General features: G+C 35.0%; 1 protein-coding gene across 1 annotated transcript; it reads left to right on the top strand.

The window, feature by feature from the left end:
• Positions 1 to 34,965: 34,965 nt before the first annotated feature.
• On the top strand, positions 34,966 to 35,427 carry LOC149182427 (uncharacterized). The gene has a single exon (XM_089414552.1). The coding sequence runs from the start codon at positions 34,966 to 34,968 to the stop codon at positions 35,425 to 35,427; it is 462 nt and encodes a 153-aa protein (XP_089270678.1).
• Positions 35,428 to 72,089: the final 36,662 nt, after the last annotated feature.

The following is a 72,089-nucleotide window of genomic DNA, read 5'->3' as shown; positions in this document are numbered from 1 at the left end:
TCATTCTAGTTGTGTTGGCATTATGTTACTAACCATCTGCAAGAAATCTTATCTAGATTGATATACATAAATCACAACCTATAAATTTTTCCTCCTAAGATGATGAAGGTTATTGCACATTTTCTTAACACCATATTTATGCTAAAACTATCATGTAATTCTTTGTCACTAAAAGGAAACATGCATAATATTTGTAAAAGGGGATGTGCATGTCATGTAAAGAATTATCATGAAAAATGATGACATGATAGAGAAATGCATCAATAGAGTTTCAGATATATGATAAATACTAATGGTGTTCAATAGCGGCCTTGTGAGCCATGGGCTTGGTCATCATTCTAGTAGAAGAACTATTTGGAGAAGTGGGATAAGTAGTGGAAGTTAGATTCATAGATTTTCACATACAAACAAATTATTAGAATCACATGGATTCATATTGTTAAACCCCTTATGTAGAGCCAAGGTTGAGTGTACTAGCGAAATCATTGTCGAGGTGATCCATGTGAAGAATTAACATGAGAAATATGATGTAATGTGTTTTTAATACTATAGGATCCATAGAATTCATAGAGAAACTCATTCATAGGATCATTGTTGGATATAATTCCATAATATTCCAATATTGGACCACTCGTTCTCTCTCCCATGATTAATCACGATCCAAGTAAGTTCCTCTCATATTTCATTCTCTAAATATCTCAATCCCTTATATTGCAAAGAAAACGCTAACAACCACTAATTCTAAGGATAAAACTCTGTGAAATAAATTGGCACCTCCAAGATCTCCTATCCCTTCTCACAAATCATAAAACATCTCACATTCAGCTTCCCTCACTAATAGCATAGATAATTCAATCCTTTCATAACCATGGCTCTAATGGATATTGACTATCTTTGGTTATTTACTACTAACGCATTTCAATAATACATGGGTCATAGGTCAAACTCATTTTGTATGGGCCATTGCAACTAAAATTGGGCTAGGGATAGTGCACAAATTCTCAGTCCGTGATTTGGCCATGAGTGACCTTATAGATGATAAATGATAGTAGTAGTGGTGCATGGACTATAGATACAACCACCATATATGGCAATGGCTATGGTTTTGTACAATGAAAAACTAGAATGGTATTCTAAGATGTTTACTACAATAGCTTGAGTAAAAAAATTGAATCGCCTACCATCTCAACTTCCCTTTTCATATGGTCAATATGAAAATATGGCAAAACTAACACATGTGACAATAAGAAAAATAGAAGAAAATAGTTTGAGAATGGTCACAATAAAGACTATTTGTAATTGACTTTGCCAATTCAACATTTTTTATCATTCAACACTATTACATTAACCCTTTGCATTGAAATTTTTTATTTCATCATTTTTTACCTTTCAAGTTATTAGTAGTCTTCATCATCCCAAGAAACTAAGGAAACAGGGAAAATTTAAAACTAAAATTACCATATTAATCTTAGGTATATTTATAATATTTAAAATATCATAATGCACATGGATCAAACGAGCGTAGATCCATCTTTACCCTGGATCTATCAACATGCTACATGGATGAAATCTCTTGAGAGGAAAACCTTTCCTAGAGTTTTGCACTTAAAAAATTGGTTTGCAATTGGACAGATTTGATACCTCTAGGTGCTTGATAAATGTAGGATTAAGATGGATCCAGGTTGGTTATTTTGTTTTCATGCATCATGTTTCTTGACCACAATCAACTTTCATTTTTTATGGGTGATTTGTTCAATTCAATCAAATTTGATCAAAATTTGGTCAATTTGATCTCAAAAAGGTTAATTATCATTTCCATCTTCATTACATATATGTACATCTATATATTCAAAACATCAAAGTTCCATGGTGAGTTCAATTATAAATAAATAAAAATAAATGAAAATATAACTTTTTAAACTTTATTTAAATTAACAATTTAGCCTTAATTGATAGATTATTCTTAGTATATACATAACCTAAAATTCAAATAGAGACCATATCCAAGTTAGGGGCATAATTTTGATTTGAATGTAAAAAAACATTTATAGCAAAATTTCATGTTGTTAACTATATATATATATATATATATTAATTATGTTTTTTAAATTTCTCTTGGTAGCTGATATATTGGAAATTAAAATAATTCTCATTAATTAAAATTCTCAATTTTATTAGTTAAATAAGTGTTTCTAGAGTTAGTTGATATGTGGACAAATCTAATTTTTGATTTCTTTTTGAATTACATTTTTTTGGAAGGTAGCCATATTATCAACCTGAGTGAAATTTTGGTAAATCTTTTAAATATAATCTAAATGTATCATATGAAGAGACAAAATTTTCCTTGCCAGTAACATTTAAAAGTAACCATTATATGCATCCATTTTCTTGAAATAATATATATATATATATATATATATATATATATATATATATATATATATATATATATATATATATATATATATATATATATATATATATATATATATCATATTTTAAATTTAAATAATTACATTTTAAATTTAAATAAATAAATACCACTTTTTTTTAACTTTAATTTTATTTAATTGAACTACTTAAACTTTAATAAATTTTTAATTTTATTTAAATTAAATTTTAAAATAATTTTAGATAGAGTATTTTACGTACATACTAAACCTAAAATTCAAAGAAAGTCGATGTACAAATTAGTAAAGGAATATCAATATCAAATCTAAGACCAATGGGAACGGTCAGTAGGCAAATTAGTGACATAATTTTGATTTGAATGTAAACAAACAATCATATCCAAACTTCAAGTTAGTCAACCAATTCGACTTTTTCAACGCAGTTCCTATTCAAAGGACAAAACTTCTGTACTTAAGTGAAATACACATCACATCCAAATACCCTCAGATTTGAAAGAGAGGGTTTCTTACGAATCCATACCTCTTGAGGAGTCTTATCCTCCAATGCCGATGAAGGTGACTTGTTGACTAGGTAACATGCAGTATCCACCGCTTCTGCCCAAAATTCCTATCCTAACCTAGCACCACTAAGCATGCTTCTTTCCCTTTCCATCAACGCCTTGTTCATTATTTTTGCAACTCCATTTTGCTGAGGTGTATATGGAGTAGACTTTTGCAGTGCTATATCACACTTCTTACAGAATTCTTCAAATTCCTTGCTGCAAAAATCTCCACCATTATCTGTCCTTAGCACTTTTATCCTCTTCTCTGTCTGATTTTCCACGAGAGCCTTAAATTCTTTAAACTTGTGAAAGACTTCAGATTTCTTCTTAAGGAAATATATCCATGTATTCCTTGAGAAGTCATCTATAAATGATACATAGTACATAGATTTACCTAGTGATAGAACCTTCACAGGTCCAAACACATCATCGTGCAAAAGCTCTAATATATGTTTCACCCTCTTACTACCAGAGGGGAAACTCAATCGATTCTGCTTCCCGTATACACAATTTTCATAGAAATCAAAATCCAGAGAGCTATTACTCATACCTTCTACCATACCTTTACCATGAAGTATTTGAAGGCCCTTCTCTCCAATATGTCCAAGCCTTTGATGCCACAACATGGTCTTCTCTCCAAAGACCACTAGATTTTCTGCTCCACTTTCAGGAACCACAAAACTGTTACACCCATCAATAACAGTGCTAGCTTGCAGCTTGTACAGAGTTCCAATCCAAACTCCCCGCATCAATACCAGTGCTCCCTAAACCATTTTGTAGGCATCCTTTTCAAACACTGTTTTTACGCCTACATCATGCAACTTTCTTACAGAAATCAAATTTCTGGCTAATGCAAGAATATGCAGAACACCTGGAAGTGTTCTAACCCTTCCACCTTGCAACTTCAACTTTACTTTTCCACGACCAACGATTCTAGCCTTCCTGTCATCCCCCAAGAAGACATCACCACCATCATATTTCTTATACTCGCAGAACCACTCTCTATGGGGAGTGAATTGAAAGGATGCACCTGAGTCAATCAACCATGTGAGGTTTTTTTCGCCTCCACAGAAGGATCATCATCAGATCCCTTTCCTTTATTAGGAGATTTATTTTTAGAGTCCCTTTTGTAGTGCCCTTCCTTTACACATTTCCAGCACACCACCTTTACAGGTTTTCCTGGAGATTTAGATCTCCCTCTAGATTTGGATCTCCCACTCGATGACTTATTTTTGTTTCTGTTCTGGGACCATCCTCATATAGACAAGGCATCACCATTCTGACTCTCCATATTTTTCTGTATCATCTCCTTCGTCAACAAGGATGAGACTATTTCATCAAACTTCAAGGCAGTTGCATTACTACCTATTGCAATAACCAGACTATCTCACGAATCTGGTAGAGAAAACAACAAACTGATGCACTTATCTTCATCTGAAATTTAATATCAATAGATAATAACTAACTTATCATAGTATTAAATGTGTTCAGATGTTCTATCACCGAGTCTCCATCTTTCATCCTCAGGTTATATAGCCTTTTCTGCAGGAATAGTTTATTCACCAAAGACTTAGATTGCTACAAAGTCCCTAACTTGTCCCACAAATCCTTCACCGTAGCTTCTCCTGATACATTCAACAATACTAAATCTAAGACACACAATTGTATTGTGCTATTTTCCTTCCAATCCAACTTCTTCCATTCTTCATCAGACACTCCCATTGGTTTAGTACCCGGATCTATTGCGATCCACTGATCTTTATCGACCAATAGATCCCCCATCTTGAGTTTCAACAACTCAAAACTTTGACAATTAAATTTCTCGATCTCTATCTTTCCACTGCTCGCCATCTTCTTTCACCAATAGAATCAATCTTGCAGATCTCCCACTGAACAGGGTCTACCACAGGCCCGAGCGAAACCCCTCAGCAGCAGAGGCGTCCCCTTGAAGCCAAAACAGCTCCGATACCAAATGTAGATTTTAACCCCCTGCAGAAATTACCTGCATATGAATTCAAAAACACAGAAAATAAGCAATGCAATAGCATAACACATAAAACACATATACAGAAAGATTTTCTCCAGGGTCCCAAAACTGGGACTACCAACTTCATTTTTCAGTATGTTCTTTTAAATGTTATAATACATATTTATACATTCCGAATCATCCAATACCATGGACCAAAAACCATCATGTCCAATACCATGGACGAAAAACCATCGCGTCCAAAAACATGTGCGAAAATCATGCACAAAACATAGGTGGGTCTGCCCACCCTAACATAGGTTCCAAAACCAAAATTTTCTAGGGTGTTGCCCTAGACCCCATAGAGTTGGGCTACGGGTACCCCTCAAACCCCCTGTGACCTCCCCCCCCCGGGCTACGCAATTGATGCAATGGAGGGGGGCTCTGCCCCCTTCTAACCCTCGGTTAACTATGTGGGCTAGTCGTGGAAATAATATAACACAACCCAACATGTGGAAAGGATCTACTTCTAGTGTAGATTATTTTTCCATAATACAAAACTAATAAACACGATAAGGTTTGAACATAATTTCACAATTAAAAAATAGCTAACAAATTTTTATAATAAAAGTAAATGCCACGACTAAAACTTATGCCAAAGAATCACAAACCTCAACATCATAGCTTAAGATTTTAAGATTCTTTTGAAAGTTCTCCTATTGTTTTCAAGGCTCATTTTTCTTACTATGGAAAGCCAAGACCAATGCTAACCACCAATGTCAATGCACTCTAATTCCATATGAAAATTGCATGAGAAATCTACCTTAGAATTTGGGTTCAAGATTTGAGTCCTTACAATGTCAACTAGATAAATAGGCCTCTGTTTACGAATTTGCACCTCCCAAAATATGGTGTGACAACACAGAGAACCGTGATAATTTAGGAATTTAGCTCCATATGTTCAAATATGAATGGTTGTTCATGACTTCCCATGCACATGCCTTGGTATTTGATGCCAAAAGTACACAATGGTGCAATGATTATTAACTTGGGAAATAGAACACAAGCTTTTCCCACAACTATAAATCCCATAAGAATATGTATGAGATATAAATTTAATAGTTAATAAAATTTATAAGTAGGAGGTCATTAAAACAATGTCTACACTAGTCAGCAAACCATCCAAATGTATTTAGTGTCATAATATAGTTTACATAAATTACATGTATGAATATACAATAACCAACATACCAAAATGGATGAAACACTAGAAGTGTTAGGGAATTATAACAAGAAAAAAAAACAGCGAGTTAAAGCCCAATGTGGATGATTGTCACCAATGAAAATGGTCTAAAATTTCCACACAATTACACCAAAGATTTGAGGGAAAATTGACTCTCAGCAAATAAGAACTAGTCACTAGAATTCCGAGTCAAATAATGAGGTTGGATGTGCATTGAATTAACCTTGGAAATCTCGGGAGTTGATGATATTTTTTTGATTCAACAATTCATTGAATTAATTGTCATCATGCCAACATATTGGTGCAAGGAACTTCGTAAGGTTGAACAACATGGTCACATGTATTTCCAAACTAGTCACAAGGTGAATGTGGACATTGTTGGAATCACGTCTTGAGAAGAAACATGTGCATGGAATCAAGGGTCCTAAATCTAAATATACCATGATGGAGTATGGTATGATAAACTTTCTACAAGATCAACTAAATACCACTAGGAAAATGCATGTATTACTACCACAAGCATCACCTAATTGTCAACATAATTTATGAAAATTATGTCAAATGGGAAATATTCGCTAAGTCCAATGAAAATTAGGTAGCAATCCTTTTGGGGCCTTAAAAAAATAATATCTTGATCTCAATGATAGCATAGGTAAATCATTAGGTACAATTTGTTTTTCAACCAACCAACTCAGTAGAAAATCTTCACAAAATTCAGGGATGCAAATATTTCGTTTAGTTCTAAGGAATAACATAGTTAAAGCTATCATATATGACTTGGACTCTTGCATGTAGTTATATGGGATTCATTCTACCTACATGAAATTATCATGCTATGGTTGTATTTAAGATATTGTTCCTAGAGGCAACATAAATTATAAAAATTAGAATGGTTTTATGCCAACAATGGATGCCAACTTGTGTCATTATTTTTGAGTCTAGAAGCCCTGGGTTGTGTACTTGTGTTGTATTCCAATTGACACCTTAAAAAGAACTTGTTTAAGTAATTTAGGTGACATTTTATTGTCTATTACTTATATGATATGTCTCCTGGTGTGTTAATGGGTGCTTGTTAAGATACATTCCATAGGTTATGATGTCTATAATGCAGCGATAAAAACAAGATTTGTTAAACCAAACTTCAACGTTTACAATTTACTTCCAAGGGAACACCATGTGTGCATGTAAATTTTTATAAGTAATGTTATATAACTAAGGTTACTAGAATTGAATAGAATGTACAATTTGGGTGCAACCTCTCTTATAGAGCCAATATCAAATGAAGGAGACAACCCAACTTCCTATGTAAGCATAATAGTCAACATTATCATGGGAAATAAGGGATGCAAATTTGAGCATAAGCCTTTGAAAATGCTTATTCAATTTTCTTTCCTACAAAATCACTATTCAAACAATCGTAAGAAACAATATTTTAGGTAAGTTCCATAAATAAACATAAAATAAAAGTTTATAACCAACAACATTCTAGGGTAAAACTATTTGTTCCTTCAAAGTTTAAATTATACACATTTACTTATTTTAAGCTCATGAGCATGCTCCTGAAAATAAAATCAACTGATTCATGTACATTCTTTGTGACATAGTTTCAGGATTATTAGCACACAGTAAAGAAATACAAATTTAGTGGGATGATCAAAGAAGTGGAGACTGCAAAGGATTTCAAAAACGTTTCATAGTTTTAATGTTTTTGGTTCCTACTGAAGTCTAAGACAATATCATGAATGCATATGGGACTTGTTACCCCTCTTCTGGGGGTCTCTATAATGATATTTTTCACTTCCATGGGCATTCTTATGAGTAAAAAAGTTTGGGTACATGATTACATCATTAGTCCCAAATTTTTCCTTACATTTTTCTCCATTGATAATAACATACCCCTACCTGGAACCCATTTATCTCCCCCTTTTCTTCCAGATCAAAAAATCCCTTTCTAGGTCATGAAAATGGCATCAAGATTTGTTTCCAAAAAAAGGTAAGGATTCATTTGGTCACTCATAAGTTTGAAACCTAGTATGCCTACAAAAGTTGTAGCAAACATGCAAATATCCCCAAACCCTAAACTTTATGATGACCTTAAATGAAAATAATCAAGTTGAATTCCATAATATGAAAAAATAACTCAACAAGCCTAACAAAAATACCATGACATGTAGGACTTCAACGATAGGAGTTTTGGAAACAAGCACGAGAACTGCGACCTCTGAAATTCTTGGTTTTGCAGTGCCTTGGATCAACCACAAACAGATTACTATAATTCCTGATGTGGATATCCTTTATATCATTCTTTGACTACTCATCCACGTATTTATGGTAGAAAGAAACCATGACCTTCACAATGCTCTGCCTAATGGCATAAATATACAAGTGTGCCCTCCTTTGACTTTGATTCTTATATCCATGCCACCACAATGACTGCCTAATGGCATATATCTACAAGTATGCCCTCCTTTCACTTTGATTCTCACATCCACGCCAACAAAGTATTGGCGTCCCAATAGAAGAATGGGCTTGAATGCCTTGTAATGAAGAATTCGAGGTTCCTATAACATAGGAGTTTTGTGTACTTGGAAGGGCATTGGCAGTCTTCAACATTGTTTTTTAATAATATTTTTAAGTTCTGAATGGATCATCAGGGCTATGTCATACTTATAGTTTGCAGAGAGGAATCTCATGAAATCATACTTCAAGGAGGACCCTGGTTGCTACAATTGAAACATATTTAACTACCAAATTTGTGAAACGCACAGTGAAGAATAATTATAACACTTGCAACATATTTTAATATAAAATAAAACCAATCATCTTTTTTGTTATTGCATCAATATAAATACCTAATTTCTTTTATTCTTTAGATATCAATATATATAGCCTCTTTCAATAATTGAGACAAAATCTGGATGCTTTTGAGTCCTCCACTTAGTCACATTTTGGATAGCATACGCAACTCACATATTCATAAAAGGAGTGCTATAAAAAACCACAAACGTCAAACCAATTTCTATTTAAGTCAATATGAAATACCTAATTTCTTTTATTCTTTAGATATCAATATATATAGCCTCTTTCAACAATCGAGACAAAATTTGGATGCTTTTGAGTCCTCCACTTAGTCACATTTTGGATAGCATACTCAACTCACATATTCATAAAAGGAGTGATATACAAAACCACAAACATCAAACCAATTTCTGTATAATTCAATATAAGTTAAGTACACCAATTTGGAAAATATGGTCATTCCGATTGAAAAGTACAAGTGCATGCCCCACTTAGTGGAAGCAACAAGGTTATCTACTACTGTCCAAGGGTCTAGACCAAAGAAATTGTGGAGATCAATCCCTTGCCATAGAAAAAAGATAATATTTTAGTTGTGTGATGTAGCATCCAACACCTCCACTCATATGGGTTCCAGAAATGTCAATCTTGTACCCACACCCACAAAGTGGAGTTGCTTCAGTTGAAGCACATCTAACTACCAAATTTTGTGAAATGCATAATAAAAAGAACTGCAACCCTTGCAACATAATATGAAACACAATCAAGCATCTTTTTCATTCTTGTGTTAATAGAAATACCTAGTTTATTTTATTCTTTCGATATCAGCATATACACCCATTTTCAACAATCAAGAGGCAAAATTTGGCTTCTTTTGAGTCATCCAACTAGATGCATGTCGGAGAGCATAACCAACTAATATATTCATAAAAAGGAGTGATTTACATAATCTCAAATGCCACATCAATCATTATTTAAGTCACAAACTTATTTTATTAGAAGTAATCTCATGGAAAATATGGTCATTTTTTGAATGTGTATGGAAATTATACTAGGGACAAGTGAACTATGACTTCGTAGCCTCACCCTTTGGAGTCGTGAATTTTGCATTCAAAACAGATGATGTCAAGAGTAGTTGGTTTAATTTTTAACTATTACAGTGGGGCCTTACAAGCTTCATAGAATATTGAAGTAGAATTTCATAAATAACATCCCTAGAAGTCTCCATGGGATCATTGAAATTGTGATCCTTGAAATTGGTCACTCCTTTCAGCCTTTCCCCCATATTCAAAAGAAAATTACTTTATCTATAGAATTTAACTCCTACATGTATCGATTTCTTGCATACTTGGATTTAAGCTCCCATGTGATGGTAGGAATATCTCTTATTATACATTTCCAATTGATAATACCTATGAAGAAAGACATTTTACAAAATGCTTTAACTCAAATAAAACAAATTCCCACCAAAACCATAGAGGCAGATGCATGTAGTGAATGCATAGTTGAATCTATGCTTTCCTATGTAGGAAAAATTTATGTTTTCTACTATAATAGGATTTATATCCATAAAGGGTATTTCCAACCAGAACTTGAAAACCAAAGATCATTGATGCCATCTAGACCCTCTTTGGCATGCGGTTGTTATATAATTGATCTCTGTAGTTGCAGCTTATTACTATGGTGGTAGATCCCTTGTTTACCCTTTGTGCTACAAGACTTTATCAAAGATATTTTAAAATGTAGACAAGCACTTTGGCACTTGTCATATAGGAAATAGTGTGGAGATTGTAACTTCCCACACATAAATTTTATTTTTGTTTCCAGTGGAATGCTAGGTATATAATTGAGACAGTTTTCCAACAACCTCAATATTATCTCTCCTGAGTATCCCAACTATTGGCATGAAATTGTTATCTAAGTACATACTCATTTGAAGGCTCTAGTAAGACAACTTAGACTTTTATCCCACTTGTCATGCAGGTTGGTCCAAGTAATTCCCTCAATTCACAAAATTAGGAGAACCCCTTCAGATGTAATTTCGAAGAATTTAAAGTAAAGAGGTCAAATAGCAATCTTGTGCATAAACTTCATTCTACATCCAAACTAACAATGTGGCCAATATGAAAAGAGAAGTTACTGCAATCAATAAAAATAAAAACTGTACCAAAATCAACACATTTAATCCCTAGTATGGTATCATTACGTGTAGATATGTCAATAAGAGAATTGGTAATTGACATGAACAAACTAATACATTTCATGGATCAAGATGCCAAGCTTCCCCATGCCATAATGAAAAAGCTCAAACAAATACGATTAGAAATCATCAACCTAATGAAAAATGATGGTTTGAATTATTATCAATTAAAGGAAATTTGAGGTTTTCAGCAGACTCTATTTAGATACCTTTGAGTAAAGTATCCTTTTGTTGACTGTTATAGCTTTTTGGTATACAACCAATGTGAGCAAAACTAATTTTCATATTCACAATATAAGGCACAACAAAATATTTTTCAAATTACTTTAGAGAATCACTTTACAAAATTAGGTAAACCCTAACACATAGGTCAATCTATATACACACACAAAATATAAGCGACATAATATTTTTTCAAATTACTTCACAAAACTACATTACAACATCAAGTAAAAATGAATGAATTACCACACTTAAGAAAATAGAGAAAGGTATGTACCTTAAACAAAGGTAATTTCATTAACTAGAAGGCCAATGATGATTAATAATCTTCTGAATTCTCCCCAGACCTTTGTGACTCTCTCCCCCAACAACTATTCTATCAAATCATCCTTCCACTCCTCCATTCAACCATTAAGATTTTATACAAACCCATTCATTATACCTTCACAATACTGTAAACACATGGCTATTACTAGTCCTCCTGCATCCCACACTTGGTCAATTCCCTTTCTAGGGATCAATGGGGTTGCCATTGGTCTTGATCAAAATTCAACCCTGTTTGCAATATGTCACGACTATGGCCATATTCTTCTGATGGAAGCATTGAATAGAATCCATTGCCACCATTTTTGAATGATTACTACCTGATGTCCCTCTCTGTCGATATATCACTAGTTTCCCTGTTAAACAATCACACTTGAGCTCAGGTTCTTTCTTAACCTTAGGGTTCATATATGATAGGTCAAGAATGGCATAAGAACTTTGCTTCCACTACCATGCAAACACTCAATTGGTTCATCACAGAGAATGAAGGAAAGGATTGAATCAAGGGAATGATTTGGTGCTAGAGAAACTCCCTTAATAAAACATCTTCCACCAAGTTTTTTAAAGGCATTTGTATTTCACTTAGTTTACTATATTTTATCTTATGAAAATTGTATTTCACTTGGTTTGAGATATTTTTTAAAGACAATTTTAATGTTTAAGACTTAAAAAATGTCTTACTCTACCATTTTGCATAGTCGTGCACCTTTCAAGACCTTTCCAAACTGGGAAAGGCACATCCACAAATCCCATGGGAGCCTTTAGCATCAATTAATACTAATATGAGAGAATAAGATAGTGTGCACATATTAACTAAAGGATTTGAAATCCAAAGTTTACTTTTATAGGCCCATACTATGGTTGGCCAATCTTTGCCACATGGAGAATTCAAATGTCTACAATAAAGTTAAATAATGATATAGGACTAACCTGAGCCAACGCATAGGGAAATGTAGAGTACATATTTGCACCCTTTTCTTTGTAGAACACAGTTCTTGCTACTACAACCAACGTTTGCACATTTGGAAGTTTCTTACTTACTCCTAAGAATATAACTACTCCATACAGATCCTCAACAGTGATAAAGAGATCATTGCTCATGCCCCTTATATGTAGTAATCTAGTCATTAGTATCTAAGGAGAGTCTATATCATACAAAATGAGAACATCACACATTTTGATGATCTGTCTATCAAAACAAAATATTTTGGCCAGTAATCTGTCATACAAGATATTTTAAACTACATAACACTTTGTGTTGACTTTCAAAAATATAGTTTCAAATATAAATGCACAGGTAGGTGTGAAGAAGTATCTAACAACATTACAATCAATAATTTGTTAGTAAGTCCACCACTACTTCTACAGACATGATGTGAATTTCCCAAAGAATGATTATGAGTATGTTTGGAAAAATACTAAGGGGGGGGGGTGGTGGGGACTGAATAAGTATTTAAAAAACTCACAATAATAATTCTCTTTTTTGAAATATCTACATGACTTTACTAAACCCAAATCACATATGTACGCGACTGTTGTAAAATAAACTAGTGTATGCTTAGTAAACTTGTAAGACATCTAATCCTTTATCTGTTAAACTAAACCAAAATGTAAGAGATTTATCAGGCATTTGATAAGGAGTAAGTAGGTTTAGTAAGAATAGAATAAACAATCACACATAAGAAACACACATGAACACAGGATTTAAGGTGGAAACCCAATGTGGGATAAAACCATCATTGTTGTCATCTCAGTATTCAAAATTATTAATATAAAAAACTTCTTACATTTTTGTACTAGTGCAAACTCATGCCAGTATGCATGCAACCACTTGCTAAAGGCTACAACCTTCACTTATTCTCTGGCTACTAGTGGAAGGGAGCTCCAAACCCTTGATCTAAATACCAGCTACTACTGACAGGAAGCTTCGACTTCGTCACTGAAGCCTCCAACCATCAACAACATTCGTGGACGATGTTTCATAAATTTTCACACAAGATCCACCTTCTTTAATACATCACAACTTGTAGATCAACTAAAGCAAACACCAACTTAATTCAAATAGAACAGTGAGATTATTGTAACCAAAACATAGAACTAAACTTAGAATAATGCATCAACACACATAATCAACTGTAACCCTGATCATTCATATGCCCACATGTATACACTACTTCACTTAAGGCAACCCATGTGTATACGCACTTTTTTGTAGAGAAACATGCATACATATCTCAATATACTAAAAACTTCTAATTATGAATCACACACAGAGTTAACCAGAGTTATTCTGAAATATTATGTTAGCTTAAAGAACTTTGATATAGTTAAGAACATCAATAATCCTTTCAACCAATCAACATGTAACCAAATTCAAGTTCATCGTTCAATCAATTCTACTTCACGCATTATCACCCAACCCAGATCGACATCAGGACATCATTACTAGACAACAAAGATATGACAACACTGATCAGGTTGATCAGTCATTTGTGAATATAAACCCTTCATTTATATATGTGACTTTGAATAAATGAACCCATGTGTATATGTGACTTGATCGAGATTGACCTGCACAAAAATCTACAAATTTTGACCTAAAATTGTGCAGCTCTTCAGAAAGACCTATATCATAATATTAAAAGATAAAAACATGCGTTAATAATCAAATCTAGTCAATCCATGAGTAGAGCATACAATGGAAAGTCATTCCAGGTCTCATGATATTGATCTATCATTATATTCATTGGTGCATAATTATTTCATATCTATGTGTCAACTATGGCCCTTACACTGCAAATATTATTTGGATTGAGGTATTCACCAAAATCCCTTTCACATTCACACTTAGCACTTTGATCTTCATCTCCTTTTATAGTTAGAGCCTTAGCCAATTCCATGAGTCAAAACTACACTAGTGCCAATGGTAATCTTGGACGAGGTCAAGTAACTGTTACAGTGCTCAATATTGTGGGCTAATACCATGGTAATGACCCTTGGTATTCTTTAAATTAGTGTGCTAACATGTATGTGGATTTTCTTCTTTGTACCTGTGTGTATACGCGACTCGGCCTTAATGAACCCACGTATAGATCTTCAAATATTCACCCTTATCAAACATCTGATTCTAATTTGTAAACCTTTGTCGTATCATTTTGTTATTCTGTTCCATCACTTTGTCACCTCTGAACTGACCTGTGGATTCATCTAGTTACCATATACTTGTTTTGTTACAAGTGAGTTGCCATCAAGGACAACACATGCATCATAATGCCAATAGGGTATTGGGTGGTGAAGAATAGATATTGAGTTGACCTCTTTAATGAAAGTTCTATTCTGCCTTCATGTCCAAGAAAAAGAATGAAATATTGAAATGTGACTTTGAAGTGGATACCTTAGTATCCTGTAGACTTGTTATAATGCTAGTAGAAGGATTCTAGTGCCAAAACATTAACAACTTTAATGCCTAATTGTGGAGAGATAGTTTTTGTAATTCTCTACAAATTCTATCCCTAGATGATGTTCGAAAACAATAGAACTAGCTTCCAACATCCATGTAACTGGGTTGTATTTTTCTTTGATATTTTCTACTCCTTGAATAGCCTGGAGTTTTCATGGTGAAAGTAAGAAAATTGGCTCACATTTAGACATTAAATTGATAGTTTTCTCTTAAAACCATTCCTTTTCTAGCCATAGGACGTTGAAAAATGTTTACCCCAAAATATTGAACAATATTGTGAGAATTATGGCCCAGTGGCCTAACGTAAATGACTTTCCCGCATCTTTTCATCAACAATAATTGAACCCATTATAGTAAGTCAAAAATCGCCACACTAATATAAAGAATACAAGTTATCATATACTCTATATTTTGCTTTATCTCATAAAAACCTTTAAAGATTTCAATGTTAGGTTGATGAATGGTATATATAACCGTCCTTATAGTATCTATTGTGTTATGAACAATTTACATAATAGTTTCAGCTACTATGGCATCTAAATAGAAGTCGGTTCATCCATGAAAATTATAGAAGGATTTACAACAAGCTCAATAGCTGTTGTTAGCCTTTCCCTTTGTTCTGTTGAAAATTGAGTCACATTAGGCAGAACTACTAGTGCATCTGCTAAATTGTCTAATTCTACAAATTCCATGACTTCGTCAATAAAGGTCTACAAATTGGTATCTTTTGCAAAGTCACCAACATGATGATCTAGCACCATGTCATAAGATAAATTGATTAGTTTTGTAGAATTAAAACTTTGGTTTCTTTGTCAATGTCCTTCAAAAGATAGAGAATACAAAGAACATGATAAACATCCTCTTCTTAACCTTGATGGTCTTGTATTGAGCCCTTACTCTCGGCCATTATGTTGGGATTTCATTTCTTCATAAGGTTCTTTAGAAATGACAACTTGATATTTCCCAAGAGATACACAGAAAGAAATACCATATCATTTCATATTGGAAATGATTTGATAAAATACGAAAAAAAAAAGAGAGAATGGAAGGTATGTGTTTAGTTAAGTAATCTGCGATTTAGATATGCAAGAGAAAAGTTAAGCAACACAACACATCAAAGAGTAATGAAAATCAAAACAAAGCACCAATACTTGTATAATACCAACATCCTTGTGTAAAGATGTTACGGCACTTCAACATAGTAAGGCCCAGATTGGTGGTGTTTCCTACATTCTGAAGGCCAACATGGTTCCATGAAACTAGTAATTGTGATGCATGGTTGCATAAAACCTCAACATGATGAGAAATATATTAGTTCTATGGAATTTCATAGAGTCCTTAGTGGATTAAAAATGTTGAAGTATTACAATCTTCCATCTAGGAGCAAGCATCTCATTCACAGAGATCACATTCTCTACATATATCAAAGGTTAGCACCAGGACCCCCATATCCACCAGTTTGGGATGCTATGTGCATTTGAAATACATCAAGCCTGAGAACTCTTCATCATCCAAGGGAAGAACAAGCGTATAGAAGGTGTATGGTTGGATGGATGAAGGTTCTTCCAAAGATTTATTTCACTATGAGGATCCATTCGAGCATGATTTACATGTAAAAAGACAAATCATTACATGTATTACATTCTCTTTTGTCATGCCATAGATGGATATCCTTGTTCTTAGGTTAAAACTAGGGCCTAAGACCATGTTGATGAGGGATTTCAACAAAAAAGGAGATTTACCGGATGAACACCCAACTTGTTATCATGCCATGTAGCACTAAGTTACACATGGGTTTGGTCAAAGGCCCACTTCAGTCTTGAGGTTGGACACCCTGTTCAAGCAAGTGGCTAGGGGATGTTACAAGTAATAAGGGGTCAGAAAAAACCCTAAGGAAGAGCTTCCATTCCCCTCAAGTAGAATTTTTTGCGGGTAAGGACACATTTTCACATATTTGAGGCATATTTCATCTTTTGAGGTATTTGGGGTTAAGTACGTTACAAAAGTTCAACCCTAGGCGAATATTATCCAAATGATCCTGGCCAAATACATAAATTGCTAAATTTAGTATAATGTAGAAATTACTTTCAGATCATAGCATCAATCACACAATAAATGAAAATTTAATCAGTGTAAGAATAAAAGAGTTTTCTTCATATTTGGAATAAATTTCACATGAGGAGATATGATGTGGTTTTTGACATAATCAATCCCTTAGATGAATATTAAATCCATGCTTTAAAAGGATTTCATGAAATAGAAAATGGCAAGTGCCAATATGGACCCATTTTATTCATTCAAAAGGCAAAATGAATTGCTCCACTTGAGGAGGATTAGGGCCTTGAAAATAACCATGAAGAAAATGGCACAAGGCCACAAATAGAGCTACCATAGAATAAATTAGAGAATATTTGATAGGAACCAAAACGATCGTGAAGCCCCTACCATGGCCACTCACAATGCAAGCCAGAAACCTGCACTAGAATATAAGTAGAGAATAAGGACCACAGGGCCCAAGGCATCACAACATCCTTCACACTGAAGAACCTGAGCCCTGATTGTCTCCATCATATTGTGCCCCAACACCATGTAACCAACACAAAAACTCATTGAGGAGAAAGTGTCTTTGACAATGGCATCGAAAGGCGTAAATGGATTTTCCATTGCCCCCTTGTTATGCATAGCTCCCACCGAAGAAGAGGAGTCTAGCCTACTCTTCCTCAGCAAATAAAAATTGTCATTGTCCTCACAACTGCTAGAATGCACCTTGCAACATTTGGCATCTTCACCATGCCCAAATCTACAACTAAATCCACCTCCTCTGACTACGTTGTGTTGGATAACACCTTCTTATGCCACGATTCTCATAGACTATCAAAGCCTAGAATCCTTTAACCCCTACTGAAAAACATTCGCAAAGTCCTCTCCATTCACATCTAATTTGAAATGTTGTATCAAAGTATTGGTAACATATATTCTTATCCCTAGTGTGGTTATTTTGACTCATAACATCCTTTAAAGTGGTGATATAAACAACCATCAATGCGTTCACAATTTAGATTACCCTTTTGTTTTTATTACTAAATAGTCAATACTACTCCATGCCTATTTTAGTAGATATCCCCTAGTTTTACCAAATACTCATTTTAATATCTCCAAAACCTATAACCCTCTACCCAAAATCTCCACCCCCAATATCCATAATATATTGGCTCTATTGTTCACAATTTCAAAACCCGCTTTATGAATGAACATGATAATAAATAAAGCGAAGCCCCTATGGTAAGTTGTCCCTTGAAGCAATGATGCCATTTCAGCCTTTGGTAATGGTCAATCCCATACTCTCTAATGATCCATAACATTATCCCCATCCCATTGTAGACTGCACGAATGACTTCAGCCATGAGGCTCATGTCCCTCAAACTCATCCTATAGACTCGTCCTCCCTCTTTCCAATAAGTCATTCTATGTAGCACAATTGTCATTCTTAGCTTTGGATATGGTCTCGTCCCTTGATACATTTTCCCCTAAGAAGGAATTGGAGGCTATTTTGTCCTCACCTGAACATTTGTCTCCCCTTTATATTAAAAGATCCCTTTTCCAGAATCCTCTATATTTTGGAGGTCAATCATATAAAAATGTCACATGTAGGAAGAAGAAACCCCTTAAATATAAAAAAGCTTTCACCCTCTAACAAGATCAAATTGGGTTATGTCGATGAGGTTGGATCTCCCAATAACTGGTTTAATATTGATTCTGATTTTATTGTCGGGAATGTCTCTATTTCTGATTTTGATGGAGTTCAGGTCCTTAGAGCAGACGTAACTATGCATGTGGTGCCTCCATGATTATTATTTCCATTATTGTCGAGGGTTTGGCAGTGAAGCCAAAATTAAGGTCCCTTAGAGGTATTGTTCGTGTTCATAAACCTTATCTAATCCTTTTCCAAGAAATGATGGTTTGCAGATATAAGGCATGGGAGGCAATGTTGTCCGTGTGCCTTGCATTTCATGTACTTGTAACTAATGTTATTCGATTATCTAGTGGTCTAGGCATTATGTGGGATCCAAAACTTATTGAGATCCATGCATTTTTGTCATGTGCATCTATTATCATGACCAGACACATAATGGGAAACTCTGAAAGGATTTGAACTATCAATTCATATGTTGCGTAAGTGGGGCATAGACTATTTTGGGACCAGGTTGCGCAATCTGGAATCCTTCGATTAAGTTCCATGATCATCGCACGAGATATTAATTTTCCGATGGGGAGGGAAGAGATTTGGGGACAAAAGTCTAGAATTGATAGTATGCATTCTTATTTTAGATGATTGATGGAGGATATTTCCCTGTTAGATGTGACACTAGATCCTCTTGGCCACACTTGGAGGAATGGGAGAACTAGTGAGGAGGGTAGCTCAAAAATAATGGATGGGTTTCTGGTTGCTCAAACTATGTTTAATCATCCAAAAATATAATATATTATATTATTGCAACATTTCTTTTCTATCACTTGCCCATTATGCTAACATGGGACAAAGGGGAACAAAAGAGATCATAAGCCCTCAAATTCAACGCCAAATGCATTAAAATGGATGAATTTGGGGATATGGTCTGAAATGTTTGGTCTTGGTCATTTCTTCCTCCTCCATACAATCGCATGACATTCATATACTGAAATATTAGAGAGATTAAAAGGCTCTCTCATGAATGGATTAGGGGGATGAAGAAGGACAAAACTAAAGCTATTATGGAGATTGGCATTTTCCTATGTTATTTCAATGATGCTCATGACCCAACATTCTTCTCAGAGGAATATCGGCCCAAGGTTATTGAATTGGAGTGTAATATAAGGTACATTCTCCATTCATGGGAATAAGATATATGCATGAAGAGTAGGGTGACATGGATAAAAGCTAGAGATAAAAATACCAGATATTTCAACGCACATTTCAATGCGAGGAAATGAATCAATTCCATAAGGAGGATAAGAGATAATGCTAGAAACATATTCAGATGAGAAATAACTATTGAACAAGTGACTACCACACATTTGAAAGGCAAATTCTCAACATATGAGACATCTTTCTAGTTGCAAATGAATTTCATCGAAGAAGCTCCAAACATCTTCACATCGAAGGATGATGACAGATTGGGACAAAAAATCACAAGGGAGGAATTGACGAATATATTGAAGGAATCTGTAGAGGAGAAAATTTATGCCTAGATGGGTGGGGGTGCTGAAACTTTTATTCACTTCATTGATTTGATGATCCCAAATTTTTTGGTAGTAGCTAAAGAATCTAGGATTCATTAGTTCATCTCATGGGCCATAAATGCAACTTTCATAGCATTAATCCCCAAGGGGTCAAACCACAAACATTTGCATATTATCGTCCCATATCTCTCTGCAACTCGGTGTACAAAATGATATCAAAATTGATTGCGAGTAGGTTGAATCTAGTATTGTCGAAGCATATTACAAAGGAACAGTTCATTTTCTTAGAAGGTAGACAAATACAAGATGTAATTGGTATCTCCAAGGAGATGATGCACTCTATGAAATCATGGAAACAAAGAGCTTTCCTTCTAAAGGTAAAATTGAGCAAGGAATATTATTTCATTAAATAGGAGTTCCTCTTCTTTGTCCTGTTAAAATCTCATATGTCTCTATTTATCATTGAATGGATTTTGGCATGTTGCAAAACTATAAATTTTATTATCATTATTAATGGTTCACCTTCACATTTTTTAAATGCATATAGAGGAATTAGACATGGATGTGCCATCTCTCCATTGCTCTTTCTCTTAGTTATTGATTGTTTCAGTAGAAAAATGAGGGTGTCAAAGGATAATGGAATTATTAAAGGGATCAAAGTAACTATAAATATTTCAATCTATCCTTTAATGTTCGTAGATGATATATTACTCAATGGGGAATCCACGATGGGGGGTGGAGAACCATTAGAGACCTCATTAGATAATTTGGAGTTGTGTGTGGTTTGTGTATGAATGAAGGAAAATTAATCTTGTTACACGATGATAGTGAGGAGAATGTAAGAAAAGGACATATCTGGTCTGTTTGGGGTAGCATTTACTAGGAATTCCTCTTCTTGGTTCTGTTAAAATCTCATATGTCTCGATTTATCATTAAATGGATTTTGGCATGTTGCAAAACTATAAATTTTATTGTCATTGTTAATGGTTCACCTTCACATTTTTTCATTGCATATAGAGGAATTAGACATGGACGTGCCATGTCTCCATTGCTCTTTCTCTGAGTTATTAATTGTTTCAGTATAAAAATGAGGGTGTCAAAGGATAATGGAATTATTAAGGGGATCAAAGTAACTAGAAATATTTCCATCTCTCATTTAATGTTCGTAGATGATATATTACTCAATGGGGAATCCATGATGGGGGAGTGGAGAACCATTAGCGACCTCATTAAATCATTCGGAGTTGTGTCTGGTTTGTGTATAAATGAAGGAAAATTAATATTGTTACATGATGATAGTGATGAGAATGTAACAAAAGGACATATGTGATTTGTTTGGGGTAGCATTTTCAATCTTGGATGATGGTTTCACCTACCTTAGGTTTAACATGAAATCAAAAGGATACTATAACCAGGATTAGGCATGGTTAATCCAAATATTTCACAAAAAAAATGGACAATTGGAAGTACAGAAGGGTGATGATGGGAGGAAGGATGGTAAATGATGAAATCAGTGCTACAAAACATTTCAGTATCTTGGATGCACATTTAATTAATGTCAAGGGAGACCATACATAAGATAGAAGCTATCATGAGCTGCTTCTTATGGGGTGGAACACAATTACAAGACAAAATTCATATGGTATAATGGTTAGCACTTGCAACGATAGTGGACAAAGGAGGTTTAGGTTTCATAGATACATCTACTTTTTACAATGCTTTGATTATAAAAATCATGTGGAGGGCAGTGTCTAGAAAGTGTGTGTGGTCTAATATCATTAAGGAAAAATATGTGTTTGGTCAAACATTCTCCTCATGGATTAGCAACAGTGCCAAGAAGATATTTGTTATATCACACATATGGACAAGTATGATGCACACTTTGTTGAGATATCTAGGGCATAGCAATCTGGTGATTTCTCTTGTAATGATAACTTCTTGTGAATTATTTCTTCTCCTTCAAATTATGATCTTCTCTTTAGTTAGATTATTATAGTGTCCTTCATAAAAAAAATTACCAAAGAATAAATAAAAAAGAGACAAGAGAGACAAAATATAGGCAATCATCTAGGGCCAAAACCTCTACCACCTAAGAGGGAAAACAAAACAAAAAAATTCTTCTTATAGAGACATCAATTAACGAATACCAAGATCAATACCCTAGACCTATTTGAACTCCCCGAGACCAAGAAACCAAGACTATTATCTCTTAATAGAATCAATGATATTCAACTACATGTTTCTTCTTTCTGTGTCTACAACCGTTCAGATCTTAGTTTCCTTTTCTCTGCTTCAGACCCGCAACTTCTCAGCCCTAATTCTGAAACCTTGGTACATGTAGATGACCTTCTCTTCTACATTAACTTCATTCACTTTACATGGAGGCTACCTCTGAGCTTGAGAAACTCCTTAGTTTTCTCCTTGACTTGACTTTCAAAAGGGATTGAAATAATTCAACTTCTTCTGTAATAAATAGCGTCTATAGTTCACACTTATGGAGTGATTCAACCCAAAAAAGACCCAAAATCAAAGCTACGAATATAACTCTTCCTTTCCTTCTCTTCATTGTTTATGAGCCTCATTTCCTAGTGATTATTACACTCCTTATTGCAAAATTCACCTTGACGAAAATTATGTCCTTGAAATGGAGTTAAGCTACCCTATTTATAGCGGTTTTCCCATGTAAATTAGCTGACTTGAGTTGTGTGTGAGCCAACATGTACTTTGGTGAAGCTTCATAATTTCATTTAAGGAAGACTTGAAGGAGATGCATGAGGTTGATCTTGGAGGGTCTCTTTCAATCTTTCAATGACTCACATATATTTGTAACATGCCCAAGAAGGGTCATCCATACATAACATTGACTCAATAGACTATTGTGACTTGATGACAAACCTAAAGTCTTACATTGGGAACCTTAACTAAAATAAAATTCCTTGATCATGAAACTCATGATTCAAACATTAAAAAATTAATTTTATTTTCTTCTTTACATCAACTACATAAAACCATATTTACACATGTCATTATGAAGTCTGAACCTAGTTACACTTTTCAACGCACTCTACAATGGATGTTGGGGTTTGTCTGTTGGGGGGATGGAGATGGATCCAATATCAAAATTATATTAGATGTCATCATGGGGAAGGATTTAAATCATTCATTATCCTTTGAGTTGTTGCAAATCCTTCATAGAAAGAACATTATTTGTTTGTAACATATATTTTTTCCATGGACTCAAAACATTGATCAACAGAGTTGGAGAAGGGTTGAAGATCTTGGCATACCAAATACATATCATGAGGAATGGGGGTCATACTAAATTTCAATTACTAATTCAATTAAGCTTTTCATAATGATGACTTGAACAATAGTTCATCTAAGTGACCAAAAATCAAATGAAATCATTTTGCAAGTGACCAAATGATAAGAACAAAGAAAAACCAAAGCCAATTATTAGCAAAGGAAAAAAACACAAATGAAAACCAAACGGATGTTTTAGAGAGACCACAAGACATTGAAGACTCAGGGAAGTTCAACTGGAAGCAGGCTAGCGAAAGACCGACTCAATAATGAAGGAAAAATTCATGCAAAAATAAGGGTCAACACTGATGTAGAAGAGGCACTAGCGCATTGTAGCATTGGTGTAGAGTGGTCCATGGTGATATTAACCAATCTTTCAATGGAACAAGGGGTGCGTTGGGCCTAGGAAAGAGGATTCCAACACAAAAATTTCAAAAAATCTCAATGAAATCACTTCCTATCCATGAATAAGGAAAATCCACTATGCACAAGAATTTAAAGGAGCACAAGCCAAAATAAAAGGAAAGGTGCCAAGGAAAGTGCATCGTGGTGGGTCAATGCTCAGAAGCCCGAAAGTCCGTAACTCTTGGGAAAATATATTTTATAAATGTTACGGGTTTTATGGCTTCCGAGATCTAACTCATGGAGTGACATATGATTAATGGATGAGTTAGAAGCTTTAACATATACGCCATACTTGGCATTGTGGCATAGGTATGGATGAGTCACAGCTCCAATGTGCAGTCTACAAAGGATGTAGGAGTCAAAAATAGAGAGTAAATGTGCACATAGAAGTTGGCGCCATTTGATTAATGGTGACTATAAAGTAAGATCAAAGTTGAATCAAGCATCCTTTGAAGATTTCTTGCATGCGATGGGAAAATAAATGAAGATAATGACTTGAGGACACCATATTTGTAAGAATATGTGTTCTCACAGAGTGGTGTAGCCACAACAGGAAGGAGAGCCACTAATTCCAGACACTCATGCCTCTATGGGAATTTATGAGGAATGGGAAGCCTTGCTGGAGTGTGATAGATGAATAAAAACACATTCTTAGTATGATATACACCCATATAATTAGTCAAAATTTTGATGCCATTGTGATGGGTGAGTAAACTAAGCCCATCACAAGGGTTGATTAGTTGGAACTAATCAACCATCGTTCAGATGTATTCTGTCATGGTTCACTTCAAACAGGAAGTACACGCCCCTCCCATTATATATTATATGTATTATACAGCTAAGTAGGAATGTTATCATTTCTTATAAGAAAACTGCGATTGTTAGAGAAGCCATTATCAAGACAACTATTTTTTTCAATGAGATTGGGCCAATGATAAAGTCTAATAGAAACAGGAAATGCAAATTCATTGATATTTGAAAACAATATATAGTTGGGTTTTTTGACAGAGCCAACAATAGAAGGAAATGCAGATGTGGTGCAATCATAGTTACTAAGCCTAGTAATTTCTTCCACTTCTGATGGGATGGAAAAATGGGATCGAAAAACAAATCAGTGATTACATCATTATTGGGAGTTGTTATTGTAGAAAAATGGCTAAGGTTAGACAAAATTCAAGTATATGGAGATGCAAAAGGAATCATTTACTCGGTAAACAAGCATACTAATTTCAATCCCCCCATACTTGCAAATTGGATGATGAGGATTCAAATTCTGGTAAGTAATTTTAATCATATACATTTCCAACATATATACAAAGAATAGAATTGGACATCGGACCAACTATATGAAATAGGTATTTCAAAGGACACAGATAAAAAAAAAATTCTTAGTCTTCAATCAAGGTATCATGGTAAATGCAGGCAACATCAACTACTCTAAAAACACATTTTAACCTAGACCTAATTTTGATGGATGTTTTGTATCTTTAGATAATGAAGATGTTCATTTATGAAAATGTAATTCTTATAAGCTAAAGTTTCCTGTTAAGAAAGACACTTTTTCTACAAGAGGAAAATAGAAATGTATGGGAATAAGAATGATAGGAGAAGTATCAAAGGATAATATAATGAATGAAATATAAATTATGTACTATCCTTATATTTGAATATAAAGATAGTGTTTTTTTCTTTATGAAAAAAAATAAGTAGCGTTCAAAATAAATGAAACAATCAAAAGACACATTAAAACACAATTGATGGAGACCCCAAAATGTACTCCAACTATGTTACTGCTTATCCACATTTAGTGAAAGTGCCTCAGTTTCTCCTATGACAGAGCACACCTCTTTTGTCAGCCTCCATCACCCTAAATCCCATCATTTTTTGTCTGCCTCCATTGCTCTGCTTCATGAAGAACCCATCAACAAGGTAAATATGGACTCCTAACCCTTTACCTTTTCCTTTATTACTAGCGCCTCATGTTGAAACATTTAAGACAAATTAAATTTTAAGACAAAATACTCCTTTTGTCTTAATATCCCCTTTTTTGTAGTAGCGTCGAATGCAGCAAAAGACAAGTTGTGTCTAATCATATCGACGAAGATTAAAGGGACATAAAATGAATTGATGTTCATGAAATTTTGCCAGGAAAAGTTGTCACATTCTTAAGAGTCGTCTACCCACACAAAACGAAGAGCCCAATCATTGTATTTATATAATATAACATGAATGATAAGTGAAATAGCAACCCCCAGATAGGTGTGGGACAATGGTAGCATGCAAGTTTGCAGACTTAGGGCGCGCTGTCAGAGTCAATTTTGTAGTTTTTTAAATAATATTTTCTTAAATTGATATGTTTTTTTCTTAAATGGATTTCGTCTTAAGTGACCATTGCCTTAAATGTAAAGTTGTGTCTTAAAATATTTTTGTCTTAAATATAAAGTTGTCTTAAAATAATTGTCTTAAATTGTTTTTGTCTTAAAATATTTTTTTGTCAAAGTGTTTTTGTCTTAACTGTAAAGATTTTCCTTAATATATTTTTGTCTTAAATATAAAAGTTTGTCTTAAAATATTTTTGTCTCAAATTGTTTTTGTCTTAAAATATTTTTGTCTTAAATATAAAGTTTTATCTTAAAATATATTTGTCTCAAACTCTTTTTGTCTTAAATTTTATATTTAATACAATATAATTGATATAAAATTTTAATGTAGAATAACTAAAATAAAAAGTAACATTTTGAGACAAAATTTCTTTTTTGTCTTAAAAAAATGTGTTAAAAGTGCCCTTGGTGTAGTAGTACATATATATCTATGTGTGTATAAAATTAAGCAAATAGAAGTTAAATTGTTGACATTACTTTAATAATGATGTTAAAAGTTATTAATTTTGATAATGTTGTGAAAACATAATTACCTAATAAGTCTACCACATATCAATATTTTGTGAAAAATATTTTTGTACTAGATGTAGCAAGGTGTTTTAAAATTTAGTATATGGAGCGATAATATCACAGAACATAACATTATGTGAGAACATCTAAACATATTTAAACCAATAATAAATTAAGATCTATCAAGCACTTAGATAGATTGAATTTTTAAAATTTAAATTTAAAATGAGCTCATAATAGTAATTTCTAAAACTAAAATTAAACACTTCTTAGAAACAATAAAATATAGAAACATAAACAAATATAGTGATTATAAATGGAGTCCCATATGAAAAGTATAAATACTTATAGCGCCAAACGAGTGAAATTTGGAGATAATACTAAAAAATGATGACTCCCATGACTCCTTATATTGTGAAAGTTAATATCCCTTTGCCAATCTTTATAATACTGTTTTACTTACACATTATCTTTTAGGTTATATTTCAAATGTGCGTTCTTTTGAGATATCTAATAAACTATTTTTAGAATATTACATAATTATTTATAATTCTTTAAAGAGATGAACCATTGGATTTGAATGGTTGTCATAAATCAATAACCTTTATTGGAGAAGCATTTTTTAAATTAATTTGGTTAGATGTGGAAATTATCCTTGCTTTTGATTAAATATTATTGATAATTAGGATGAGTTTATTTGAAGCACAAATTTCATTATCTTTTTGTATGAAGTCATATGTATTACAAATTGCTTATATCTTAGTTATATATTTTTCAACAAGAATATCATCAAGTTGATATTGTTTTTATTTTAATTTTATAGTAAATGATTCAATGAATTGATCCTTTATCAAGATCTCTTTGAATATTATTAGCCAAATATATTGTTTCAACCATGTGATCAATGATATTTTTCTTATTTTGTAAATCACACTCAATTGTTTTAATTTAATTTTGCAATTCAAGTTGTATTCTTTCTAATTCTTGAATTCATGAGATGTGTTTTGTAAATTATTTCATCCTTTTCCCACTTTTGTCACTCACTTGTCATGCTCACCTCTACTTTTTCACTTAATTATATGCTTATGTGTCATGCTCACTTCCACTTATTTTTTTTTATATAATACACATTTAATTTTATGTTACCTCAAGGTATCAAGAACTATTGATCATGCACTTCAAATGGAATTTTACAAATGATCTAACCATGAAAACATTCTTGAAATTTCACCCCTGATTCAATTCAATATGTCAAATGATTTTTGACTTCTAAAAACTTGTATTTTTTTCAAAGGGTTAACAAATTTAACATTTTCTAATGATCAAATTCAATGTTGATTCATCATATTTTACAATATAATGAAGACTTTAATGCTTTAAAATGTTGTTTTCTTTGATTTATTACCATTTCTATAAGTAACTATCTATCTTCTTAGTGATTTTCATGCCTTCTTGTTCCAAGTGTATCATGAAGAATTCTATGTAAATTACAAAATGTGACAGGATAAAGTGTCACACATTCAAAAATTAAGTGATCCTTAGACACCTTTATTCAATTTCAAGGTGATCTAAGACAAGTAGCAATACAAAAATTTAATTCTATTGTGATTCCTTTCCATGACCAAAATGACGTGCCTAGCTACAATGAAAGGGATACAATGATATCAATATCCCAATAGTTACTTGAAATTTAACATGACTATTACATGCTTATTTCTCTCAAACATTTAAATGATTAAAAAAGTTGTCTAAAATTTCAAACTACTTCACTAGAATTATAAAAAACTAAATCCTTCATCAAATGGGTTGTAGCTTGGCAAAAATCAACATAAAATTGAACAATTTCTACATTTATTTTCATAAGCAAGAAGTTGGGATTGGTCTCCACTTATGTGTAGGTGGAATTGCATATGGATATAGATAGGTATTTGCTTTTCATTATACAACAACATATAACATCATGATCTCTCCTTGGACTTATGAGAAATATACCATAAGTTATCTTATGCTTTGGCACTGAGCTTTGAAGAAAGAAGGTTGGTAATTCACATAACAACTCTCACATGTCACATCACTAACAACATGCAATATAAAAATTGATATTTTTTTCTACCCTTATAATCATTCATAGTAAGCTAATAAAATAAATTCATATACTTTGACAGAATTGTAATTCACCCCTTTACAATGTGATGTCATTCTAGTTGTGTTGACATTATGTTACTAACCATCTGTAAGAAATCTTATCTAGATTGATATACATAAATCACAACCTATAAATTTTTCCTCCTAAGATGATGAAGGTTATTGCACATTTTCTTAACCCCATATTTATGCTAAAACTATCATGTAATTCTTTGTCACTAAAAGGAAACATGCCTAAGTAAGAGAAAAAACTGGTTCGTTAATGGAGGCGTAACCTAACCGACCTAGGGTTTCGGCTCCTCGACGGCTTTCACACTGTTCTCCAGGAGCTAGCGACGGGTGACACTCTCCTTCTTCGGGGCTGCGGTCTCAGGAAGAATGGAGCCGGAGGGGTCCAGTGGGACCCCGTCTTTCAAAGAAATAGTCAAACTCTCGAAATCGCACATTGCATCGGTGGGAGTGAGAATAGCAGGCTCAGACAGTAAGCTGTTAAGTGGCTCAAGCAATAAGGCAAAGAAGCAGCCTCAGCCTAACAAGGCAGACAAGACCACAGGCGGCATGAACACAGAAAAAAGAAAAACTGCAGACAAACAGGACAAAAATGTTGACAGAAAGCAGTCATCAGAAAATAGAATAAAGACAACAGCTAACGACAAAGAAGGGAAAGGAAAAGAAATAGTGCATCCAGAAAAAGAGGGGGAAACAAGAGCAGACCCCATAAGCAATCAGGAAAACAACAAGGCTTGCAAACCAAAAAAACTTGACAGCTTACGGATAAATATCAACGACCCTGAAATTCAAGCTTACAGGGACCAAATGGCGGAATATGCCATAATCTGCAAATTCATGGGCATCTGGCCCTCCGAAAGAACCCTATGCCATTGGATACAACAACACTGGAAACCGAAAGGGACTGTGCAGCTGCACCTAGGAGCCAAAGGTTTTTTCACAGTGGTTTTTGAAAACTTAGAAGACAAGGATAGAGTATTTGAGGCAGGCCCGTACTTTCTAGCAGCAGCTGGGCTCTATATGAGACCTTGGAAGCCAAACTTTGTACCAGAGAAGGAAACCTTCACTCAAGTGCCTGTCTGGATCAGACTCTTCTCCCTTCCCATGGATTACTGGGGTCTTAACGCCCTGAAGCAAATCAGAGACAAGCTTGGCACTTTCGTTAAAGCCTCAGAAGCAACTATGCAAAGAAGATACACAACCTATGCGCGAATATGTGTTGAACTAGATGTCTCAGGAGCTTTGCATGAGGGAGTATGGCTGGACTACAGGGATGAAGAATACTATCAGGCGCTTGATTATGAGCAAATACCCTTCAGATGCAGGAAATGCCACGAGCATGGACACTTAGTAAGAGAATGCCCCTTGAACAAAAAAGAGACGGAAAAGGAAAAAACACAGAACGACAAAGACAAGAATGACTTCATTAGACCTAAGAATAGGCAGAGAGCCCTCAGAAGGAGAAATGGTAAAGGGAGAGTAGAGACGAACTTTTTCAGAAACCCCTTTGAGGTTCTTGATCAAGACACTGACTCGGGGGAAAAACAGCATACTCCCCATAACGACAAAAGGCAAGAGGTGCAGGGCCAACTCACAGAAGAAGACAAACCGGAGGCAACAACAGGGGAGGAAGTCCTCATGGCTGACAGAACTGTTGAAACGGAGGAGGAAACCGACATGCAAACAAGTGAAGCAGGAAGCGAAGACTGGGAGCTGGAGAACACCCTAGAATCGGCTGGAATGAATCTACAGGAGATGGTAGCAAGCTGGAAAACCAAGGGAATGGAAGCAATCCTAGAAGAAGAAATAAAGAAGGTTAATGATCTGTTTATTGCAAGACAGAAGGCACTCATGGAAAAACAGAGAGGCAAACTTGGAATAATCAAAGGGGGCTCACCTCATCACCAACTGCAGTTGGGAAGAATTTCAGGCCCAAGACATAAGCGTCGACGGGGCCGGAAGACAAAATCAGAGCAGCTACAGGAACTCGGAGAGATGCTAATCAACGCCGGTATGGTTAGGCAGCTAGAGGAGTACACGTCCTTCCAACCAAATTGTTAAATATGAAGGTCATTTCTTGGAACGTCAGAGGAATAAGTAGTCAGGCCAAACAAAGGGTCCTAATGCGCATAATGAGGAAGTATCATCCAGATTTGCTGTTTCTCCAAGAAACCAAATGCAACAGTGAACTAATAGGAAAGCTTCGAGGCAGGATCAACAAGAATCTTGAAGCAACGGAGATTGAAAGTAAGGGTCGGGAGGGTGGACTAGCTACCTTCTGGGACACACGCAAGTTTCAGCTCTTAACAGCTGAAGCCAGCAAGCACTACCTAGCTTTAGAACTGCAGCCAACAGGTAATTCTTCTTCTTTCTTCTGTATTAACGTCTACAGTCCTCAAAAGATAGAAGATAAATTTTGTTTTCTAGATTCGCTTGCCAAACTCATAGAAAGACACCAGAATGCCAACTTCATACTGGGGGGAGATTTCAATATGATAACCTCCCTCCTGGAAAAGAAAGGAGGTATAAGGAGACTTCTCAAGGATGGAGAAGCCTTTATAAGTTTCATAGAAAACACGAAACTGGTGGATATTCTCCCCAAAAGCGGAAAATTTACCTGGAACAATAGAAGGGGGGGAGATAGGCTCATTGCGTCCAGATTGGATCGCTTTTTAGTCTCAGAAAATCTGCTGCTGAACGGAATAGATGTAGAATCTAACATCCTCCCCTCTGGAGGATCTGACCACTGGCCGGTCTCTCTGGTTGTCGAGATCCAGGAAACTCCCAAAAACAAACCCTTCAGGTTTGAAAAATTCTGGATAGATCATCCCTATTTCTTAGAAATGATAGAGAAATGGTGGAAAGAGCCTACAAGGGAAGAGGGATCCAAAATGTTTAATCTCCAACAGAAACTAAAAAACATCAAGCTCAAATTAAAGGAATGGAACAAAGTAGTCTTCAGAAACATCTTTCAAGAGAAAGCAATCATTGAAGGAAAACTAGAACTGATACAAAAGGAAGGCATGGAAGGCCGCAGAGAGGAGGAGACAAGCAAACAGGAAGACGAACTCATGCAGCAATGGCACACCAGATGCAAACAAGAAGAAACTCTATGGAAACAGAAATCCAGAATTCTCTGGCTGAAAGAAGGGGAGCAAAACACAAAGTTCTTCCACAGATCAGCCATGGACCATAGAAATGCCAACAAAATCCTGGAGATAAAAGATGAGGAGGGGAACCTTGCACGAAACCATAAGGAAATATCAGCTACCCTCAGACATCATTTCAGCTCAATAGCGCAGGAACCAAACATTAATAGGGAGGAAGCCATCAAAAAAGTCACAGGAGTAATTCCAAAAATTATCACTAAAGAACAGAACTGGTTCCTCCGAAAAACAATCACAATGGAAGAAGTGGAGGAGGCGGTCAAAAGCATTCCCAATGATAAAGCTCCCGGCCCGGATGGCTTCACCATCAACTTCTATAAAGCTTGCTGGAACATCGTCAAGCAAGATATATGGGAAATAGTAGAAGACTCCAGGAGATCCAAGACCATCCTCAAGTCTTTAAATTCTACCTTCATAGCTCTTGTGCCTAAAGTGGAAGCAGCTAACACTCCGGATAAGTTTCGGCCTATAGCCCTCTGCAATGTCATCTACAAAATAATCTCAAAAGTCATTGCAAACAGGTTGAAAGCCATCCTTCCGGGTATCATATCCCCCGAACAATCCGGCTATGTGGAAGGGAGGCAAATCATGGACAATATCTTGTTGGCGCAAGAAATGATTCACTCCCTTCATTCTAGAAAAGAAGCAGGTATGCTAATGCAGCTCGATCTCTCCAAGGCTTATGATAAGGTCAGCTGGTCATACCTAGAAGCGGTGCTGACAGCTTTTGGATTTAGCAATCAGTGGATCAAGTGGATTCTAGCCCTCATCCAATCTCCTAAACACTCCATCCTGGTGAACGGAGCGCCCTCTGTCCCTTTCCAACCGTCTAGAGGTATCAGGCAAGGTGATCCCCTGTCCCCATTCTTATTCATTATCCTCATGGAGGGTCTTGGTAGATTAATAACCAAGAACAAAGAAGAAGGCATCATCAAAGGCCTTCAACCCATTAGAGAGTGTCCTGCTACCACCCATCAACAATTTGTAGATGACACCATGCTTCATGGTATTCCCACTGCCAAGGAAGCCTTAGCCTTCAAAAACATTCTGACCCTTTTCAGTCAAGCCTCAGGAATGGAGATTAACTTCTCCAAGTCCACGTTGTTCTTCTTCAATACTCACCCTTCCATCCAAGCTCACCTTTCTCATCTTCTTGGGTTCAAAATTGGATCTCTCCCCTCCAGATATCTTGGGGCCCCCCTCACTCTCAAACCTTGGCAGAAAGGGCATTGGGAGAAAATCTTAGCCAGCATGGAAAGGAAAAGTAAGCACTGGACTCACCGCGCTCTAAACTTTGCAGGCAGATTAATCCTCACAAAGGCGGTTTTGCAGGCAATCCCTCACTACATGCTCTCTATCCTTCCGGCACCAAAAGGAGTCCTAAACCAAATTCGGAGCATTCAACGCTCCTTTCTATGGAGCGGAAGCAGCAAGAAGAACAAATGGGCGCTCGTGGCTTGGGAAAAATTATGCAAACCGAAAACCCAGGGAGGACTAAATCTAGTGGATCCAACCATAGTAAACAACATCTGTGGATCCAAGATTTGGTGGAAGTGGATCTCAGATGTAAACATTCCCTGGGCCATGCACTGGAAAGAGAAGTACATGCCGAACAGCAACAATCTAGACATTATCAGGATGCAGATCACCCGCCAAGGCTCACCAATATGGAACCACGCTCAGGCTAACAGAGGCATAATCCAGGATCACAGTTTTTGGGAAATCAGAAATGGCAACAATGCTCTCTTTTGGGAAGATGCCTGGCAACAACTACCCAAGTTGGAATCCCCGAACCTCCTTCCCCTGAAACAAAGTCAGCAAGCGGCAGGCAAATTCACTGTAAGTCAGTACTGGACGAACAACACTGCTGATTAGGATTGGAGGCAGTGGACAGTCTTTGATCCAAATAACAATGGCCTCCCTCAGGAAATTCTACAAAATTTAAATCAACAGCTTTCTAAGAGAAAAATCAGAACTGCAACCGAGAATGACAAGCTCAGATGGGGGCCCAAAGGGAACGGGCATTTCTCTTTGAAAGAGGCCCGGATTATTCTGGATGAGGAAGGACCTCCAAATTTGCAACCTTGGGCAACCAATGTCTGGAACAACTTGCTTTGGCCGAAAATAAGAACGTTTCTATGGTTACTAATGAAGAAAAGGACTCTCACCTGGGAAAACCTTTTAAAGAAAGGCTTTAGTGGTCCATCCAGATGCCCTATGTGTAATATGGAGGAGGAAACGATGAACCACCTCCTCAACTCATGTGATTGGGCGTCTAAACTATGGGAATGGATGGAAGAAATTCTAGAAACCTCTGACAGGAACAGGGATTCGATACAGGAAACGATCTCCAACTAGAGAAGCAGGTTCTCAAAATTAGACAGGGTGGAAAGCATCTGGAAAGCTGCTCCTGGCTTTATAGTATGGACCATTTGGAAAGAACGTAACCGCAGAATTTTCAAAGAAGAAACCAGAAGCCTAGAACTTGCAAAGGAATCTATCTCAACAAATCTTAAACAGCTCATACAAGCCAAATGCAAAGCTCAGGCTGAGGAAAAACCAACTGCTCGGGATTCAAGAATCCTCAAGGCGTTTCAATTGGAAAATGTTAGCCATCAACCAACAGGGGGAGGATCTCACCAACCTGCGTCAACTTCCTCAATGTGGCAACAACCTCCTTCGGGCTGCCTGAAGATGAACTTTGACGGGGCCTCTCGGGGAAACCCGGGTACTCCAGGTATCGGGGGAGCGATCAGAAATCAAACAGGGGAAATTACTCACATTTTCTGCAGAGCTTTAGGTGAAGCAACCAATAATGAGGCCGAATTTGCTGCACTTGAGCAGAGCTTGAAAATCCTAAACAATCTCAGAAGGGGTAATCTAATCGTTGAAGGAGACTCTCTTCTCGCTATAACGGCGGCTAAACGCCTACAGACAGGCACGGCCATAAGCAAAGCGACCAAGCACTGGAGGCTAGCCAAAGCTACGGAGAACATAGCTGATCTAGTAGTGGGCATGAAGGGTCTTATCCTTCAGACAACCAGAAGAAAAGCAAATGGTCTAGCTGATTATCTAGAAAATTGTGGAGCAGACAACCCTGACTTTGCTATTGACAAGTGCTAGCGGGATTTAGATGACGAAACCATAAAAGAAGGATGTATCCATCTGGCAGCGAACGACTTGACTCAGACTACCCAACCCTAATCCAGGTTGGCATCTGGCAACATCCGCGACATCATAAGAAGACAAGGAAGGAACACCATCCCCAAGCTTATCACGGGATGATTGGACGCAGGGACCGGCAACACTTATGGCGGCACCAGCCCATCTGGACTGGAGATCAACACAACTTAAGCTACGGGATACGGTTCATAAAACACCGTCCCTTTGGCACGTACGGAGAGGATCCACATGGCAAGAATCCTAAACCATTAATGGTAATTCGAAGTGGAAGATGGTGGTACTACACTCGATGGAGTAGTCTCAGGCATGAGAGCTCCGAGAGCACTCCCAACCTCACGCGCCACCACCCTTGGCGCAGGCTAGCTTCATACACTTGGCACACAGCTCGTCGTCCTAACCATCTCATCATCAGTTTCAACATCACCAGGGAGAAGGCCGCTTGTGTGACGTCTCAGGTCACCTACCAACTTGGTACTACCAACACTGCAGGTAGTTACTCCCCTCTTATGAGGAAACGTCGCCTCCTCCTCTATAAAAACAGGGGCAAAGGCCCTGCTCGCCACATTGTTTCCAACATCTGTATGAGGAAGGGGCAATTCCTCAATTCTGTTTCAACTCAGGCAAGTCATGAGACGTTCACCATGAAAGAGGGGAACAGTCGCTGCGAAGCAGCTAATAAGGACCTTCAGGCTGCTAGAAGGGGGTACGAAACCAGAACTGCAACCCGCATCAAGCGCAAAATAGCAGAAATGGAAGCTGAGGCGAGATGTGAGGAGGGGGGTCGCTCGGAGCAGGAAATTGCGGCTGCAGTCGACTGGGTCACTGACCCTGGCACGCCTGCGAAAAGGGCGACTCAGTATGTTCGCACCAAGGCGGAATGCTGGCGCATGAAGACCTTGATTGCGAAAGCTCTAGAGTCAGTAACAGAGGTCAATCTTACCACTCAGGTCAATCTCACCACAGAACAGATGGCCAGGATCACAGATTTCAACAGCTCCCTGGATGGCAAATTGACGGAAATGAATGAATCTATCAAAACCCAGAACCGCCTGATAATGCTGCTCATTCAGCTTCTAAAGAACACCATAGATACTGATCCGGTGACGCAGCAAGCAAACGCCAGCGTAGACTATACTACCCAGCCTTCCACCTCCGCAGGGGTTCAACCAGCTACACTGGAGGAGATGCAAACAAGGATTGGCAATCATGCAAGGTACAGAGGAATGGATACTAACGCCCAGTCGGGTAACTACCGCCTCTAAGGTTTTTCGTTTGCTTCTGTTTGGGCCAATGATCCTGTCTCCCGGTCTTCTGTTTAATATGTGCTTTCGGCTTTATGTATGGGTCCGCGGCTAGGATTTTTCTACTTCTCTCCCCTCCTGGTAGAACCCATGACGTAGCAGTATTTTGCTCTGCCTCTTGTCACCCTGCGTGGTGGACATCGTTTTGGTGCTCATGTAAAGTGCCCTCTGAGCAGGTGATTAAGCTAGGAATATTGTACATCCCTGCTCTCACTGCCCATGCAGTTTTTTGTATTATACTTTTTATATAATATAATCTTCTTACTTACAAAAAAAAAAAAAAGGAAACATGCCTAATATTTGTAAAAGGGGATGTGCATGTCATGTTAAGAATTATCATGAAAAATGATGACATGATAGAGAAATGCATCAATAGAGTTTGAGATATATGATAAATACTAATGGTGTTCAATAGTGGCCTTGTGAGCCATGGGCTTGGTCATCATTCTAGTAGAAGAACTATTTGGAGAAGTGGGATTAGTAGTGGAAGTTAGATTCATAGATTTTCACATACAAACAAATTATTAGAATCACATGGATTCATATTGTTAAACCCCTTATGTAGAGCCAAGGTTGAGTGTACTAGCGAAATCATTGTCGAGGTGATCCATGTGAAGAATTAACATGAGAAATATGATGTAATGTGTTTTTAATACTATAGGATCCATAGAATTCATAGAGAAACTCATTCATAGGGTCATTGTTGGATATAATTCCATAATATTCCAATATTGGACCACTCGTTCTCTCTCCCATGATTAATCACGATCCAAGTAAGTTCCTCTCATATTTCATTCTCTAAATATCTCAATCCATTATATTGCAAAGAAAACGCTAACAACCACTAATTCTAAGGATAAAACTCTGTGAAATGAATTGGCACCTCCAAGATCTCCTATCCCTTCTCACAAATCATAAAACTTCTCAAATTCAGCTCCCTCACTAATAGTATAGATAATTCAATCCTTTCATAACCATGGCTCTAATGGATATTGACTATATTTGGTTATTTACTACTAACACATTTCAATAATACATGGGTCATAGGTCAATCTCATTTTGTATGGGCCATTGCAACTAAAATTGGGCTAGGGATAGTGCACAAATTCTCAGTCTGTGATTTGGGCATGAGTGACCTTCATATAGATGATAAATGATAGTAGTAGTGGTGCATGGACTATAGATACAACCACCATATATGGCAATGGTTATGGTTTTGTACAATGGAAAATTAGAATGGTATTCTAAGATGTTTACTACAATAGCTTGAGTAAAAAAATTGAATGGCCTACCATCTCAACTTCCCTTTTCATATGGTCAATATGAAAATATGGCAAAACTAACACATGTGACAATAAGAAAAATAGAAGAAAATAGTTTGAGAATGATCACAATAAAGACTATTTGTAATTGACTTTGCCAATTCAACATTTTTTATCATTCAACGCTATTACATTAACCCTTTGCATTGAAATTTTTTATTTCATCATTTTTTACCTTTCAAGTTATTAGTAGTCTTCATCATCCCAAGAAACTAAGGAAATAGGGAAAATTTAAAACTAAAATTACCATATTAATCTTAGGTATATTTAGAATATTTAAAATATCATAATGCACATGGATCAAACGAGCGTAGATCCATCTTTACCCTGGATCTATCAACCTGCTACATGGATGAAATCTCTTGAGAGGCAAACCTTTCCTAGAGTTTTGCACTTAAAAAATTGGTTTGCAATTGGACAGATTTGATACCTCTAGGTGCTTGATAAATGTAGGATTAAGATGGATCTAGGTTGGTTATTTTGTTTTCATGCATCATGTTTCTTGACCACAATCAACTTTCGTTGTTTATGGGTGATTTGTTCAATTCAATAAAATTTGATCAAAATTTGGTCAATTTGATCTCAAAAGGTTAATTATCATTTCCATCTTCATTACATATATGTACATCTATATATTCAAAACATCAAAGTTCCATGGTGAGTTCAATTATAAATAAATAAAAATAAATGAAAATATAACTTTTTAAACTTTATTTAAATTAACAATTTAGCCCTAATTGATAGAGTATTCTTAGTATATACATAACCTAAAATTCAAATAGAGACCATATCCAAGTTAGGGGCATAATTTTGATTTGAATGTAAAAAACATTCATAGCAAAATTTCAGGTTCTTAACTATAATTCTTTTTTTTTTTTAAATTATGTTTTTTAAATTTCTCTGGGTAGCTGATATATTGGAAATTAAAATAATTCTCATTAATTAAAATTCTCTATTTTATTAATTAAATAAGTGTTTATAGAGTTAGTTGATATGTGGAAAAATCTAATTTTTGATTTTTTTTTTAATTACATTTTTTCAGAAGGTAGCCATATTATCAACCTGAGCCAAATTTTGGTTAATTTTTTTAAATATAATTTAAATGTACCATATTAAGAGACAAAATTTACAAAATTTTCCTTGCAAGTAACACTTAAAAGTAACCATTATATGCCTCCATTTTCTTGAAATTATATATATATATATATATATATAATATTTTAAATTTAAATAATTACATTTTAAATTTAAATAAATAAATACCACTTTTTTTAACTTTAATTTTATTTAAATGAACTACTTAAACTTTAATAAATTTTTAATTTTATTTAAATTAAATTTTAAAATAATTTTATATAGAGTATTTTAATTACATACTCAACCTAAAATTCAAAGAAAGTCGATGTACAAATTAGTAAAGGAATATCAATATCAAATCTAAGACCAATGGGAACGGTCAGTAGGCAAATTAGTGACATAATTTCGATTTGAATGTAAACAAACAATCATATCCAAACTTCAAGTTAGTTAACCAATTCGACTTTTTCAACACAGTTCCTATTCAAAGGACAAAACTTCTGTACTCAACTGAAATATGACCGCATAAGAGCATAGCAGAATTAATTTTGGTGCTTCTAATTGAAAATCTGTATTATTACTTTAATCAGATGTGTCATTGCATTTCACATTTCAACTCCAACATCGTCTGTTTGGTCTTCCCCACAACAATACGGGTTCTTTTCAGTGTGTCACCCACATAAATTCTCTGCTTTCTGTCTATTACGATTTGGTGCCTGATTATTTGATTTGGGTACCTCTCCAGAAAAGTTTTCTGAAGGTCCAGCTCTATAAATGATATTTGGTAACTCATATTAGGTGTAGAAACTTGAAAGAAAATTAACAAAACTGATTATTTATTACAAGTATAGAATCTCACTGTGGTATAACCAATCGTCGATAAAGAATGGGAATGAACTCAACTGACTTTTTATTAAAATGATAGATAAGGCCAAAATCTCATTGTGGCAGAACATATAAAAGTTAATTGAAAGGAAAACCACTTTAATCTTAGTCTTAAGATACATGAACCTGAACTTTTGCATTTATATTTATGTCATAAAAAGTGAATGACGGACCCTTTTCTTGAAAATGTAATATATTTGTCGTAGAGGAAACTAAGGCGACCCAATTTTGTTTCAAAATTTAAAGATATTATGATGCTGGCATGATTTGACTGGCGGATGATCGTGTTACCAGATCTACAAAGCACTAAATGCTTCAGCCAAGGCTCACTGCTTGCTCGGATTAGGAATCCACCATAGGACCTTTCTCATCTCTCCTCTGATTCAGCTTCTTTTTCACTGTGTCGCTTCTCTAATTCCTTTACCTCAACACAGACTTGTGCAAGCACTGGAAGAATACGCCATGCAACGTCTGACACTAACATGTGAAATCCAAGAATATGTATCAATTTAGGAAAGGTAAGGTAGTATGTAAGGGAATTTTGAGTGTGTATGTCTCCTTTTTGGTTTGACTCCGCATTGTCACCGTTTTGGTCACCATAAAATTCTGCTCATTGTTCGAGAATTAGGCAAGAAACGCTTTCCACTCCTCGGCAAATTATGTACATCAAGAGCCTTAATATTTATTTGAGATAAACTAAAATAATTCACAGTAAAGTTGTTCCTTGCAAAAAAAATACTTTCTTGTTGGATCCCTATAATACTAGTGATTACCCCATTACTATTGTAGTTGTATCCTTTATTAATATCGTTGTGTCCCTATTGCTCCCATATTGTTATTATTGCGCGCCATAGAATACCTCTATTGTTATTTTTATGACTTTATATTATTATTGTTAGGTCCTGGGTTATATTGTGACTCATTAGACTCCTATATATAGAAAGGAGGTTTTGTCATTTGAATCATCCAAAAATTGCTCATTTATGTAATGTAAAAGAGGTTGCCCCCTCGAAGAGGCTGAATTCTAAGGCATGGATTTTTCTTTTCTATCTTTTTGTGACTTTATTTCATAACATTTGGTATAGCTTTGGATTCTAGGGTTTCGCTGCTTCAAATAGGTCATCGTGGCATTTTCGCTATAACTTTTTTCTGTGACGTTTCAGAAGCTAAAAAAAGACCATTTGAGAAGAAATTGCGTTGAATCTCGGGTCCGAATTTCAGAGCTTTTCACGTTATATTGGCGGAGATATGATCTGAGGAAGTTGGTTTTTTTGCAGACACCTAAATTACATTCCAAAGGGAAAATCGTCATAACTTTCTCTCTGAGCATCACATTGAAATTTCGTAAGAAGTTACAGAAAGAGGATAGACTGTAGTTTCTTGTATATCTTTTTCAGATCCAAAAGTTGAAACAGTGACTCGTGGCACGTCATACAAGTTCGCTCTACTGAACTAGTCTATAATCAGATCATTTTTGGAGATTGTGCATAACTCTTCATTGAAGAAACCAACTTGGATTAGACTGGTGGCACTAGAAAGAGGACATAGAGGGTTACTACAGGTCACAATTTCAGAACTGGATGATCTGAAATTGAAGAGACACACCAGATTCAATATCAAGCTTCTACAAAGTGAAAAAAGGTGTGTAGTTTTTTTTTAAATTTTTGCATAAGCTTGGTTTGAAAAATTAGTTTGAATCGGTAATTGATGCCCCGAGGAAAGAAAATGCAAACACTTAGTAAGCAACCTAAAAGCTCTAGCATGACTTATGAAGAAGAGGAAGAAATGCAGCATGATATATCAAAATTACGAGACCAAATGCAACAAGTGTCACTTGCACAAAAAGCAACAGAATCTAAGATAGATGGTTTAAAGAAAGGTGTAGAAGCTAAAATGTATTGTTTAAAGAAAGACGTATAAGCTAAGATGGATGGCATGGAAGCTAAGATGAATGGCATAGATGCTAAAATTGATGGCATGGATGATAAGATGGAAGAATTGAAGATAAATATGAATAAATTGCTACAAGAAATGGTCACTAATGGTGAAAGGGTAGTAAAGGAAACTCATGATGAGAACAAAAGAAATGTTAATCATGATTCCATAGACTCTAATGTTGGATCGAAGACCCGCCATATTCCAAAAATCGATATGAGGAAGTTTGATAGCAAAGATCCTACAACATGGATATTACAGATGGAGCAATTTTTTGATCTCAATAATGTGCAAAACACACAAAAGGTATGTATTGCAACTTTATATTTGGAACCAAATCAGTTTGTATGGTATCAGTGGCTTTGCTCTCATAAACAAATTATCACTTCGACAATTTTTATGGAAGAATTGACAACACATTATGAGGATACCAAAAGCAACACTTTTTTTAGCTGATTGATAAGTTTCAAACAAAAGAGTTCAATAATGGAGCACATTGAGGAGTTCCAAAAATTGAACATAAGGGTAAAAAATATTCCAGAGGAGCATAGAATTGATGTGTTCATAGGGACTATAAAGGATAATATCCAACATGATGTTCGCCTTTGGGAACCTGATTCATTGAAGAAGGCATTCACGTTAGAAAGAAAAATGGAAAGCAAAATTATGGAAACCAGGAAGCATACCACTCACAACTATAAAAATGGAAGTGTTGTTACCCCTAGTCTTCCACAACCTATAAGGTTGACACCACAACAATTAGAAGAAAAAAGAGCAAAAGGGCTTTGTTATAGTTGTGATAGGAAATACACTAAAGGTCACAAGTGTGCTGAGAATAAATTATTCTACATAGATTGTGAAGAGGAAGAATAAAAGGAGCAAGAAAGGTCAAAAGAAGAGGATATACTCCAGGAACAAAGCCTAGATAAAGAAGAAAGGAATCTGACCATATCTTGTAATGCTTTCGCAAGAATTACCACTCCTCAGACTATCAAGATAGAAGGACAAATCAAGAAGAAAAAGGTAATAGTGTTGATTGATTCAGGAAGTACCCACAATTTTATTCATTGTCAGGTAGCAAAAGAATTGAATTGCTTCTTATATCCAGCACCAGAGTGTGAAGTGATGGTTGCAAATGGAGGAACAATAAATTGCTCTGGAAAGTGCCATAATATCAAGCTATCCATGGGAGAATATGTATTGACTAGCCCAATGCTTTCCATTCCAATGGGAGGTGTTGATATTGTACTAAGAGTCCAATGGCTACAATCCTTGGGTACAATAGCTTTTAATTTTCAAGAACTTTTTATGAGATTTTCTGTGGAAGGAAAGGAATTTGAATTAAGGGGTATTGCAGGGAAACCGGGAAAGATAATCAGCTCTAACGATATGACAAAGCTTCTAAAAAAAGAACAAAGAGGTGTAATTGCACAATTATGTTCGCTAAATGTTTCCACATTGGAATCATCTCTTTCTCCAGATCTCCAAAAATTCTTGGACAATCATTCCAAGGTATTTGAGACTCCCAAAGGGCTCCCACCTATTCGTGATTATAATCATGCTATTCATCCGATTTCAGGAAGTGTTCCTCCAAACATTAGGCCGTACAGATATCCCTATGCCCAAAAGAGTGAAATTGAACGTATGGTTGCAGAAATGCTAGACGCTGGTATAATTCAACCGAGTCAAAGTTCTTTCTGTGCTCCAGTAGTATTGGTGCACAAGAAATATGGATCATGGCGCATGTGTCCGGATTATAGGGAGCTTAATAAGCTCACTATTAAAAATAAGTTTCCCATTCAAGTCATTGATGAATTACTGGATGAATTGCATGGATCAATTTACTTCACCAAGTTGGATCTTCATTCAGGATATCATCAAATCAGAATGAAGACTGAAGACATTCCGAAAACAACATTTAGAACTCATGAGGGTTATTATGAATTTTTGATCATGCCTTTTGGCCTTACCAATGCACCTTCAACATTTCAAGGTTTGATGAATTCCATTTTCAAACCATTCCTTAGAAAATTTGTGTTAGTATTTTTTGATGATATACTAATCTATAGCAAGTCTTGGAAGGATCATGTTGAACATGTTGACAGGGTGCTACAATTATTGGAGGAGAAACAATTATATACAAAAGGATCGAAATGTTTCTTTGGAGTACAAGAGGTGGAATATCTGGGTCATATTGTATATCATGGAGTTAAGGTAGACCCTAGCAAAATTAAAGCCATTAAGGAATGGAAAATTCCCACATCCATAAAGCATCTGCGAGGATTTCTCGGGTTGACAGGGTATTATCGCAAGTTTGTTAAGAATTATGGGAGAATAACAACACCTCTAACAACATTATTGAAGAAAGATGCATTTTCATGGACTCTAGAAGCAACAAAGGCCTTCGAGCATCTTAAAGAGGCAATGTGCCAAGCACCGGTCTTAGCTACATCAGACTTCACAAAAACCTTTATTGTGGAATGTGATGCTTCAAGGAATGGAAAGCATCACCCATTGCTTTCGAAAGTCGTCCAATCAAGGGAAAGTTTTTACGCAAAGCTATTTATGAGAAGCAAATGTTGGCAATACTCCATGCACTTAAGAAATGGCGACCCTACCTAATGGGAATACACTTCAAGGTAAAAATGGATCATGATAGCCTTAAATACTTTTTAGAACAAAGATTATCCTCTTAAGAGCAACAAAAGTGGGTCACAAAGATGTTGAGTTGTGACTTTGAAATCATCTACAAAAAAGTGAAGCAAAATGTGATCGCAGATGCACTCTCAAGAAATGATGAGGATGTGGAAGCATTGTTGTGCGCCATTTCTATTATCCAACCAGATTGGATAAACAAAGCAAGGGAGGAATGGAAGAATGGCGAAGAAGTGTGGGCACTTATTCGAAAGTTACAACAAGACTCCAGTACGTCTGATACATTTAGCTGGAAAAACGATTCGTTATGGTACAAAGATCGTTTATACCTCTGTAAGAATTCCCAGCTAAAACAAAATATTCTTATGGAATTGTGCACTTCTCCCTTAGGAGGGCACTCAGGATTTTTAAAAACTTACCAAATGGTTAAGAAAGAATTTTTTTGGGAGGGCCTTAAATCAGATATTCAAAAGTTTGTGGCGGAATGTTTGGTTTGCCAAAAAAATAAAGTTGAAACAATTAAGACATCGGGTTTATTACAACCTTTATCCATTCCAAGCCAACGTTGGGAGGAGGTTTCAATGGATTTTATCACAGGTTTACCCAAGTCTGAGGGAAAGAGTGTCATCATGGTGTTAGTTGACAGATGTTATGAAACCAGCTCAATAAAAGATAGAAAAGATAAATCCACGCCTTAGAATTCAGCCTCTTCGAGGGGGCAACCTCCTTTACATTACATAAATGAACAATTCTTGGATGATACAAATGACAAAACCTCCTTTCTATATGTAAGAGTCTAAGGAGTCACAATATAATCCATCCGACCTAACAATAATAATATGAAGCCACAAAAATAACAATAGAGGGATTCTAAGGGGCACAGAAATAACAATATGGGGGTAATAGTTGCACAACAATATAAATAAGGGGTATAACTACAATAGTAATGGGGTAATCACTAGTATTATAGGGACCCAACATGCCCCTCTCCTTCAAAAAAGTGTTGTCCTCAACGCTTGAGCAGTTCTGGATACTTCTGCATAAAATTCTCATCCTCCCATGTGGAATCTTCAGCGGATAAGTTCTTCCACTTGATAAGATACTCTGAAATTGATCGATTTCGTAGCTGTCGAGTTCTTGTTTCTGTGACTGCTTCCGGTTCCAATATAATTTTTCCTTCCTCGTCAAGTTCTGGCAATATTGTTTGAACTGGGAGCTTGTCGCCTATAACCTTCTTTAAACATGAAACATGGAAAACTGGGTGCAATCGAGAAGCTGCAGGAAGCTCCAATTTGTATGCCATAGTACCAATCTTTTCCAACACCTTGTACGGACCATAATACTTTGGTGATAATTTATTATCCTTCTTAGCTTGCTTTAGGGACATTTGCTTATATGGTTGTAGCCGTAGGAATACCCAATCACCTACATCAAAACTTCTTTCACTGCGATGTTGATCTGCCTGTTGTTTCATTCTATTTTGTGCCAACACGAGGTTTTCCTTTAAGAGTTGGAGGACTTGTTGTTGATGTTCGATGTGATGTTCCACTGCCTGAACCTTAGAATTTTCTCTTAAATATGATGTGATTGATGGTGGTTGATACCCATAAAGTGCCATAAATGGGGTCATTTTTGTTGCTGTATGGAAGGAAGTGTTATACCACCATTCAGCCAGAGGCAACCATTTGACCCATTGTGTCTGTTTATCAGATACAAAGCAACGAAGATATCCTTCCAAACATTTGTTTACTATCTCAGTTTTCCCATCAGATTGAGGATGATAAGATGAGCTATGAGCTAACTGAGTACCAAGACAAGAAAATAATTATGTCCAAAAATTTCCAGTGAAAATGGGATCTCTGTCACTTACAATAATCTTTGGGTTTCCATGTAGCTTTTGAACTGTTTCCATAAATGCAGTAGAAACTGTACTGGCTTTAAATGGATGTGATAATGCACAAAAGTGTGCATACTTGGTAAGTCTGTCAACTACCACCATGATGACACTCTTTCCCTCAGACTTGGGTAAACCTGTGATAAAATCCATTGAAACCTCCTCCCAACGTTGGCTTGGAATGGATAAAGGTTGTAATAGACCCGGTGTCTTAATTGTTTCAACTTTATTTTGTTGGAAAACCAAACATTCCGCCACAAACTTTTGAATATCTGATTTAAGGCCATCCCAAAAAAATTCCTTCTTAACCCTGTGGTAAGTTTTTAAAAATCCTGAGTGCCCTCCTAAGGGAGAAGTGTGCAATTCCATAAGAATCTTTTGTTTTAGCTGGGAATTCTTACAGAGGTATAAGCGATCTTTGTACCATAACGAATCATTTTGCCAGCTAAATGTATCAGAAGTACTGGAATCTTGTTGTAGCTTTCGAATAAGTGCCCACACTTCTTCGTCATTCTTCCATTCCTCCTTTGCTTCATTTATCCAATCTGGTTGGATAATAGAAATGGCACACAACAATGCTTCCACATCCTCATCCTTTCTTGAGAGTGCATCTGCCACCACATTTTGCTTCCCTTTTTTGTAGATGATTTCAAAGTCATAACCCAACATCTTTGTGACCCACTTTTGTTGCTCTTCAGAGGATAATCTTTGTTCTAAAAAGTATTTAAGGCTATCATGATCCGTTTTTACCTTGAAGTGTCTTCCCATTAGGTAGGGTCGCCATTTCTTAAGTGCATGGAGTATTGCCAACATTTCCTTCTCATAAATAGCTTTGCTTAAAAACTTTCCCTTGATTGGACGACTTTCAAAAGCAATGGGTCTTTCATCTTGCATTAAAACAGCACCAATTCCATTTCCTGAAGCATCACATTCCACAATAAAGGTTTTTGTGAAGTCCGGTGTAGCTAAGATCGGTGCTTGGCACATTGCCTCTTTAAGATGTTTAAAGGCCTTTGTTGCTTCTGGAGTCCATGAAAATGAATCTTTTTCAATAATGTTGTTAGAGGTGCTGCTATTCTCCCATAATTCTTAACAAACTTGCGATAATACCCTGTCAACCCAAGAAATCCTCGCAGATGCTTTATGGATGTGGGAATTTTCCATTCCTTAATGGCTTTAATTTTGCTAGGGTCTACCTTAACTCCTTCATGAGATACAATATGACCCAAATATTCCACCTCCTGGACTCCAAAGAAACATTTGGATCTTTTTGCATATAATTGTTTCTCCTCCAATAGTTGTAGCACCTTGTCAACATGTTCAACATGATCCTTCCAAGACTTGCTGTAGATTAGTATATCATCAAAAAATACTAACACAAATTTTCTAAGGAATGGTTTGAAAATTGAATTCATCAAACCTTGAAATGTTGAAGGTGCATTGGTAAGGCCAAAAGGCATGACCAAAAATTCATAATGACCCTCATGAGTTCTAAATGTCGTTTTCGGAATGTCTTCAATCTTCATTCTGATTTGATGATATCCCGAACGAAGATCCAACTTGGTGAAGTAAATTGATCCATGCAATTCATCCAGTAATTCATCAATGACAGGAATGGGGAACTTATCTTTAATAGTGAGCTTGTTGAGCTCCCTATAATCTGGACACATGCGCCATGATCCATCCTTCTTGTGCACCAATACTACTGGAGCTAAGAAAGAACTTTGACTCGGTTGAATTATACCAGCCTCTAGCATTTCTGCAACCATACGTTCAATTTCACTTTTTTGGACATATGGATATCTGTACGGCCTGATGTTTGGAGGAACACTTCCTGGAATCAGATGAATAGCATGATCATGATCACGCATAGGTGGGAGACCTTTGGGAGTCTCAAATACCTTGGAATGATTGTCCAGGACTTTTTGGAGATCTGGAGAAATAGATGATTCCAATGTGGAAACATCTAGCGAACATAATTGTGCAATTACACCTCTTTGCTCCTTTTTTAGAAGCTTTGTCATGCCATTAGAGCTGATTATCTTTCCTGGTTTCCCTGCAATACCCCTTAATTCAACTTCCTTTCCTTCCACAGAAAATTTCATGAAAAGTTCTTGAAAATTAAAAGCTATTGTACCCAAGGATTGTAGCCATTGGACTCCTAGTACAACATCCGCACCTCCCATTGGAATGGAAAGCATTGGGCTAGTCAATACATATTCTCCCATGGATAGCTTGATATTATGGCACTTTCCAGAACAATTTATTGTTCCTCCATTTGCAATCATCACTTGACACTCTGGTGCTGGATATAGGAAGCAATTCAATTCTTTTGCTACCCTACAATGAATAAAATTGTGGGTGCTTCCTGAATCAATCAACACTATTACCTTTTTCTTCTTGATTTGTCCTTCTATCTTGATGGTTTGAGGAGTGGTAATTCCCGCCAATGCATTACAAGATATGGTCGGATTTATTTGTTCTTCATCTAGGCTTTGTTCCTGGAATATATCCTCTTCTTTTGACCTTTCTTGCTCCTTTTCTTCTTCCTCTTCACAATCTATGTAGAATAATTTCTTCTCAGCACACTTATGACCTTTTGTGTATTTGCTATCACAATTGTAACAAAGCCCTTTTGCTCTTTTTTCTTCCAATTGTTGTGGTGTCAACCTTGTAGGTTGTGGAAGACTATGGGCAACAACACTTCTGTCTTTATAGTTGTGAATGGTATGCTTCCTAGTTGCCATAATTTTGCTTTCCATTTTTCTTGCTAACCTGAATGCCTTCTCTAATGAATCAGGTTCCCAAAGGCGCACATCATGTTGGATATTATCCTTTAAAGACCCTATGAACACATCAATCCTATGCTCCTCTGGAATATCTTTTACCCTTATGTTCAATTTTTGGAACTCCTCAATGTGCTCCATTATTCAACCCTTTTGTTTGAGACTTATCAATTGGTAAAAAAAAAGTGTTGTTTTTTGTATCCTCATAATGTGCTATCAATTCTTCCGTAAAAATTGCCCAAGTGATAAATTGTTTACGAGAACAAAGCCATTGATACCATACAAACTGATTTGGTTCCAAATATAAAGTTGCCATACGTACCTTTTGTGTGTTTTGCACATTATTGAGATCGAAGAATTGCTCCATCTGTAATATCCATGTGGCGGGATCCTTGCCATCAAACTTCCTCATATCGATTTTTGGAACATGGTGAGTCTTCGATCCAACATTAGCATCTATGGTATCATGATTAACATTTCTTTTGTTCTCATCATGAGTTTCCTTTACTACCTTTTCACCATTAGTGACACTTTCTTGTAGCAACTTCTTCAATTCTTCCATATCTGTCTTCAAATCTATCTTCAAATATGCCATCTCTCTCTTCAAATCTGTCTTTGAATCATCCATCTTAGCTTCCATGCCCTTTATCTTAGATTCCACGCCACTTATCTTAGCTTCTGTTAGCTTTTGTGAGCGTGACATTTGTTGCACTTGTTCTTGTAATTTTGATATATCATGTAACATTTCTTCTTCTTCTTCATGAGTCATGCTAGAGCTTTCAGGTTCCCTACTAGGTGTTTGCATTTTCTTTCCTCGGGGTATTAGTTACCGATAATAATGCTTTACTATGCCCTTTGAATTCCGTTAAACCAAGCTTACACAAAAATTTAAAAAAAAACTACACACCTTTTTTCACTTTATAGAAGCCTGATATTGAATCTGATGTATCTCTGTAATTTCGAATCATACAGTTCTGAAATTGCTACCTGCAGTCGCCTTCTACGTCTTCTTTCCAATTCCACAAGTATGAGCCAAATTGGATTCTCCAAGGAAGAATTATGTGAAATCTCCCACAGTGACTTGCTTTTAGACTGGTTCAATAGAGTGAACTTGTACGATGTGCCACGAGTCACTGTTTCAACTTTTGAATCTGAAACACACATACAAGAAACTAAAGTCCGTCCTCTTTCTGTAACTTTTTACGAAATTTCAATCCAATCCTCAGAGAGAGAGTTATGACGATTTTCCCCAGGTCACCTATTTTGAATGTAATTCAGGAGTCTTCCAAAAGGCCAACTTCCTCTGATCATATCTCCGAAAATATCGTGCAAAAAGCTCTTACATTCGGACCCAAGGTTCAGCGCCAATGCTTCTCAAATGGGTTTTTTTTGCGACTTCTGAAATGTCACAGAAAAAAAGTTATATCGAAAATTCCACGATGACCTGTTTGGAGCAGCGAAACCCTAGAATCCAAAGGTCTGATACCAAATGTTATGAAACCAGCTCAATAAAAGATAGAAAAGATAAATCCATGCCTTAGAATTCAGCCTCTTCGAGGGGGAAACCTCCTTTACATTACATAAATGAACAATTCTTGGATGATACAAATGACAAAACCTTCGTTCTATATATAGGAGTCTAAGGAGTCACAATATAATCCAGCCGACCTAACAATAATAATATGAAGCCACAAAAATAACAATAGAGGGATTCTAAGGGGCACAAAAATAACAATATGGGGGTAATAGGGGCACAACAATATAAATAAGGGGTATAACTACAATAGTAATGGGGTAATCACTAGTATTATAGGGACCCAACAACAGACTTACCAAGTATGCACAATTTTGTGCATTATCACATCCATTTAAAGCTAGTACAGTTTCTACTGCATTTATGGAAACAATTCAAAAGCTACATGGAAACCCAAAGATTATTGTAAGTGACAGAGATCCCATTTTCACTGGAAAGTTTTGGACATAATTATTTTAATGTCTTGGTACTCAGTTAGTTCATAGCTCATCTTATCATCCTCAATCTGATGGGAAAACGGAGATAGTAAACAAATGTTTGGAAGGATATATTCGTTGCTTTGTATCTGATAAACTGACACAATGGGTCAAATGGTTGCCTCTGGCTGAATGGTGGTATAACACTTCCTTCCATACATCAACAAAAATGACCCCATTTATGTCACTTTATGGATATCAACCACCATCCATCACATCATATTTAAGAGAAAATTCTAAGGTTCAAGTAGTGGAACATCACATCGAACATCAACAACAGGTCCTCCAACTCTTAAAGGATAACCTCATGTTGGCACATAATAGAATGAAATAACAGGCAGATCAACATCGCAGTGAAAGAAGTTTTGATGTAGGTGATTGAGTATTCTTACGGCTACAACCATATAAGCAAATGTCCCTCAAGCAAGCTAAGAAGGATAATAAATTATCACCAAAGTATTATGGTTCGTACAAGGTGTTCCAAAAGATTGGTACTATGACATACAAATTGGAGCTTCATGCAGCTTCTCGATTGCACCAAGTTTTCCATGTTTCATGTTTAAATAAGGTTATAGGCGACAAGCTCCCAGTTCAAACAATATTGCTAGAACTTGACGAGGAAGGAAAAATTATATTGGAACTAGAAGTAGTCACAGAAACAAGAACTCGACAGTTACAAAATTGATCAATTTTGGAGTATCTGATCAAGTGGAAGAACTTATCCGCTGAATATTCCACATGGGAGGATGATAATTTTATACAGAAGCATCTAGAACTACTAAAAGATTGAGGACAACACTTTTTTTAAGGAGAGGGGCATGTTGGGTCCCTATAATACTAGTGATTACCCCATTACTATTGTAGTTGTATCCCTTATTAATATTGTTGTGCCCCTATTTCCCCCATATTATTATTACTATGCCCCATAGAATCCCTCTATTGTTATTTTTGTGGCTTTATATTATTATTGTTAGATCGGCTGGGTTATATTGTGACTCCTTAGACTCCTATATATAGAAAGGAGGTTTGTCATTTGAATCATCTAAGAATTTCTCATTTATGTAATGTAAAGGAGGTTGCCCCCTCGAAGAGGCTAAATTTTAAGGCCTGGATCTCTCTTTTCTATCTTTTTGTGAGCTGGTTTCATAACACTTCCCTTGTCATTTTTAGCAACAATAATAAAAACCTGCAGCTTGTTTCGATCTTTCAACCAAAACACAAGGCAGGGAGTTTATGTGGGTCATACACTGGACCTCACAATGGAACGAACCCTAACTGTTGTGGGGAAGAGTAGATGCAACGAAATAAGCTAGGTCATACACTGGAAAGAGCCCTAATTGTTGCGGGGAAGAATAGATTCAAGGAGATATATAAGGATTTGATATGAAAGAAACCAAATAGACGATGGTGGAGATGAAATGCCGAAGGAAGTGACACATACAATTAAGTTATCAATTATATATTGCACTAGAACAACCAAAAAGTAAATCTGTTGTATTTTCAAACGACCATATTTACGTTGGCTACAATAGTCCTGTTATCTCCATAGGAACTGTGTTCAAATGGTTGAATTTATGTTGGGGTTAACAATTTGAAGGATTCTTACATTCAAATCGAAATTGTGCCCCAAATTTGCGCATTGACCGTTTGAAACGGTCTTCCATGTCATATTAACGATTCCATGTCATATTAACAATTTCGTCTCTAACTTAAACATGGACTTTGTTTGAATTTCACTTTACTACGATACATCAATAAAAAATTACTTATCCTAAAAAGGATCCATATCAAGTTTATGAGAAAAGGTTTTTGACGTAAATCACATGATAGAACATTTCTCGTGACGATGAACCACACTAATTGGTTCGAAATCGTCAACAAATGTTCTATCATGTGATTTTTGCAGAAAAACTTTTCTGGTTAATTTAAATAAAGTTAAAAGAGAGTGATGTTTATTTTAATTTTAAAAGATTATATCTTTATTTATTTAATTAATACAAAAATGATTATAAAAAAAAGGTTGTTGATAAAGGTATGTAAATTTTGTGGTTGTGTTGGTTGATATGTCTAATACTTGGAGTTAATATTTCACGCATTTTTAGGGATATAAATATCAGTGTTTTTTTTCTATTTGATTGATTTACCCATTTAAAATAATTGGAATTCAATTTTAACTTTTTTTATTTGATATTTTACATTTTATGTCCTTAATTTTTTATTTAATTATTTGATAGTATCAACTATCTCTTTATTCCCCTACTCTAACTACTATATTTACGCTGTAAGGCATTTCCCCCTGAAATCAACTCCCCTAACTATTTTTCTGTCAAAATCTTGACCATCAAATCCATTGTTAGATGATTGAACAATGGTGTGCCATCAGATTTAAAAAAACAGTTCACAAAAACATAAAACAAAAATTATTTAATAAATAAGAAAGACAGTTATTAGTTAGACCGTAATGTTAATGCAAACACCTCCTCAGAGTGTGCCTTTGTAGGATATTGAATAACCGCCTTTGTAGTAAGGAGGTTCACCAGCGAGTGGCCCTTCAGGTAAGAAAGACAGTTATTAGTTAGACCGTAATGTTAATGCAAACACCTCCTCCACATGCGCCTTTGCAGGATGCTGAATAACCGCCTTTGTAGTAAGGAGGTTCACCAGCGAGTGGCCCTCCAGGTTTTCAAAGTCTGCTGCATCTGAGCAAGCCAGTTATGATGAGGAAGCGAAATTATGGATGGATGAAGTGGGTAGCGGTGAATGGCTGACCTGGGCCTGGTGGTTATTAGTTAGGGCCATCATAGATTTATCAGAATTTGCTTTAAACAGTTCATTTCTTTCTTTCATTCATTTATTAGGCATTGGGTTCTTGCTTCTGTTTTCCGTGACAATTGGTGATTTTATTCTCTGACAATAGGCCTGTGTTGTGTGAGGTAAGTCATTTTTTCCCAGCGATACTGCAAACCCATCGCTTTGGTATTTAGTTCCCAACGATACTGCAAACCCATCGCTTTGGTATTCAGTTCCCAACGATACTGCAAACCCATCGCTTTGGTATTCAGTTCCAGTTGGAAGTTGGGAACATTGAAGTTTCGTTTTTTGTTTTCATAGATATTTATGGCTTTATTTCGAAAGACAACAATTTTCTTTTTGTTTTTCCCCTCACATATGAATTCTCATCATGATGAGAGAAATTGAATGATCCTTTATTGCCCATTATCAATAATATTTGGTAGGGCAATCTTGAACGACACTATAAGTCAGTCCTCATGTGGTGATAAGAGATATTTCCTATTTGTTTTCAAATAGACTAAGCAGAGCTCTGGTAGAAGAGAAAGTAAAAAACCAGTGGCAGAGCCATTTGGTAGAGGTAATACCCTTATTCATGCAATGTGGGTGGGACAGTTAAAGGAGTAAATCCATCACATGAAAGAATAAATGCAACAAGTTATATAAATTTTGAACAAATTTCAGTTTTCCCCTAGAAGCATACTCTATTTTTTAACAAATTCAAGAATGCAACCATGCCTAACTTTTTAGCAAAATTCAAAAATACAACCATGCCCAACTTTTTGACAAATTCAAGAATGTAACCATGGTGCACAATCACATACAAACCAGAAAATTTTGTAAGGTGGAGGAGGTGACTGTAAATTTTGCACACAGTGCAATGTACCACTCATAAGGTTGTGAATTGAACAAAATTTTGTTTTAGTTGGAAACAAAAATTTTTTATGTAAGGAAAATACATAGCTTTTGATGTGATTCGTTATATCTTTTGTTGCTTTCAGTTATATTTGGCCTTATGAAAGGGACCAAACAATCTATGGCTTCAAATTTTTTTATTTTTTTTTTCTGTACCATTATTGCACATCTCAATCACTTATTAATCATTAATTATTTTATGAGAATATATGTTATACTAAGGAGGTTAGAGTTGAATCTACGAAAAATGATTAGCACTACTATTTCTATCAATCATGTGAAAACTTTAATTGAATTTGTGAAAAATGATTAATCTTACTATTTCTATCAATCACATGAGAAACTTTAATGGGCACACCCACATATAGATTTGATTACTTAAGCATGACATGAAAAACTATAGTCTCAACTTTTAATTGCAACTTGACTACATAGGAGAGCATTACTATTTCTATCAATCATGTGAAAAACTTTAATTGAATTTATGAAAAATGATTAATCTTACTATTTCTATCAATCATATGAGAAACTTTAATGGGCACACCCATAAATAGATTTGATTACTTAAGCATGACATAAAAAACTATAGTCTCAACTTTTAATTGAAACTTGACTACATAGGAGTGAAAGCTGCAGATGGTTTAATATAATTTTTTTAGAGTGAAAACCATTGAAATTACCAAAAAAAAATGAAAAAAACAAAAAAAATTCAAAATCTGTCCTGCACAGAGTGATAGCATAACTCCCATGCCAATACAATGCAATACCATACAGAACGTGAAGTATAACTATATTGGAAATTGCCTCCTCTATTTGATAGCATAACCCCAATGCCAATACAATGCAATACCATACAGAACGTGAAGTATAACTATATTGAAAATTGCCTCCTCTATTTGATATATGTATGATCCATAGTTTTTCCTGTTTTTCAACCAAAGTTTTTAATCAACGACCATATCTAGACAGAAACAAATAGGAAGACCGAGGTATTTGTATAAAATATAAGCAAGACCACCTAATTACAAAAAAAAAAAAAAAAAAAAATCAAAATCAAAATCTGTCATGCACAAAGTGACATCATAACTCCCATGCCAATAGAATACACTACCATACAGAAGTCTAACTATATTGTAAATTGCCTCCTCTATTTGATATAAGTATGATCCACAATTTTTCATGTTTTTCAACAAAAGTTTTTAATCTGGATAGAGACAAATAGGAAGACCACAGTATTTGTATAAAATATAAGCCAGACCACCTTCAACTTTTTTTCTCTATGTGCCTCTGGCAAGAATTTCCTCATACCTCCTGTATGACTGCTGTTTCTCCAGTCTCATTTGCTGGTGAAATTCATCAATGAAAGCTTCAACCAACTTGTTGGTTTCTTCAACACAAGACACTATGTTCTGGTGATGACCCCCATCAGTCCTTAATGGGCTGCTCAGGGAAGGCAATTGGTTCTCCTCAACAGTGTCATGATTTCTCCATAATTTTTCTTCTTCTTCTTGCCATGGAGAATGACCTCTCTTACTTTCTGTACTTGGGCTTTCACAGGGGGTACAACTTTTGCCAGAGCACTCAGCAATTGTTTTGCAAGATTGGCCAGGGAAATCTTCATCTTCTTTTTCTTGCCACCCTATAAACATTTATAACAGATATCCCCTAAAAGCACACTCAATTTTTTAACAAATTCAAGAATACAACCATGCCCAACTTTTTAGCAAAATTCAAGAATACAACCATGCCTAACTTTTTAACAAATTCAAGAATGCAACCATGGTGCACAATCAAATACAAACCAACAAAATTTATAAGGTGGAGGAGGTGACTGTAAATTTTGCACACAGTGCAATGTACCAGTCATAAGGTTGTGAATTATTGAGCTGCAAATATTCTCTTGAACCACATTTTGTTTTAGTTGGAAACAAATATTTTTTTATGTAAGGAAAATACATAGCTTTTGATGTGACTCGTTATATTTTTTATTGCTTTCAGTTATAACAAAAAAATAAAAAATCAAAATTTGTCATGCACAGAGTGACAACATAACTCCCATGTCAATAGAATACACTACCATATAGAATGTGAAGTATAACTATATTGAAAATTGTCTCCTCTATTTGATATGTATGATCCATAGTTTGTCCTATTTTTCAACCGAAGTTTTTAATCAACGGCCATAGCTAGACAGAGAGAAATAGGAAGACCACAGTATTTGTATAAAATATAAGCCAGACCACCTTGAACGTTTTTTCTCTATGTGCCTCTGGCAAGCATTTCCTCACACCTCCTGTATGATTGATGCAATGTGGATGTGGAATTCTTGATAGCTAGCTTTGCCCACATGTTGCAATGGGAACGCCGTAAGGCAAGAGAGTAAAAAAGAGTAACATAGAAGATGGAAGTCAAAATTCTATGCAATTTTATTTATTTATGAGTGTTTCTGTGAGAAAAGCTATCAAATTTAAATTTTGCAGAATATAGTTATATCATGGATCATAATTGCAAGATGGGTTCATTACTAAAATCACCATTTGTAGAATTAATAGACTATGTTATTGAATGTTTCATCATTTCAATATACATGATTTATTTTAAATTTGAATGGATAATATCAATATAGATTTTGTGACAAGTTTTAATGATTGAATAATGAAATCACTATTGAGTGATTCTATGGATAAAATGCTCTTTGCTATACAAGTGGACTCCAATAGATATAACCTAAGATGATTTCAAAGCTAGCTATCAAGAATTCTGTATCCACATTACATCAGTCATACAGGAGGTATGAGGAAATGCTTGCCAGAGGCACATAGAAAAAAAAAGTTCAAGGTGGTCTGGCTTATATTTTATACAAATACTGTGGTCTTCCTATTTCTCTTTGTCCAACTATGGTCGTTGATTAAAAACTTCAGTTGAAAAATAGGACAAACTGTGGATCATACATATCAAATAGAGGAGGCAATTTGCAATATAGTTATACTTCACGTTCTGTATGGTAGTGTATTCTATTGACATGGGAGTTATGATGTCACTCTGTGCATGAAAAATTTTGATTTTTTTTTTTTAACTAAAAGCAACAAAAAATATAATGAGTCACATCTTAAAAAATTAATTATATTTATTTTTTAGTTTTATTTTTTTAATTCCAAAAATATAATCATTTTTTTAATTCCAAAAATAAGTTAAACTTTCAAAATTTTAAAAATTGAGTAATTTAAAGAATTTTCACTTTAAAAAAATAGACTTAACAAAAATGATTTTATCCACTTTTATAAACCAATATTTAATGACTAAAATTGAGGATTTTAATCACTTAAAATTATTTTAACTTCCAATATCTTAAGTCCTAAGAAGAACCTAAAAGAAGAATGAGATGAAAACTTTGGCTTTAAAAGAAATTAAGATAGATTTATGATTTTAGGCCAAGATTCACTTGTTTTGTTTTTTAATTTTTGTTCTTGTGACAGGTAAGATTTAATAGATGCTTTCCTAAATCATGATAGTTTTGATAAGTTGGAATGTTAAGAAAGTGATTATTATAGAAAATTTTTAAATTATGATTTAACGTATATGTAATAGATATTCTAACAAAAAAAATGTTTATCTTCAACCCTCTTAATGTCACAAAGTAAATACTTTCTCCTAATGATGTTTTACAAATTGTCAAATTCCATGTTTCACACCAGGGCTCCTAAGAGTTTGTTAATTTTATTATTTGTGGGAGTTTTTCAAGAGAATTGAAAGTGTGACCTCTAAGTAGAAAATATGCTTTAACGACTAGGACTCGATAGGTTAAGCTAATCCTCATGACTATCCTAAGAGTTTGTTATTATTTTAACAATGTCAACTTTCGTTTTATGCTACTTAAAAGAAAGAAATATTTTTGATAGGATATATTAGACTTCATCACTTCCTTATAGTATCTTAAATTTATTTTAACCTCTAACTATTTAAAATATCATAATTTGTTATTAAATTTAAATGAATAACATTTTTATTGTTATTATAAATGGAGACCTTCTCCTTTATTCGACAACAATTTAGAAAATGTGTCATCTGGTTTGGAGTTTGAATCAATATCAGGAAGCCTCTTGTTCTCCATCTTTGTTATGTTATTTTTGTACATTAGATATCTACTCATAGCCCTCCTCTAAAAAAGGGGAATGTTTACTCATTTGAGCAAGATAATATACAGTCTATTGCCTTTAATTTCAAGAATATAGGTTATAAAATACTCTTGAATTTATTTTACTTTTCTCAGCAATTCTACGGAGATGTTATAGCACCAAACTTCACAACTGTATAAGAGAACATGAGTGATGAAAGTCTAAAAGAGGAGCACACTCTTACCATGCATCCAAAGGCTCAATGTTTTATAATTCTTTTCAAGTCCACAATAAGCTTCCCACCCTTCTTTTATCATTTTCTCAATAATATAATTAAGGTTAATGTTGTGATGGAGATCACTTTTGAGATATTTGAATGCAATTACTTCCTAAAATAATTGCTGACATACATGGAATTAACATATATAATCTTGTAAATTTAATTATGATGATCCATCATAACTTCCCCATAATTTTGTTCAATTATAAGGTTAGGAAGCTTGGTAATGTGACAAATCATTTGAAATTGAAATATATTCTAGGTATATATTGGAAATTTAATTAAGAGAAAGAATTATTCATCTTCAATCCTCTTAGTATGACAAAGCTAATATATTTTTTCATCTTGCATCTTGAGAATTGTCCAACATGTGGTTTCTCTCTAGAGCTTTTGAGAATTATTTATTAGTTTAGGAATGTTAATTTCTTCTTTTCACATAGCTAATATCGAAATGAAATTTTGATATTCTATATTGTGGTTGATCATATCCTTACAAAGTATTAATTTTCTTTTTCCTTTAATGCTTCACCACATGAAATTTTTTCCTTAAATTTAAATATAATAATATTTTTAGAATTGCGCTTAATTTACAATATTATTTCCTCCTTTATACCCTATTCATTGGAAAAAAATTAGGCATATTTATGCCCTTATTACCTAATATAAAATTTGTTTTGACAATAATATAAAGTAATTTTTGGAATCCCCTCATTATCCATTTTGTTTAACAAGTTCTTATACACTAGGTACCTAGTCTTAGTCATGTTCTCAATTTGGAAAGACATTTCTCATTGTTTGGATAAAAAGGTATTCCATAGAGGATGAACGCCTTTAATAACTACCCAAAAAACTAAATCGAAGATCAAAGTGAAAATATTTTTATGAGGTTAAAACCCTCTAAGAAGGAAACAACCAATGGGCGTAGTCAACGTAGCCAATTGAGTCTATTTTGATTAATGCAAAAGAAAATGTTTTACATAAGAGAGTTATCAAAATTGATCATAATCCATGACCCTCGATGCCCTTTGAATAAATATCATGGATCAATTAGGTGTTAAACCACATATTAATATTATTTAGTATTGAGGCAAATATTAGATGTCAGATCACTCTAAGTCTAGAACATATTGTGACCGTCAGATTACAATGCAACTAATGTATACTAAAGAAACACACTTTTACCTAATAAACAAATTAGACAAATGTGAAATTAACTAACTCCTAAGTGTCTATATATCCTAGAGCTTATAAGAGAAATATAAGATCAAGGGTATTACATATAACTTTCATACTATAGGTTATAAAATTAAATGGATATGATATATCTTTCTCCATGACTCTCTAGATATGCATTATCCCCAAACATCTCATTCATATAAAAGTAACAAGAGTAACAAGAGTCTCAAGGAGGAGAATTTTATTGTGCCATGTCCAAAAGTGTATTGATTTACAATTATTTTTAAGTCCATTAACATTTTCATCATAAATTTATCTCTCTCTCAATTATATAGTTCTCCTTGAGTTCATATTCAATATTGATTCTAAAATATTATTATAAAAATGTTTCTCCCAACTTTCAAATAAATCTAAAATCGAATAAATTTATTTGAAATTGATTATATATATATATATATATATATATATATATATATATATATATATATATATATATAGATTGTAAGCTAGCTAGTACCTTTCTATTAATTTTCGAAAATATAGCAGGTTACATCTATATGTCTGAGAGTTAGGTGGTCTTAACCTACCCAGAGGGAAACCAAGTCTATTGGCCACCTAATTGCAAAATAGTCATCCAAAAACAAAAAATAATAAATCTAACCAACCATGCTATGTAAGTCTCAGAGTCTTTTTTCTTCCTATTTTCTAGATATCTATAAACATAACTACTAATAAGCCTATAAATATGAAATTGTATCATGAAAAACTAGAAGCAAAGATGTGTTGTTGCTACTCATCATCAGCTCAATCCACTAGTGCAGAGTCCTCCACAGTGTAACCTCATAGCTTCATGTAGGGTATACAGGGGATATGCTACTCTATTTAGGTGAGCTGACCATTCTGCTACTGTAATTGAAACTGTATTTTTTGGAATTCTTTGGTGTAATCAGGTTGTTCATGAGGGGAAAAATTCATAACCAGAGGAAACTACTCTAAAGCTTTAGCAAGAATGATCTTCATCATCCAAAAAAAATGGACTATCTACTTGTATTGAGATGATATTCGACAAGTGTCACCTGAGTCTGGGATCACATTTCGCCACTCATCCATATCATGATCAAAATCCTCCTCAGTCTTTCAAATCTCACCCTCCCAATCTGCAATAATTAGTTTGACCGAGTTGGAGCTGCCAGCATGGTATGCTTAAGCTTCTTCCTGAATTATATGAAAGGAAGGCTCTTGTCCCTCCCTCACCCCCTAGAGGGACTGGGTTGACTAATTTGAGATGGGGAGGCCTTCCTCTGCTTCACAAAGCCATGACCCCCACGACCATTCTTACCCTTACCAACGGCAGTGACCATTATTTTATTGTTGCTTGATAGAGACTACCTTATGTCTCACCCTAGATGTCGACTCGAACAAGGTTGCAAATCATAAGCCCAATGCTACCAAGGGTTGCTCCAATGCTGCAAATGTTTTCTCACTAATGGCGCTAACCTGACTAACAACACCATCCACATTAAAGACCCCTGAATTATCTAGGCTCATCTCAAAATTTGACATTACACAAAGAAAAGAAGAGGAATTTTGGCCAACATCTACCCTAATCCCGCAACCCACAAATCCCCTTCAATCGAGACCCCATACAAAGAACCCACGTTGTAGAAAATTAAATTTCTTGCCCAGAAGTAATATTATGATGAGATGAATTAAGCCAAGAGTGTCCCCGAGACCAAGACTGTCCCACAACTAGACAAGAGTTCCAAACTTGACATACCCTAACCAACAGGTCTAGGTATACCCTAAAAAATGCCAACAGGGCTCTCCTAACCTCAAATCTGTAACAATGCAGGTCATGATGGTTCTACGTACATCCAAGTTTCGAATTTGAGCTCACCTAAAGGCTAAATTGCTTGAACCAAACAAAATTTACCAGAGATCAAAACCCTTTTCGGTTCACTTTTACCTGAGGAGGGAATACCACCTCATACAAAACATTCTACCAACCAAACACTCTAGGATCTTGTGTAGGACAACCAAATCCCATATACTATAGACATCAAGACAGACAAAACTAAAGACCTAACCCGAACTAGAAACCCTATGACGCCATGCTCTAGGCAATTCCAATCTGAGTCCCACCAAACCACAAAAACATGCATCTGGTAGTTCAAAGGGAAAATATACTTATCCATACATGCAGAGGAAGCTAAATTAAGGGTGGAAAAATGCCAGTGACCTCTTCTAAGATATGGAGTAGATGACGACCACAAGCTGCCCAAAATGACTAGCTCAGACCAAATCCACAGAAGCCTATGGTCAGAAACAAACTTACCTAGAAATTCAGAGAGAAACCTCACCTTAATGTTTATCATAATAATGCCACCATCCTCAAGGAAGGAAATTAAACTATGCATGCACACTACCACCTCTCCAAGAGCATCATGCATGCATAGGGTGGCTGGAAAATTCTCGTAGATATGCATTAAAAATTGTGCCAAGAAAAACCTAATGGGGCTAGCTCACACCCCGATCGGGGGTGATTTTATGATCTTTTTAACACTAATTATAAATACATATTAATTCTTTCATTGTAATAGGATATTTGGTCTTATATATATATATATATATATATATATATATATAGATATATATATCATTACAACATAAAGTGTGATTTTAAGACAATATTTTAGACAATTTTTTGGGTTAATTGTCTTAACTTGAGATGAAAGAAAACTTGTGTATTATATTAAATATTTTGTTTAAGTGGGTGTCTCAAATTAAATTGTTTAATTAAATTGTCTTAAAATTGTCTTTATAGCATCTTTGTCTCTCCAAAGACAAATTCATTTTTGTCTCTTTGGAGACAATAAAAAATTACATTAAAAAATAATACAACATCACTTTTGTCTCCTTAGAGACAATATAAAATAATGAATCTAGAAAAATATCTCACCATTGAAATAAACCAATATTAAAAGTATTTAATTAAAAATAAACTATAATATCATTGACTAATTCATATTAGGACACAGTGGAATCGAACCAGCAACCCCTCGCATATAAAGCAGGTGCTTCTCCACTGAGGTAGCACCTTTTAACGAATTATGTGAGAGTTGTGATAATCCTTGAAATTTCATATATAGACACTGATTTTAAAAAATGCTTTGGCATATAATGGTGTAATCTTTGTAAAATCTAAAATCATGCAACCTCTATTTTTAACTTGATAAAAATAACTCAATGGAGTTAGCTCAATGTCACACCCATGTAACATGACTCACACAAAAAGCTAACTAGAAATTGCACCAAGAGGTGCAAAGGAATGCAGATAGTAGTGGGGGAATTGCAATCAACAAGATTGTCTTTTATTTTTTTTCCAATACTAACTACCCAATCAGTTTTAAAATTAATTATATTTTTATGGTTAATGAAACTGTTTTTTTTTAATATTCATAATAAAAATGGCAATAAAAATAATAGCTATTAAAAACAATTGGGTTAAACAAAATAATAAAACAATTCAAATTAAAATAAAATATCAATAAATCACAATTTTGATTAATTTGATTTCATTTGTAATTACAATACAGTTTTGAATTAAATAGTTAAAATAAAAATACATCCAAATTAAAATAATTATATCAAAATCAAATAAATTTAATAAAAGAACTTTTCAAAGCAGTCACAAATCTCAGTAAATTGAAAATGATACATTTGAATGGAATGGTTAAAAAAAAATTAGTTAGATTTATTCAAGTCAGACCCAAAAATATAAAACAATAAAAACCCTTACAACACAAATATGCCAATAACTTTGCAATTTCAATAGATTTTAAATCTCACAATTTTGGTGCATCTTTTTCTTGATATATATATACACACTAAATTTGACCCAAAAGAAGTGAACTCATGCACACCTGTAGATCCATTATCCTCAAGATGAATTATTTGTGTCTTAAACCCTCACAAATAGGATTTTATTTGTGAATGTGAATAATAATAAATTAAAATTAAAATATATGAACCAACCAAAAATTAAAAGAATCAAATCAACATATACCAATCACATTTAACACGAAAAGTGCTAAATCTTCTTTCCTCTCCAAACATCTTAGTGGAATATATAAAAGCTAATTGAAATTAAGGGAAAATGGTGATGAATGGGCTCATGGGTAAACAACAAAAGTTCAAGGCCATGTTACACCCCCCTCAAAACTACTATCTAGATTATTGTAAAAATATATGCCAATAATATTAATCCCCACATTCAAATGGTGTGCATAGATAGATATTCATCCAAGTAGATGGAAAAGCCAAATTTCTAGGTTTGTATAAGTGTTTTTTAGTAGTTCAGCCATTTCTCCTTGTTTGTTTAGACAAAAATATCCATTAGTAATTGGTACATAGATTCTATGATAATAAAATAACCAATTTCTTGAAGAAAGCAATACATCTTGTGGATCTTTATATCAATTATAGGTTTGTCTACAATACATGCTTTTTTGCAATTCCTTGTTCTCTTCTTTGTGCTTTGTTACTTTAGCTTCTAACTCAATAGTAAATGCTTGCAAACAATGAAATTTTTTAAAGGTTTAATATTCTTAGATAAAAATGTAGCAGCAAATACTATGTTTTTCAAATTGAGGGTTCTGTGAGAATGTTTGCCCAAACATAGTTGGGCCTTTAAAATAGAGACAAATATCACAAAACTGATAGGAGTGAAAAAAACACAAAAATTATAACAAAATCCTTTCATAATGGTTCTCCAACAATAGTTTATCGATGATAACTGACATTCTTACAAAATAAGACAAATATATTGTTATGCTCGGTTAAGAGATCAAGGACAGTTTACTTACCTTAAGTTTAGAACGGTTTACCTTTAAGGACAAGCTCATAAGAATTATTCAAAATGAGCCACGTGAGGTATCTTACCTTCATTACAAGGTTTGGCACAATTTTACCCTCTAGTTAAATTAAGACCTTTTAGACAAGCACACAACTAGAACTCAATTTCCAACAATTGTTTGACTTCCTTATGGAGTGTCCAGGTGAACAGGAATACCATTAAGAGGGTTGGGATAATATTAACTTCTACCTGAGGTAAGACATAGATGATTGGGTAGGAATACCCCTCTTTCCTACAACTTTATTACATCCTTTATGGAGCAACCCAGGTCACCATGAAAATTATGAGCAAAATGAAAGGTAGATAGACCATGAGATCAAATATTTGTAAGCCACACACATGGACTTCCCAACCCATAGTAAAACTATGAGGACCTAATAAGCACAGAGTGAGCCATTACTTTCGTGATCTCAAAATCCAACCAAAAATAGGAAGGTCACTTGTGCATACAGTTCACTAAAAATGGGTTATACTTTACTCTTCAATCCTAATATCTTCCCTAATACATAGGTCGGTACCTTAAGCCATAGAATGGATCTTAACATAGACTTATATGTAGTTAAAAGTACATTGTATAAACTATAATGTTGGAGGATTTTCATCAATCCAACAAATAAAAAAATTAAAATGTTAAGGACAAAATTACTCTTTAATGATCCTAAGATTAAAACAAATGATACTTTCTCTTTCATGAACCTAATATTAAAACAAATGACACAAACACTATTTTTACCCCGAATTTAGGTAAAGCACAAAATAACATTTTTTAGCAGAAAATTCAAAAATTCTGTGAAGTAAGACATAGTTCACATTTCTATAGAAGATCTAGTGCCTCAAAAATTCAAAATTTGACAGATGAAAATTATGCTTCTCACTTTTTACCAACATAGATACTCAATTGAAATGAATTAGATCATGACCTACAGTGTACACACAGTTCTTCGGTACCTCTCTCGAAAGGAACATTGCAAAATACATCAAAAGATAGATTCGACATGGACAAAATTAAAAAAAATATAAGCAAATACCTGGAGCAGGCGCATGATGGTTTTTTCATGAACCAAAAAAATTCAGTACTGGAATTATGGAAACTCCTCGCACATAACAAATAATAGAAAATAAGAAAATATGTATAATGATTAACTTATATTTTAGGAACTAACAATGTTTGTAATTAAGTTTGAGTTTGAGTTAGGTTCGTAATCTAATGCACTTACAAAATGTAAGAGAGAGTTTGAAGGGCGGGTTATGGTACCGAGCCAACAATTTGGGCTAAGCCAGATTAATTTCAGGATCAAAGACTGGATGAATGCCTCACATAGACCAGACCCATACTCTCTAACTTTTATAGTAAGCTAAAATCATTGGTATAGAAAAGGCCAGTTTTATATTAGTACTTTTGTATTACATGATTTAGTCTCATGTTAAGAAGTATGCAAAAGGTCTAAGACAATGGAAACATAATCTTAACTCTGTACTCTTGAGCATGCATCCAAGGTAATTTTATTGAGGGAAATGGGGAAAGTTAAGATGAAACTCACAAGGATGTTGCTATTCAATGCTTCATGCTAAATCACTATACAAAGACATGTCCGCTCATTCATTTTACAATCCATATATATCATAAACATTTAATGATAAAAAAAAATTATTGATCATTTGACCTAGAAACACACTAGAAAGTGAAACACTAGCTAAATTTCATAGAGGACACCTTGTATGCAATACTTCCCTACCCTAAACACAATGTCTGGCAGAAAAGAAAAAATCCCTAATATAGCCATGATGATCCTTTATTTTTGGTGGCTCCTTTTGTCCTAATGGTGAATAAAATATATCATTCAAATTTATTTCTTTAAACTGAGAAAGAGTGTTGGCTGATGATGATCGAGAGAGATTTAATTAAGGGTTAAATCTTGGGGCTCATGTAAGGGCGGGTACCCACATATGTATTTCAGGGATAATTTTTGAGACAAACTTTTGCTCGCTCCGAAGTTTACAATTTTTACTTCATGTTTGTCATCAAATAGAATGGATTTACGTCTCTATGCACAATTTTATGGTGATCCAGATATTGCAAGCCCTCAAAGACCTGTCGTGCCACATTCAACATGAAATTCTCATACATCATCTTGGATTTCCTCTTCTCCAACGATCCTTCATCCATGTACACCCCGAAACAAAGTAAGTTTATTCTCCCTTCTCGGAAATATGGTAGCATTTCACTATATTTTGGGATTATTTCTTCTTCAGAATTTCCATCTCTCAAATTATCTGTCACCTCACAATCTATTATGATTTCCGTAAATGACCTTCAGGGATTAAAGGGAAGAATATTTTTTCTATCAGACCTGGTACACATTTTCCCCCACTTCCATGGCCAAGAATCTTAATGCACTCCATGTTAGATTTGATAAGTATCTGGAACCAGTTGCACTCTGTGGAGGCGGAGGAAGTCGATAGAGTTGAATTTGTTGACGTGCAGGGATGGGGATATTCAGCTGTGGACCCAACATTTCGTTCATTCAATTAATTAATGAATGATTATGGTTGGATCAGATTAATGTGACTATAAAAATCATAAGGTGAAATAGGAGGCAATAGGACCCAAATTAGAATCGTCCTAGCTTCAACCATATAAATTAGAACTCTAGATTTTGAACTTTGAACTATGGCCAATTTGACAACATCATCCTCATCTTCCCTATACTCTTCCTTCCCCTTCATATTCAAAAGCATGCCTCTTGTGGTCAAACAAGATGTATCAAGCTCATCAAGACTCAAAAACTTATAATTCAAGAGAAATATATGTTTTCTCGCATATTCTTCACAGACCTTCGATCCAATAATCCAAAGACCAGGGGCAACTGATCTTGTTTGGGAAAAAATCCCTTCTGAAGTACTATGGGATACAGGAGGTGCAAGTATCATCGCAAGCAACTCTTCCAAGGGGTTAGGAGGATATAAGAGGCATGGAGAGGAATGATCTCAAAGAAACACATATCGAAACCACAAAACTGGAACCGAGCGAGAAATTTCTAGAGGAAAGGCCAAGCAATCAAGGTCTACATGTCAAATTTTAATTTTCTGAAGGATGATGAAAATAACACTCTACGATTGGCCGAGGTGAATAGTGTTTGCTGACCCACAACTCATAGAGAAAATACCTCTCGGCGTAATAAAACACAATAATTTACAAACTATTTAATCTAGTCATACTAAAAAATGTAACTAGAATTATTACAAGCCTTTAATATCATGCCACAAAAATTGAATGGTTTATGTTTAACATGTTTCCACTCTTCATATATTCTAGAAATATGATTTTTTTCAAGGATTTTTTCACATCAAATAAAGTTAAGTTATATATAAATTGGCATATGCATCCTCCTATCTATCCCTACCTATCTATCCCTAAACATTTTACAACAAGTTAGATAATCCAACAAAGTTATCATTACCAGATAGTAACAATAAAAAATAAGAGTCAAAAATATCCTCATATTTAACTTGGACCCTATAAGAGAAGGTTAGTGGACAACCAACATCTTCTTGGCCATTCAATGTAACCAATGCTAACAACCTTCTATGCAATTACACTTCCAAAGAAGTCATGCGTAGCTTTGAAAGCTCGATTTAATCCTACTACATGTTAGTTAAAATAGTATGATATATTTTGTTTTACCACATATCCAAATTACAACTTGAAACCACAATGGCTAAAGTCCTAATTAAAACACAAAGTGATCAAGTTGCGTTGAATTCATCTTCAGGAGTTCCAGCACAGTACAATTGACAATAATTTTCAGGTAAATTTGGGGCTTCTTCACCCAAAAGTTTCTTTGCTGGAACCTGATGAGAAAATATAAGAAGCTCCTTCTTGGGAACCAAGTAAAGTGATTTCATCCTCTGATACATAGACTTGAAACCATCAATCTTGACAATAGGAACCACACTCACTCCAACCTCTTCTATAAGTCATCTGGAATTTCTATCATTTCATATTTACATATAAATTTTGGTGGAGTGACTTCATTACAATAAGAATTCCAGTCTCTATACAGGGCCCAAACATCACCCTTTTAGGGAAATATCCTAAAACTTCCTTTAGGACTTTTCTCCCATGCAAAAATATGAGAAAAAATATTTAGCACATTTTTGTTGGAAGATTTTCCATGCTTAAAATTCCCACAACCCTTGTAAAATCCATCATCCAATGACTTCGTGACAATTTTCTCTTCATTGGTGCTGGCATGAAGCTAAATAATCTTCATCTTGAAGTTTCATCCTGAAATATATTTATTAATACGACCATCAAAGTGTAGCATTCCATCATCATCATCATATATAGCCCAAACTTGATCTACCTCAAAATCATTCTCAGTTCAATCCATGTTAAATTCATGAAAATAATCATCATGTACACTAATATCCTGAGATGATTCTTCTTCCTCAATATTTCCCCTATTAGATTTCTATGATTTCTTACTTGTGGAACTTTCCATGGCATCATTTTTTCAATCTTTGGCCTCTTCTTCCTCGACCACTTATTTTTTGCTTCAACATCTTGTTCCTTGCTATCTAATATATCGTTACCCATATCTTTTACAACTTCAAAGTCATCTTCATTGTAGTATACTATGTTTTCATCATTACAATCACTATCCTTCACTTTCCTTCACCTCTGCTTGGTGATGACTTTGCTACCATTTCAAAGATCATCTGCACTGCGAGCTTTTTTAGACTTTGGGTTCATTTTGATTTTCCTGGGAGTAGCTTGTTTTTTCTTAACAGGCTTAGTTTTAACCGTCGCATCACTTGCAGCATTGGAAGCTGAGTTAGATCCCTTGGAAAAGACATTATGAGGAAAAGAACTAACATTGGGATAGGGCACACACTACAAGAAAAAGGGAAATTGGTGAGGGGCAAAAAAAGTCACCATAAGCTCATTGGTGATGGTCAAAAGAACCTTCATCACCAAAAAATGAACGTCACCAAAGGTGGTGTCACGAAAAGTATAGGTGTTGTGGTGACATTCAAAGTTCGTCACCAATAATGATCTATAATGATGGATAGAGACCATCACCATTTCATATGAGCAATGGTGACATAACATAGCCTTCGTCACCAAAAACTGAACATCACCAAAGGTGGTGTCGCCAAATGTATAAGCGTTGTAGTTACATTCAAAGTTTGTCACCAATAGCAATTTGTAATGACAAATAGTGACTGTCACCATTTCATATGAACAATGGTGACAAACCATAGCCTCAATCACCAAAAACTGAATGTCACCAAAGGTGGCATTCCCAAAAGTGGCATTGCCAAAAGCATAGGTGTTATAGTGACATTGAAGGCCCATCACGAATATCGATTATAATGATGGATAGTAACCATTGCCATTTCATATGAACAACAATGACTTATGGTGATGGATCTTTCATGGCCGTCATTATTGGTGCATATATACGGTCACGTTCGTTGACCATCACCAAAACTCGCATTGCGAGAAGTATAGGTGTTGTGGTGACATTCAAGGTCCGTCACGAATAATGACTATAATGACGAACATTGACCATCACCATTTCATATCAACAAAATTTATTTATGTTTATGGACCTTTGAGGGTCGTCACTATTGATGCATATATATGGTGACATTCGTTGACCGTCACCATTTCATATTTTGGTGAGGGTCGAAAAATTTCACCAATACTCATTGGTGATGGTCAAAATAGCCTCTGTCACCAAAAATTGATCATTGTCATTCCATATGGATGTCAAGGCATGATGGAATTGACCCACCAATCCCCTTCTTGTAAAACAGGTGCTCTTCCATTGAGCTAGCACCCTTTAAAGAATTAGACTTTGAAACTTCATAAATTGTAAATTCTACAACTTTCAATAAATTAAAGTCTCAGCAATATTTTATTAAACAAGCAAAGCAACATCGAAGCTACAGGTCCCTACCTAATGGTTATCAAAGTTATGAAAAATGGGTGAAGGGGAAAATAGTTATGTATAAGTGAATAAATATGTTGAGTTGAATACTCAATTAAAAGTGAAACTCTAAAGACATTTATAACCTATAAATAGAAAATGTACCAAATATTGCAAAGGAAATGTCATAAGTAGATAGCATATGTTAGGTCCCTATAATACAAGTGATTACCCCATTACTATTGTAGTTGTATCCCTTATTAATATTGTTGTACCCCTATTGTCCCCAAATTGTTATTACTGTGCCCCATATAATCCCTCTATTGTTATTTTTGTGCCTTTATATTATTATTGTTAAGTCGGTTGGGTTATATTGTGACTCCTTAGACTCCTATATATAGAAAGGAGGTTTTGTCAGTTGAATCATCAAAGAATCATTCATTTGTGTAATGTAAAGGAGGTTTCCCCCTTGAAGAGGATGAATTCTAAAGTGTTGATCTATCTTTTCTATCTTTTTGTGAGCTGGTTCCATAACATTGGGTATCAGAGCTTTGGATTCTAGGGTTTCACTGCTCCAAATAGGTCATCATGGCATTTTTGCTATAAC

Source organism: Pinus tabuliformis, chromosome 3_2 (genome assembly GCF_031772625.1).
Source record: "Pinus tabuliformis cultivar Carrire ecotype Pingquan chromosome 3_2, CPIR1, whole genome shotgun sequence".
In the NCBI taxonomy this organism is placed as follows: Eukaryota; Viridiplantae; Streptophyta; class Pinopsida; order Pinales; family Pinaceae; genus Pinus; species Pinus tabuliformis.
The sequence above is the reverse complement of the archived record's forward strand: the minus strand, read 5'-3'. Positions and strand labels throughout refer to the sequence as shown.

What these genes read in the sequence shown, in the direction of transcription:
- LOC149182427 (XM_089414552.1), top strand. Translation starts at nt 34,966, where the DNA reads ATGTGGCAACAACCTCCTTCGGGCTGCCTGAAGATGAACTTTGACGGG.